We start from the raw sequence: 72089 nt of genomic DNA, 5'->3' as shown, positions 1-72089 counted from the left end.
CGCAGTGTCTCGCGAAGGGGCAGAGGTCTCAATGGAGGAGTGGGAATTCTCGAGGGGATGTAGTCCAAAGGTGATGAGATGTTTAGGATTTGTCATATCTATATTTTATATGTGATATCTAATTTGAGTGTTTCAATGTACAGTACAAAATACATAGTGCAGCCTGGTCACGTGGATAACATTTTTGCGTGGAGCATATTGACAAAATGCGCTCCACAATGGACCATGGTATCATGGCAAGGTTCGAGCAAGAGAGCCCGTGACGAGCAACGGATCTAAACATGGTTATAGATGAGATGGAGTATTTTGGGAACTTGCAAAGTATTGTTATGGTAGATTACCGTAGCTTCTCCATGATACTATTCGATATGCAGTGGTTCAAAGTGGTACTTGAAGGAGTTGGAGCAACAGTTCGATGAGGTCCATCTGGATTTCTCGAAATAGATTCCAAAAAAAAAAGGACGGATTTGTCCAACACCTTTATGTTGTCGGCCCATTGTGAACAGGTGCATGGACTCATTTGTTTGTTAATTGTATTATGATATGGTACATGTCACAATAGTTTAAACTCTCTTGTACATGTTTGTGAACAGGTAACTTCCTATCCAAACCCCCGACAACCTCGATGGTGGTATGTTATACCTTTAGCTTCCCGAAGTGCGAGAGTATATGATCAAAGCGATGTTTCGAGCATAGATGAATACAATATGCAAATAGAGGGGTTGATATTGCAGGGGGTGGAGGCTATGGAAAGCTTGGAGCCAGTATCGGCTAACAATGATGGAAATACAGGAGTCCAAGAATTCTTTAAGAACGACGTGGACTCATCCTTTTGTGGTGACATGTCTATCGACCTTCCAATGTATGTAGATTTGTGTCAAGAGATTGACATGGGACCATAGGATACTTCATACTTGGAACATCCACTTGCTCAATTTGTTGATCAATCACTTATAAGGGTACATAAGATATACATTTTAAGTGAGATCATTTTTTAAGGATTTATATTACCGTACTTTGTATGATTTGAATTGATTATTCTAACATCATTTTTAATCTATCTAGGTGACATTTTCAAGATGAATCGAGGGATGAACGATAAGGAGTTGCAAGATATCTTCAAGCGCATGTCTCCTAACCAGATCGCGAGATTCAGAGATATTGTAGACCAAGAGCTGTCTCAGACATTGTCAGGCCACTTTGCTAGATATACTTCAGCGTGATCGGATGCTTCAGTTTCGAGCAAACGAGGTCGATGCTCTAGACTTGGGCCAGTGGGAGGGAGTACTTCAAGGTCAGGGGGATGTTGTAGAGATATGGAGGTAGTGAGCCCGCGGTCGGCATGCGATACATGTGCGACTCCTCGCTCTCGTTGGTGGTTCCAGGGAGCGTGGCTTAGGCTTAGGTGGATACTGTGGAGGTACAGACATGCTGTCTCTGTCTCATCATTCAACTGGAGTTGCATCACCTCTAAGATTTGTCACACCTGTGGGGACGTCTACTCCAGTTACTCCGGCTTTTGCTCAGCCATCAGCAGGTGATACCCCTATGGGTGCCACTCCGATAGATATTACCTCGGTTGGTACACCAGATGCATAGTGGTCTCTTGGATATGCCCATGACTGTGGATACACATGGGAGAGGATCCATCTTAGGCATACCCCGGGGAAATATGCATATCTAGTCGATGATAGGTCATGAACCATCATCATGCATGATGAGGTGTAATATTCCGATTTGCTAAAAGAGACACACGCATGAACCGTCTCAAATAAAAATGAAATTAGATTAATGAAAAAAAAATTTCCCCCTTATCCCCCCAACCGACTGACGAGCTGGAGGGGGAGGGAAATAGAATGGCCAGCAAAGCTCCTTGCTGGAGCTTCCTCATCTCTGATCGCTATGGAGTCGCCACGTAGGGGAGGGAGGATCCCCCTCCCCTCCCCTATTTAAATCGAGGGGGACGAAGCTGAGAAGAAAACAGTCGATACGCTGTGAAGGGGCCGCCGGGGATCAAGACACTGTTAGCCGTGAGGGAGATATACGTGAGGAGTGAGGGGGCCTTGCCATGGGAGAGAGCAGCTGCGCTTGTGCCGCCTGAAGAAAAAGAGGAGGATGCCACAGTGCTACTAAAGGAGGAGACGCCATCGAGCCATCGCCCTGCTGTCAGCTTGTGCCCGCCACTACTATCTGGTTGAGCTGTCAACTGACGGCCTTATTACCCCCCCCCCCCACGTGGAAGTCTGGAAGCTCAGAAGCTTCCAAGGGGGGGCTCTCTAAGCCCACTTCCCCCCCCCGGTTTTAATCCCTCTAAGCCCCCTTTTCCCCCCTGGTTTTAATCCCTCTAAGCCCCCTTTTCCCCCCCCAGTTTTAATCCTTCTAAGCCCCCTTTCACCCCCCCATGTCAAAAACCCCTTTTCCATGGGTATTAGAACCCCCCTGTCGGGTTTTAAAAACCCCTTAAGTCCCCTTTCACCCTCATGCTAAAACCCCTTTCCCTTCACTTTGGAGTCACTCCCCTCAAGAGCAGGAAGGACTTAAGGGTCTCATTACTTTTTTTTACCCATGTATAATCCCTAAAAGCCCTATCCTTTGGCTTCGGGATCACCCCCCCGGTGTTTTATTCCTTGAAACCCCTTTCACCCCCGTGTCATAAAACCCTCCAATGGCCCTACTTGTGCCTATTATTACCCCTCCCTTGGGATTTTAAAGTTCACTTAGACTCCCTTTCCTTGGGCTCCCCTCCGTGTTTTTATAAACCCCTTAGCCGTTCCTTGCCCTTTTCAAAATACCCTTGGGGACTTTGGATTTTTCACGTACTCAGAAAAAGAGAAGAAGAGTATCGAAGTGCAAGGGGGCGACGGTGGAATTCCGAAAAGGAGTGTAAAGCTTCTTCTACGTCTGAAGGACTACAATTGTGATGCCTCCTAAGAAAGTCCAAGGTGTAGCTGCGGGAGGGTCATCTCCCGATATCCATGTGGATATCTTATCCCAAAACCAGGTTTTTCTTCTTGGCTTTAATTCGGTTTTAAGTCGATCATGCAAAGAGAAATTGTTAGGGATATGATATATTTGTCCAAGTTATTTGTAATGAAGGAGTTTAGTTTATTTGAATGAATGATAATGTATAGAACTTAGTTTCCTTTGAATTGCATCAAGCATTATAAATTACGAGCAAGATTATCCATTTACTATAGTAATATATTTTAGTTAAATCCTAAAGGTATAGAAATTATGTCTTGCACCATTAGTGTTATTCCTTTCGCAACGAATCATTGTAAATGATTAAATTCATGAAAGGTTTCTTTCGTTGCTCAAATTACTAGGAAGTTATCATTGCTAATTGCACATCGTAGCAAGGGAAATATTTGTTACTTGGCATGAGTTCATCTGCAAGGGAAAAAGGAAGTTTAAATTGAACTGTATTGACTGAAAAGTAAATTGTCACAAGGATAGCAAAACTGTGACAAGACGATTAATATTACCTTCCAAAAATTATCCAAACCAATCTAAACATAGAAATATTAATATCCTAAGCACTTGACTATGTTCCTTATTGTAGGGTCAAACAAATTCGTATAGATAAAGAACTAGGGCTGTCCCCGAGATCCTTAAAAAGAGACCCTAGGCCCGACATACGTCAGCTTAAAGGATCTAAAATGGATTACTCCATCGCAGGACTTGCGCATCAAGTACATTTAGTCTTGTGATTGATTCACAAGGAGAAAGGGTTAAAAAAAAAACCCTCATCAAGGATGGCAGACCCCTATGCAAGTTATCTTGCAAAAAGGACGTATTTTTGGATATCCTTCTAATTAAGGAAAGTTGTAAACTGGAAACTAGCATATCTAAGGAAGTTTAGGGTTGACCAAGTTGGGTTAATAAGGTACGCCCTACACCGGAATGTAAAGGATCTTACCAATTTACAAGACTCCTTGGGAACGAGTGCTGATACACTCAAAAAGGAAAGAACACTTCCTTAGCAGTTTGCCAAACAACACGGTTGATTAATGGAAATGTTTGTGCTTGCTAGAGATTTTAGGGCTCTGTTTGAATTATGAATTACAAATTAAATGAGTATCTATACTTCAGGTTAAGGGCCTGAAGGAAGAGGCAGTTTCAGTTAGCCCCGACTACCTGCTAACCCTAACCAAGGGGGTTGTTCACGGTGCCGCGAACGTGGACCGAACCCGTCGCGAGAGGTCTCTCCGTTGAGCTCTACTTGGAGTACGAGGACGCTTGGGTGCCAGGGGGGGCTCTGGCGGTAAATCCCTCGCCTTCCGGGTCCTGCACAAGAGGCTAACCTTACTCGGGATTGGATCTCGAGGCCCGCATACTAGTTTACGGGCGAAAGCTTGGAATAGTGATCCCTAGGGATTACTGGATAGCCTTCAGGTGGATTATGGACAAGCCTATGGGCGGAACTCCTTGTATTTCAAAGATAAAATGATGAAATGTAAAAAAGAACTTGCTTGATATTGTTTTTCTACATCACGTGATAAGATTACGTGAAGGAACCAGTGCTTAACAGGATTAATTAAAGAAGTTGATTGTTATATGTCAAATTAATGTGTTAGATAATTACATAACTAAAACAAACCGAGGAAAGTGCGGAGGATGGGCCATGGGTCCGTCCTACGGTTGGGTGGTCCCGGTTAGCCGAGAACTTTTCTCAAAAATCTCGAAGAACAACGGGATGATGATCATCATCAAAATGAATAACGAGAACGATGACCTAGAGTTACGTCTTACCCGATTTACGCTGTTTTAGGGGAACGGAATGGGACTATGCCTTATGGCAGAGAGGTTGAGCCTTGCATCCCTCTCGTTTCCCATTCTCCTTGAACCAAGTGCAACGTGAATCCGCTTCGGACTTGGCGTTTCTATGTAAAATAGTTCGCTTGGGTCTGACGCTAGTCGTTGTTAGCTAATGACCAATCAGGAAAACCCTAATTCCAGTCGATCCTAAGTGGGAACGACCAGGGTACTTCCACTACGTGGCAGACGTGGGAAGACCTAGAACGCAAAACCCGTAACATTCCATGGGAGTGCCGGGTGGAGTTTTCTAGACATCCTTTCTGATGGACTGCTAAGACGTGTCCTGGATGATACTAGCGGACACGTTACAGTTGGTATCAGACCCGACCATCAACGGAATTGTTTTTATGAGATCTCAATAAAAATGAAGTAAAGAAATTGTTGCTGTCCAAACATTTTCTCATCTTCAATGCTGTCTTGCAGAATTATGAAGCGTGGAACAAGTTTTTGGTAGTTCGGGTCATGTTTATGTCTGCAATGCATTCTCCCCTTTATAGATAAAGAATTGGGATGATGAACATCCTAGAGCAGATTTATAATCCATCACCTTTATACATAGAACGAAGATGGATGGGGTCGTCAGGAATCTACTGTATAGCCACCCACCGGTTTGCTTATCTACAGACCAATCTAAAGAGGATCAAGTGGTTGGAAGACTTGAAAGTCGTGAAGCTGTTCATTTTTGTGGAAGCTCACGTAAATTTGATTTTACATATTCAAGGTCGGAGGGTTGAAATGAACTCATATGTATATGAGGAAGTAACCCGTGTAATCCCAGCCGACAGGATTAAAGTGTTGGGCCGCCATGAGAAGAATGGATTCCAACAGAAAGGGTATCCTGAACTTCCAATGAATTATCGCTTCCTAAAGATCAATGACCCAAAACCCTACTATTACACAGTTCTTGTAGACAAATGCAATACAACGTTATTCTTCCCAAACTGAATGTAATGATTGGCTTATCATCACACGAAACATTATATTCAAAAAGGCTATGCCCATGTAAATACAAATAAAGACTACTTTTTCTCAATATCTAGCTGTGCATAAGAGTTGTTAAAAAGTTAAGTAGCTACATTGTTTACGAGATAGCTGATCTAAAAATGAAAGATAAGCTAATGTCGATTATCATATATAACGTTAAGAAATTTTTTATCCAGGCACAACCCCAGGTACAGGTTCCTAATTCACCTCCTACATCAAGTACTGCTGTGACCCAGAAGAAGAAGTTCCTCCTCAAGCAGATAAAGCCACCCAAGTTTGATGGGAGAGGCAGATTCATTCAGGCTGATGCTGAAATTTGGATTGAATCCATGGAGAATTACTTTGAAGCAGCTGGTACTGCACCTACCAATCAGGCCATGCTCGCCAAGTTAAAGCTCATCGACAAAGCCAGACTTTGGTGGAAACAATGGTGCAGGGATCAAGGGATTTCAGAGGGGTCCGTTACCTGGGAGAAGTTGAAGAAAGCCGTGTAGGGAAGATATTTACCACCTACATATCGTACGCAGAAAATGAATGAGTTCTACGAGCTAAAACAGCTAGGACTCACTCTTAACGCATACTACTCTAAATTCGTCTCACTTTTAAAGTATGCGCCACAGATGGACATGATGCAGCAGGTGTCCAAATTTTGTGCGGGCTTAAATCCACTCGTAAATACCCGTCTCGAATCTATGCGTCCATCAGATCTTCAGGATGCACTTATTTGAGCGGTGCCTATAATTTAGGAGGTGCAAGCTAGACCAAGGGTTAACAAAACTTGGTCCTATAGTGACCCGAACGGAGAAGCATTCAGACCTCAAATGAAGAGAGTTCAATGTCATAATCAGGGACAAAGGAAGAAAGCAAGGACAAACAATGTCAACAACTTTGTTCCTACTCAAAGTAATGGCCGAAACCTCCATTGTTTCCACTGCAACGAACCCGGTCACTTCAAGAGGCAATGTCCCAAGCTTAGCGGGGGACATCGTTAAATGCCTTTTCAAGGTGCAGGCCACGGCCGAGGAGCCGTTACCTGTGGAAGAGGAAGAACCGCTTACATTGCCAATAGGCAAAGATGCAAAGAAGAAGAAGAGGAAGATCTTACTATGGAAGCTGAATTCGAAAAAGCAACATCCATGCCGCTCTACACAAGAAAGGGCTTAATCACGAGTTTTCGGTGATTCAGACACCATCGGACTATCAAGGTAAAGGTTTCAAAACCTTGATTGATTGTGGCAGTACACATTCCTTTATCTCACCAGCATGTGCAAAAAGTTTAGAAATAACCACAGTAGAAGCACCTACCCTGCTTGTGGAGTTGGCAAACAATCGTGAGGTAACTTGTACCAGGCAAACTACTAAGGTGGAATTCTTTCTGGGAGGAAAGAAGACTTCAGTCAAATTCAAAGTCATGAATCTAGGTATCCATGAGTGTCTACTCGGGATGGATTGGCTTAAGCCCAACGACGCCCACATCCATTGTGGAAAGGGTCAAGTTTCATTTCGAAACTCTGAAAGGGAATTCGTCACAACTCAAGGTGAGGCAGGAGTGCCAAGAATCCAATTAGTCAAATAATCTTGGATCATAAAAGGAGTCAAAAAAGGATTACCTGTTTACCTAATCAAACTCAATAAGTTAGATCAAAAGCAAGAGTCTCATGAAGGACCTTCTTGGCTAAAGGAATATGCTGACGTATTCCCTGAGGAATTGATTGAACTTCTGCCTCAAAGAGAAGTAGATCATGAGATTAGGCTAGTGCCTGGAGCTGCACCAATTGCAAAGAGACCTTATAGAATATCCATACCAGAAACAATTGAGTTGAAGGAACAACTTAAGCAACTATTAGATCAGGGTTACATCCGGCCTAGCAATTCACCATGGGGAGCTCCAGTACTATTCCAAAAAAAGAAAGATGGGACACTTCGACTATGTATTGATTACCGAGGGTTGAATCAATCAACAGTCAAGAACAAGTATCCTATTCCTAGAATAGATGAGCTTCTTGATCGTCTTCAAGGTGCAAAGATCTTCTCCAAGATTGATCTCAGGTCAGGTTACTATCATATAAGGATCAAGGAAGAAGATATTCCAAAGACGGCCTTCAATACAAGATATGGGCACTTCAAGTTCCTGGTTATGTCATTCGGGCTTACAAATGCACCTGCCACCTTCAATAGATTAATGCAAGATATCTTTAGACCATATCTTGATGATTTCGTGCTTGTCTTCTTCGATGACACTTTAGTCTATTCTAAATAGGAAGAAGATCATGAAACTCAACTTCGGATTGTCCTTGAGACAATGAGGTCTCATAAGCTGTATGAAAAAATGAAGAAGTGTGCATTCTTCAAGCGTCAGATTGAATATCTGGGATTCATAGTATCATCAGAAGGAATATCAGTAGACCCAGCCAAGGTCAGAGATGTGCTTGAATGGCCAATACCAGTATCCGTCAAAGAGATATGTAGCTTTCTTGGATTGACAGGATGGTATAGGGTCTTCATCAAAAACTATGCTTTGATTGCAGCACCTCTTACAGACTTACTAAATAAGTAGACTTCCATTACATGGTCAACTTCCGAACAAAATAGCTTTGACAAATTGAAGCAAAGTTTGGTATTAGCACCTATTCTAAAACTTCCTGACCTCAATAAGGAGTTCGAGGTAGTAACTGATGCTAGCATTCTTGCCTTGGGGTGTGTACTTATGCAGGAAGGTCATCCAGTAGCATATTCTTCAAGGAAATTGAAGAGACATGAAAAGAATTATGCCACGCATGATCTGGAATTACTAGCTGTCTTCCATTCTCTAAAGCTTTGGAGACACTACTTGTTGGGTAACAACTTTACTCTAGTAACAGATCATAAGAGTCTCAAATGGATTTTTACCCAGAACGAGCTCAACATGAGGCAACGTCGGTGGATTGAAGTATTGGAGGAAAATGATTTTGAAATCAAGTACCGACCAGGGAAGGAGAATGTAGTTGCCGATGCACTCAGTCGCAAGGCATTCTTAAATTCCCTAATCTTGCAAAATCCATCAACGGCCAGATCTTTGGCTACAAAAGTATCTATGCCAAACAACCCTATACTTGAACTAGCTAGAGAGGAAGCATGCCATGATTTGGCCTACCAAACAATGATAAAGGAAATATCTACCAAGGAGCAGAATCAGAAGTTGCAAGCTAAGTATCAGGAATTTTCCATTGATAATGGACTTGTCTGCTACAGAACAAGGCTATGTATACCAGCAAGCCAGTCACTTAAGCAGAAGATATTATAGGAAGCTCATGATTCTCCTTTTGCAGGACATGCTGGCTATGCTAAAACTCTTAATGCAGTTAGGAAGAGCTACCATTGGGAGAGGCTTAAAGGTGACGTTCTCAAGTATGTCACTGAGTGTTTGTCTTGCCAATGTATCAAATCTGAACATGTCATGATGCCAAGGAAACTGCAACCGCTTGACATTCCCCAAAAGAGATGGGAATTCATTGGTATAGATTTTGTTGTGGGCCTACCCCAAGTCCAAGGAGGATACAATTCCATTATGGTTGTGGTTGACATGCTTACTAGGGTTGCACACCTGATTCCAGTAAAGACAAACTATAAAGCCTCCGACATTGCAAGATTGTTTATCAAGGAGATATTCAAGCTACATGGGTTACCTAGAAGAATCATTAGTGATCGAGATTCTCTCTTCACATCACACTTCTGGAGAGCTATCTTTGAAGCTATTGGGACTCAACTCTATTTTAGCACTGCTTACCATCCCCAAATGGATGGCCAAACAAAGCGAGTAAATCAAATCATCGAAGATATACTTAGGGCATACTACTGTCGAGAGCCAAAGAGGTGGATTCAATACTTGCCATTAGTTGAATTTGCCTACAATGCTTCTTACCAGCAGAGCATTCTGATGACTCCTTTCCAGGCATTGTATGGTCATGATTGTCGAAGTTCCCTAAACTTTTCTGATCCAACCCTAAGAGTTGAAGCGTCAAGACAGATGTTGGAAGATATGGATGATCAAACAAAGTGAATAAGACAAGACATACAAGCGGCCAAGGATAGAGAAAAGGCATACGCAGATTTGAAACATCAAGATAGAGTTTTCGAAGAAGGAGACATGGTCTTCATTCGTGTATGCCCTAAAAAGAGTTCTCTATCCCTAGGAGAATGCAAGAAGCTAAGTCCAAGTATTGTGGGCCGTACAAAATCCTCAAATGCCTAGGACCCAATGCTTATAGATTGCAACTCCCTAAGAACCTAGAGGTTCACAATGTATTCCATATCAGCCTCTTTAAAAAATATGTACCCAACCCTAATCATGTACTTGATGACCAACAAATTGTAATGCCTAGTCAAGGAGTCCTTGAACTAAGGCCGGATAGAATCTTAGATGTTAGGGAGAGACAGTTAAGATCTAGAACCCTGAGAGAATGCCTCATCCAGTAGAAAGATTATCCCGAAGAGGATGCCACTTGGATAGATGAAAGCTCTCTCAACCATCAATATCCCCATTTATCTCGGATGAGGACATCTCGATTCCTCCAAGGGGGAGAGAATGTAATATTTCGATTTGCTAAAAGAGACACACGCATGAACTGTCTCAAATAAAAATGAAATTAGATTAATGAAAAATTTTTTCCCTCTTATCCCCCCAGCCGACTAACGAGCTGGAGGGGGAGGGAAATAGAATGGCTAGCAAAGCTCCTTGCTGGAGCTTCCTCATCTCTGATCGCTATGGAGTCGCCACGTAGGGGAGGGAGGATCCCCCTCCCCTCCCCTATTTAAATCGAGGGGGACGAAGCTGAGAAGAAAACGGTCGATACGCTGTGAAGGGGCCGCCGGGGATCAAGACGCTGTTAGCCGTGAGGGAGATATACGCGAGAAGTGAGGGGATCTTGCGATGGGAGAGAGCAGCTGTGCTTGTGCTGCCTGAAGAAAAAGTGGAGGATGCCACGCTGCTACTGAAGGAGGAGACGCTATCGAGCCATCGCCCTGCTGTCAGATTGCGCCCGCCACTACTGTCCAGTTGAGCCATCAACTGATGGCCTTATTACCCCCCCCCCCCCCCCCCCACGTGGAAGTCTGGAAGCTCAGAAGCTTCCAAGGGGGGGGGCTCTCTAAGCCCACTTTCCCCCCCCCCGGTTTTAATCCCTCTAAGCCCCCTTTTCCTCCTCGGTTTTAATCCCTCTAAGCCCCCTTTTCCCCCCAGTTTTAATCCTTCTAAGCCCCCTTTCACCCCCCCATGTCAAAAACCCCTTTTCCATGGGTATTAGAACCCCCCTGCCGGGTTTTAAAAACCCCTTAAGTCCCCTTTCACCCTCATGCTAAAACCCCTTTCCCTTCACGTTGGAGTCACTCCGCTCAAGAGCACGAAGGACTTAAGGGTCTCATTACATTTTTTTTTACCCATGTATAATCCCTAAAAGCCCTATCCCTTGGCTTCGGGATCACCCCCCTAGTGTTTTATTCCTTGAAACCCCTTTCACCCCCGTGTCATAAAACCCTCCAATCGCCCTACTTGTGCCTATTATTACCCCTCCCTTGGGATTTTAAAGTTCACTTAGGCTCCCTTTCCTTGGGCTCCCCTCCGTGTTTTTATAAACCCCTTAGCCGTTCCTTGCCCTTTTCAAAATACCCTTGGGGACTTTGGATTTTTCCCCTACTCGGAAAAAGAGAAGAAGAGTATTGAAGTGCAAGGGAACGACGGTGGAATTCCGAAAAGGAGTGTAAAGCTTCTTCTACGTCTGAAGGACTACAATTGTGATGCCTCCTAAGAAAGTCCAAGGCGTAGCCGCGGGAGGGTCATCTCCCGGTATCCATGTGAATATCTCACCCCAAAACTAGGTTTTTCTTCTTGGCTTTAATTCGGTTTTAAGTCGATCATGCAAAGAGAAATTGTTAGGGATAGGATATATTTGTCCGAGTTATTTGTAATGAAGGAGTTTAGTTTATTTGAATGAATGATAATGTATAGAACTTAGTTTCCTTTGAATTGCATCAAGCATTATAAATTACGAGCAAGATTATTCATTTACTATAGTAGTATATTTTAGTAAAATCCTAAAGGTATAGAAATTATATCTTGCACCATTAGTCTTATTCCTTTCGCAACGAATCATTGTAAATGATTAAATTCATGAAAGGTTTCTTTCGTTGCTCAAATTACTAGGAAGTTATCATTGCTAATTGCGCATCGTAGTAAGGGAAATATTTGTTACTTGGCATGAGTTCATCTGCAAGGGAAAAAGGAAGTTTAAATTGAACTGTATTGACTGAAAAGTAAATTGTCATAAGGATAGCAAAACTGTGACAAGACGATTAATATTACCTTCCAAAAATTATCCAAACCAATCTAAACATAAAAATATTCATACCCTAAGCACTTGACTATTTTCCTTATTGTAGGGTCAAGCAAATTCGTACAAATAAAGAACTAGGGCTATCCCCGAGATCCTTAAAAAGAAACCCTAGGCCCGACATACGTCAGCTTAAAGGATCTAAAATGGATTACTCCATCGCAGGACTTGCGCAGCAAGTACATTTAGTCTTGTGATTGATTCACAAGGAGAAAGTGTAAAAAAAAACCCTCATCAAGGATGGCAGATCCCTACACAAGTTATCTTGCAAAAAGGACGTATTTTTGGATATCCTTCTAATTAAGGAAAGTTGTAAACCGAAAACTAGCATATCTAAGGAAGTTTAGGGTTGACCAAGTTGGGTTAATAAGGTACGCCCTACACCGGAATGTAAAGGATCTTGCCAATTTACAAGACTCCTTGGGAACGAGTGCTGATACACTCAAAAAGGAAAGAACACTTCCTTAGCAGTTTGCCAAACAACACAGTTGATCAATGGAAATGTTTGTGCTTGCTAGAGATTTTAGGGCTCTATTTGAATTATGAATTACAAATTAAATGAGTATCTATACTTCAGGTTAAAGGCCTGAAGGAAATGCAGTTTTAGTTATCCTTGACTACCTGCCTAATGCTAACCAAGGGGGTTGTTCATCGCGCCGGGAATGTGGACCGAACCCACCGCGAGAGGTCTCTCCGTTGAGCTCTACTTGGAGTACGAGGACTCTTGGGTGCCAGGGGGGGCTCTGGCTGTAAATCCCTCTCCTTTTTGGGTCCTCCAGAAGAGGCTAACGTGACTCGGGATTGGATCTCGAGGCCCGCATACTAGTTTATGGGCAGAAGCTTGGAATAGTGATCCATGGGGATTACTGGATAGCCTTTGGGCAGATTATGGACAAGCCTACGAGCGAAACTCCTTGTATTTCAAAGATAAAATGATGAAATGTAAAAAAGAACTTACTTGATATTGTTTTTCTATGTCACGTGATAAGATTACGTGAAGGAACCAGTGCTTAACAGGATTAATTAAAGAAGCTAATTGTTATATGTCAAATTAATGTGTTAGATAATTACATAACTAAAACAAACTGAGGAAAGTGCGGAGGATGGACCATGGGTCCGTCTTACGGTTGGGTGGTCCCAGTTAGCTGGGAACTTTTCTCAAAAATCTCAAAGAACAGCGAGATGATCATCATCATCAAAATGGATAACAAGAATGATGACCCAAAGTTATGGCTTACCCTGTTTATGGTGTTTTAAGGGAATGGAATGGGACTATGCCTTATAGCAGAGAGATTGAGCCTTGCATCCCTCTCGTTTCCCATTCTCCTTGAACCAAGTGCAGCGTGAATCCGCTTCGGACCTGGCGTTTTTGCGTAAAGTAGTTCGCTCGGGTCTGACGCTAGTTGCTGTTAGCTAATGACCAATTAGGAAAACCCTAATTCCAATCGATCCTAAGTGGGAATGGCCAGGATACTTCCGCTACCTGGTAGACGCGGGAAGACCTAGAACGCAAAATCCGTAACATTCCATGGGAGTGCCGGGCGAAGTTTTCTAGACATCCTTTCCGATGGACTGCTAAGATGTGTCCTGGATGATACTAGCGGATACATTACATGAGGGGAGGACAAGTTTTTCGGCAACATCTTAGATCATTGGAAGAACATACTGGAGGGGAGCAAGGACTACATAGTAGCATGCTTGCATGTGGAGTTTCCGGTTCCAGCCTCAGTAGGTAGATTTTCTACGAGGTGGATGATGGATTGCATATGTGCATATATGTCACACTGACGATCGAACGCACGCAAGGCACTCAAGAGTGGGGCTGCTAAGCCCGAGTGGTTAGATATGGACGACTGGCACTGACTGAGGGAGGAGACTATAGATTCTCTAGGAGGTTGGAGTCAGTAGCGTGAGGCGGCAAGGGCACGACTCGAGGCCGGAGTGGTCCATTATCTTGGGAGTGGCAGCCACAAGACATATTTGGAGGACTTTGTAAGTTTTTCTTTTGTTTTTCTTGTTTATTTTTTTGCAATATCCTTTGTACTGACAATCATGTTTCTAACAGTTAGTATTTTGTTTTCTTTGCAGCACTCCATTATAAATCGCGATCTGACCAACCTTGAGACTCGATATGCAGAGAGGCACTGTCTCACTACATTGATCGACCGATTGTATAGACGTGACGGCCCTGTAAGTCACTCATCTTTCTTGTCCATAGTTACCGTTTAATTAGAATGCATTATTGTATGGTAGACTGATGTGTTGTTGTTTCTTTTTTTGCAGAGTCCGTTTGATGCTCCTTTGTGGCAGGACGAGCTTTCGGATGGCGAGGATATGTAGCTCGCCCTTGGTTCCCTAGAGCTCACACACCTTTCTTTTTTGGTCGCCTGATCTGTGTAGACATTTTCTATGTATTAGTGATATCTTGTCATGATTATACCAATCCCTTTCATTATGCGATCATGTATTTATTTCATGTATTAGTGTTATGACTTCAGTATACTTTGTTTTTGTTTGTAGGAGCATTGTACACAGTGCAGAAACTATTTTGTATGGCCCAAATAAAGCACATAGTGCTATATGTAGCGCACAAAATTTTCTTTTTTCTTGTTACCATCACTATTAGTGTCGCAAATTAACTGCTTACATCATTATTGGCATCGTTATTATCGTCGCAGACCATCGATATCAGCATCGTTATTGGCGTCGGTATCAAATGTGATACTGATACCGACTATTCTATGGTGTCGTCAATAACGATGCTTTTTGCGAGGACGGGGGAAAATTTTGTTATTTATATTTTCTTTGCTTTTAACGTTGGTATAAGGCCTATATCTTGTAATGTAAGAGATATTGTGGTGATGCTGTTTTAGTTTTGCGAATCATATAAATGATGCTGTTTTAGTTTTGCAAATCATATGAATGATGCTATTTTAGTTTTTTATATTTGTCTTTTTAAGAAGAGATTGATTTTTATGGAATATCCAATGTTATTTTTGGATTTACATTATAAAAAATGAATGTTTTTCATACTGATAGGCTGATTACCTTCGTTGTATACTTGTGTGGTGGAGGCTAGGACAAGCCCCATATATGAGAGGTCTCTTTGCAAGAAGAACATTATGCTAGGAGGCACAAGTATGCTAGGGCTCTCTAGCCATATATCCCTTAGGTTTGTTGAGGATCGGCCTAACCCTTATGAGGCTAGGATGAGCTTATTGTAAGGTCCTATTTACTTTTCTCTCTTTCTCTCTTTCTCTGCATCTCTCATTTCCTCTCCCTCCCTCATCCTCACCCTCTCTTTCTCTCTTTTTCTATTAGGTTTAATGATTTTTCTCTCTTTTTCTCTCTCCTCTCCCTCTCTCATTTCCTTTTCTCTCTTTCTCTCCCTCTCTCATTTCCCCTCCCTCCCTCACCCTCACCCTCTCTTTCTCTCTCATTTCCTCTACCTCTGTCAATATACACAAATTATACAAAAAAAATTAAAAGAGAGAGAGAATGCACTCTCCCTCCCTCTCCTTCTCTCATTTCATCCCCCTCCCCCTCCAACTCCCTCTCTCTCTCTGTCTCTCTCCCTCTTCCATTTCCTCCCTCTCCCTCTCTCTCTCTTTCTCTCTCTCTCTCTCTCTCTCTCCCTCTCCTTCTCTCATTTCATCCCCCTCCCCCTCCCCCTCCCCCTCCCCCTCCCTCTCCCTCTCTTTCTCTCTCTCTCCCTCTTCCATTTCCTCTCCCTCTCCCTCTCTTTCTCTCTCTCTCTCTCTCTCTCTCTCTCTCTCTCTCATTTCCTCTCTCCCTCTCCCTCTCTTTCGATCTCATTTCCTCTCCCTCTGTCAATATACACAAATTATACAAAAAAAAGTAAAAGAGAGAGAGAATGCACTCTCCCTCCCTCTCCTTCTCTCATTTCATCCCCCTCCCTCTTCCATTTCTTGCCTCTCCCTCTCCCTCTCCCTCTCCCTCTCCCTCTCCCTCTCCATGTCTTTCTCTCTCTCTCTCTCTCTTCCTCTCTCATTTCCTCCCTCTCCCTCTCTCATTTCCTCTCTCTCTCTCCCTCCCTCCCTCTCCCTCTCTCATTTCCTCCTCCTCCCTCTCCCATTTCCTCCCTCTCCCTCTCCCTCTCCCTCTGCCTCTCTTTCTCTCTCATTTCCTCTCCCTCTCTCAATATACACAAATTATATAAAAAAAAGTGAAAGAGATAGAGAATGCACTCTCCCTCCCTCTCCCTCTCTCATTTCCTCGCCCTCCCTCTCCCTCTCCCTCTCTTTCTCTCTCATTTCCTCTCCCTCTCTCAACATACACAAATTAAACTCTAAACAAGTAAAAGAGAGAGAGAATGGACTCACCATAAAGATTCAAAGGAGGGTTTGGCGACTCCTCTTCGCGACGGTGGCTCCTCCTCTTCTTCATGAACAATGGCGGCGGCGGCGGCAGTGGCACCAGCGCTGGCGGTGAGAAGCCTTTTTTCTCTCTTTCTCTCCCTCTAAGCAAAATGGTCACTCTCTCTTGCTCTCCCTCTCGAAAACTTTCACGAATGCACGAAATGAAACGTGCTCGAGTTTCAACTTGTGTTCTTTTCTTTGTGGAGTGTCTCTATTTGCGTCGCATTTGCAACGCTAATAACAATGCAAATAGCGATGCCACTATTTATCGTCGCTAATCTGCGTCGCTATGGCTTGATTCCTTGTAGTGAAGGATTTTGTGTCACTGTTCAATTTAGATCATTTGTGTTGCACGAAATTCATTGTCCTCCATATCAAGGACATAGAGGTATTATTTCCAATTTAAGAATATTGATTGAAGATTTTTATTGATCGCAAATGGAATCTAATGCTTCTAACTTTGTTTTCAAGCTTTTAATTTGCCAAAGAGTCAAGTGACACTATGGTAAGCAATATGGTTTGTTAATGTCTTTACCAATTCTTGACCATCCATGGGAACATATTTCAATGGATTATATAACTTGTTTGCCTAATACACAAGCTAATCATGATATGATTTAGACTATAGTAGATCGATTTAGTAAACAAGCATATTTTCTACCATGAAAGAAAACATTAACTACATCTCAAGTTGTAAAATTATTTTTAAAGACTATTTTTACTAATCATGGTTTGCCAAAAGTTATTATTTTTAATCGTGATTCTGGATTTTGTAATAATTTTTGGACTACTTTGTTTGCTAATTTGGATACTAAGATTGATTTCTCATCTACATTCCATCTTGCAACCAATGGGCAAACAAAAGCTACTAATAGTACGATTCTGGATCTTTTGTGTGTATACACAATTTGAAAACCACAAACATGGGATACTTATTTGCATCTACTTCAATTTGCATGTAATAATACACCGCACATAACAACTTATAAAGCACATTTTGAAATCATTTATGGTCATAGATTACCTACACTTCACTGCTAAACAAAGTTAAAGCTGCTGATGATATTACCAATATGCATGCTAATATTTTTGCCCAAGTTAAAGATATGATTGTGAAAGCCTAGTATTCATACACTAAACAAGCTAATAAGAAAAGACAAGCCATGAATTTTAATGTTGGTAATTATGTATGGTTAGGCATTGAAAAGAGAAGATTGCAAAGTATTGAGAAATACCCATTTGTTAAATTAGCACCTAGGTTTTATGGACCTTTCAAAATAATTCATAAGATCAATGGAAATGCATTTAAATTAGAACTACCCAAACACTGGAAGATCCATAATACTTTTCATATCATTTTGTTACAATCTTTCAGAGACCAATTACCTGTCCACCATGTCTATGAAAACTCTCCTTTGTTAGAAGAGGAAACTGAAATCCTTGAACTTGAAACTATTCTAGAAAGTGACTTTATGACCACTAGAATTGGCCGTAGATATTTTAGATATTTGGTTAAGTTTAAAAGTCATCCTATTGAAGAGGCCCAATGGATGCACACCGGTGACCTGAGTGCTTACCCTTCACTGCTCGCTCCACATTGAGCTAATAGTAATTGAGGACAATTGCTATCCCACTCCATGAGTATAATGCTAGGAGGCATATTTCATGGTGGATTTTGTGATTTTATTTATTTGTCGGGGTTCATACATAAGGTGGATTCTTTGTGTGAGAAGTTGATGGGGACCCCTATCCTTTTTAGGTGTCAGATTAATTTAATATGCACATGGGTGATTCCATAGTGGGTGATTTTGCAAAATACACATCAAATTAATGGACATTTATGAGTTTAGAGTGCGTACTCGAATTAAATTAAGATTATGACATATAGAGTTCCAACCCGTTTAATTATTTTATAGTTGAAGATTGCTAGGTATTCACTTTTGTTGGATTTTATCTAATTATTTTCTAATAATTGCAAATGCTTTAGTTGATGTGTAGAGCATGCAATGATGGTGTTGGGTAGCACCGAGTGATGACATGAATCCAAATACCTAGAATAATTACTAATCTTTATGGGCATGCCTTATCACTAAAGACGTGGCGTCAATATTTATTTAAGTGCGCTTATTTATTAAAGTGCTTGATAAAGTATTTATTATCTTGTATGCGCATAGGGACTCTGTTAAATATTTCATTATTTGATATTTGTATTTGGACATAGCCTGGACCGACTTTTGGATGCCCAAACACCTTACTCTATATTTGGGAAAAAGCAAACACAAAAGCCTAAAGCATGCTATTTGTAAAGTGGGATTTTTTTGAGCTAAAAGATAAATCAATCTATAAATACATGCCTTGTGAAGCACTCACACAAGGCATGGGGGGAGATTGCACCCAATTTGTCTTTTTGTCTCACGTCATGCAAATTCTATTTTGCTTTTATGAAGCTTTTGTAGAGTTCTTTGTTCTTGGGGACCTTTCGGCATTCGCTACCCACATATAACATCTGATTTGTGCATCAGGACTAGTCATTAACATAATCAACATCTACACCCTCTCTACAAATATCAACATCATTGAAGCATCTCTTTGTTTCTCTCTCTCTCTCTCTCTCTCTCTCTCTCTCTCTCTCTCTCTCTCTCTCTCTCTCTCTCGCTATCCTTGTGTTTCTGATTCGAGATGTATGTTGTTACATGATGGTCAAATGTACATTGATGGCATTATGCATGATATACTTTTCATGGATTACCATGACATGCACATTGATGGTTGTGTGTATGGCATTATAGGGTTATGTGGTTTGATGATTCTTTGCCTTATATGTGACAGTTTTCATGGGTTCTCCCATTACAAGATTATAATTTTTTTTGAAATTACACATTATGGTTTTCTATGACAAATGGTGGTGCTGGGGCAATGCATACTAAAGGTTTTTTGCTTAGAATATGACAAAGTTACATATGCATGGCAAGATTGCAAGAGTTACTTATGGAAATTATACATTATGGTTGTTTACATGACATGGGACCATGATCACAAGTTCTATGAGGTTGTCTAGATTACAATGGTAGATTTTTCAACATTGGGGTAATGTACATTCAGGTATTTTTAATTCAAATATGGCAAGATGCATGGGTTTTGCAAGCCTATGAAAGTTACTTTTGGAGATTAAACATTGTGGTTTAGAGCAAGACATAGGGCAGTTTTCATGGGTTCTCCAAGCATGTAGGGCTGCATTGGGAAATCAGATAATTAGATAAACAATTCATGTTGAAGGCTTTCTACTCAGGATATAGTGGGTTACATAGGTTCTTTGAGCCTATGGGTTGCCTTTGGAATTCAAAACTTACTGGGTACAGTGAAAATTGCATGATTGAGGGTGGATGTATATGGTTTCCTCATGCTATTTGCAAGGTTTTGTATAGGTTTCCAAGGTGACCTATTGAGATTAGACATTATTCGGTGCATTCTAGACTACATGGCTTAGGATGAGAGGTTTATGCATCAAACATATGTTTAGGGTATGTTGTAGGCTACTATTACATGAGTTTGTCAAGGCTAGCATAGCTACCTTGACTAGGTAGAGATTGTTGGATGAGGTGTGAGTTGCATGGGTTGATGGTAGATATGAGGGTTATTGTAAGAGTTAGGCAAACAAGTCCATTAGTGTTGCATTGAAACAACAATGGTCATTGGTGAGAGTGCCTTTGGGACACATCTTAGTAGTCCAGTTTCCATAGCAAGGTCACCTTTGATATGGTGTATATTTTATGGATAGACCAATTTGCCATAGTAGGGACCTGTTGCCAAGTGATCATGGTATTGCATGTCATATATATTAAGGGCAAACACTTTTTTTCTCTCCATTTCTCATTTTTGGCATTGGTTGTAGGTGATTTGTTTGTTTGCCTTGTTCAAAAGGAAGGATTGACATTGATGTTGTGGTTAAAAAGTAGTAGATGCGAAGAGTTGAGTAGGAGATTGCTATTAGTGTTATGTGTATCAAAATATATCTTGCTAAATTTATTTTCTGGTCTCTTGCTACTAGAAATAACCATCAAGATCTTAGCATCAATCGATTTATAGAAAAGTTGACTTGGTGCATCACTTGAAGATGGAGCATTGAATTGATATTTACATCCCCCATAGAGAGCTTGGGGTGAAGATAGACCCACTTGTGAAGGGCTCGGCATGAAGCCTAATGACAAGGAGAGAAAGCAGATCATTGCTTGCTTCCATGATGCATGGTGCAAACTTCAGAGTCAATTATTGGAAGTACAATGTGGGCAGCACAAGGTTGCATTTATACGATACCTCCTTTTAGACAAGGAGCGCATTATCACTATAGAGGAGTATATTGTCACATATGTGGTGACGGACATATTCAACAAATATATGACCATTGAGGATGCACACTTGGAGTGTATAAAAAAGAAGTTACGACAACTATGATCAACAAGTGGATGCTTCGTCTAGTATCTTGTGTTATATAACTTGCGTGATTTTGCTTATTGTTCCCTAATTGAATACTATGACCGGAACCAAAGGTGGAGAAAAGTCACAAAGAGACGTCTATGCCATGCTGGGGATAAAGTAGGAAAGTGCCTTAACAAACAATGGCATAAGTATCTAGGACATTCCCGATGTGAAAATGAGATTGCAAGCAAAGGAGATCCACACCCTTTTCTCCATCCTAAGGTACAATTCGCTCATGTATAGAATCAGATGCTGGAGATCATGGTGGCTCATTTGTTGCATAAAGTGCATTGGAACGGTTATGCTAGGAAAACCATAGACCAATTAGCCAAGACACTCGACCTTGCCGACATGTGGAGAATCCCCAACATCAAGGGGATTTGACAGGAGGAAGCCCTCAGCTAGGCCGCATTCATCCAATCCCTCTTTTTCGTCTTGTGACTCTTTTATAGCCTCTCAGATAAGGGTAGTCAGGACTCCTCCATACCCTATGAATGTGGCCTTGGCCGAGGGCTTCTTCCTATCAGTCCCCTTTGATGCTCGAGATTCTCTACCCACCGGTCTACTTCCAAGGTCTACTTCCAAGATCGGGTGTCTTGGCTGATTGGTCTACGGTTTTCCTAACATAGCCATTCCAATCCAATTCATGCAATGAATGAGCCGCCACACTCTCTAGCATGGGCACGTTGATCCTATGCATGAGCGAATTATACCTTAGGCAAGAGAAAAGGGTGTGGATCACCTTTGCTTGCAATCTAAATTCCGCGTCGAGAATGTCCTGGATACTTATGCCATCATTTGTTAAGACACTTTTCTTCTTCATCCCCAACATGGCATAGACATCTCTTTTGTGCCTTTTCTCCACCTTTGGTTCCAATCCTAGTGCCTTTTCCACCAAGGTCTTGTTGAGTGGGATTAGCACGCGCTTGGTTCCTTCTCTAATTGCCAAGGACACTATCCCACTCTCCTTATCAGCGTCATATGTCCTAAGGAATTCCACACACTTAGTGTGGTCAAATTTTGGATATACCTAGCGAGGTTGCACTGATCCACAATCTTTCTAACAGCTTCCTCGTTGGTCACCACTCCTTCAACGTTGTGGATGCTCCTAAACCTGAGCTGATTGTATGCTAAATTTTCAAGGGTTAGCCCATACTTCACTCTTTCTTCTTTTGTGAAGGGTAGGCGATGGGCTTGGTCTTGTTAAAGAATCTTCAGCTCCTGTCACAAGCCATGGTTTGCCACTAGTGCTTTTCCACCTAGCTATTCACTAAAAGAAAAGACTTCATGCTTGGCAGATAAACTCATTTTTAGTACATAGTTAGACTTTTTCCTCCAAACAGTCTAAGAATATTGCTTCCAAGTTTTATTGTCAATTCCTCAATCACAAGTTGCTTCATCCTACTATTGACATTCCTCATGTTCCGCATGCGTTATTTTCATTTTTGGTTCTTGTTATGTGTTTGGTTTGTTTCACCACACTTTCCCCTCTCTGAATTGAGAACAATCCTTCCTAGGATTAAAGGGTGAGAGGATGACGGCCGTTCAGCACATAATATGAGAGCTTTACCTTCACATGAGCCACACATAGAAATTTAGATTACAATCGAGATTGGCATAGCTATCCATGTCGAAATAGCGTATGCCTACATGTGTAATATAAGTGAGGACGTCAAGCAAGAAGTTAGCAAAGTCCGTTCGACTAGCGACATGCAACTCCTCCTTTGTGATGATGCGATCTAAAAACGGATGTCCCTCAATGTGTTCTTCCGGGGGTCGATCACGAACAAAAGTCAACTACCTATAGGAAGTTGAAGCGACATAGGTTGGGTCATATTCACATGCCTTGATTGCGTGTCGCTATTCAACATTGGTCATTATTTGGTATCTTACTTTCTCCCATTGCAATCATAGAGCATACCATTTTTGTAAGAAGGAGGAGTCATGGTCAATAAGCTGTTCCAACTCCACGATTTCTTAATTTGTGGCTAGGGTTGTAGTCTTGTTATATGACATAATGAAATGTTGTTTGATGGCTTATTCGTGGGATGTCTTAGTTGCAATTAACTCTTGAGCTACTTTAGAAGCCTTGACAAATACAAATTCTCACTCTTCCCAATAAAAAGGGAGTGTTCGTACTTCCCTTGCTATAGATTCGTCCAAGAGGCCTAAGTTTAGTCAGTTGTAGCTTTTAGCCAAGGTCATGAAAGTAGTGTCGAAGCATCAGAGACAAGCAACCAAGTCATCCCCCGTATTTTTAGCTAAGTTTGTGGCCAAGGTTAAGATTGATCATCGCTCATAAGAGGGGCGAAGGCCAATGGGGGGTTGAGGCTTAAGAGCACTAGAGAGTTTAGCAGCCAATAGTCGCAGTTTGGGTTATTCTTTATGTTGGAGTTTGGCCTCACGTTCGATGGGTTTAGTGGGAGTTGCGGTTGTCGTGCCACTAGATGCATTTGAGATATCAAAGGTATCATTAGCGATAGAGCTAGGCATTTTGCTAGTAGCGGGCCATGATTTTGGGTGATAGATTGGTTCTGATCCTACTGAGCTAGACTTTGGAGGTTCTACAAACTGAGTGGCCTGATTCTCTTATGTTGTGAGTGTCTTTGGCATGATGTTTCGTGTGGTCAAGTTTAAGGGTGGCGTTTGAGTAGGGCCTTTGGTTTTTTTGGCTTTAGGTAGCCAAATCTAGGTGTTACCCACATAGTGGCCTTGGGCTTGCAATAAGGTCTTAGGCACCCACATCGCAGCTTAATCATGCATCGATGTTTGTGGCAAAGACTTGGCTTCCTAGGTTTTGGGTGTGGATGATAAGCCTTGAGAGGCCACGGGTTTCTATTCCTAGGTGGCCCTCCTTGTTTAGGTACCCATTTGAATCGGGGTTCATAGGCTTCAGTGTGGATTCTAGTGGGTTACTGGCCTCAAGGCTGGTGGGTTGTGACGAGTCACCACCCCCCTCCTTAGCCTTGGCGGTGGGTTTCTCTACTATTGGCTTTGTGGACTTGGAAAGAGTCACACCGCCCTTGTTGAAAGCTGTAACTATGCGGACATTACCCATGGCGAGGAGGATGCGTTGTGACTCATAGTCGACATTGCAAGGAGCTTGCTTCTTGAAAGTTCATCCTAACAATGATTCTATGCCTGCATTATTAGTGTTGGGAAACACATAGAAAATTTTCGGCATGCCTTCAGACTCGATAGAAACTATAACCTTGCACTTTCCCGGAAGTTTGTAGGGTTGCTCTCCATAAGGGGTAAGACTAGCATTAGTGGGTTGCAACTGCTGTAACGTGTCCACTAGAATCCTCTAGAACACGTCTTAGCAGCCCATCGGAAAGGTTGTCTAGAAAACTCCACCCGGCACTCCCATGGAATGTTGCGGGTTTTGCAATCTAGGACTTTCCGCGTCTGCCACGTAACGGAAGTGTCCTGGCCGTTCCCACTTAGGATCGACCGGAATTGTTTGGTCATTTACTAACAGCGACTAGCGTCAGACCTGATCGAACTACTTTACGCAGAAACGCCTGGTCTGAAGCGGATTCATGCTGCACTTGGTTCAAGGAGAATGGGAAACGAGAGGGATGCAAGGCTCGACCTCTCTGCCAAAAGGCATAGTCCCATTCCGTTCCCCTAAAACAGCGTGAATCGGGTAATCGGTAATTCCAAGTCATCGTTCTCATTACTTGTTTCGGTGATGTTAATCATCCTTCTGTTCGTCGAAGATTTTGAGAAAAGTTCCCGGCTAACCGGGACCACCCATCCGTAGGACGGACCCATGGTCCATCCTCCGCACTTTCCTCGGTTTGTTTTAGTTATGTAATTACCTACCACATTAGTTTGACATACACAAACAGCTTCTTTGAATTAACCCTGTTATGCACCGGTTCCTTCACGTAATCTTATCACAGGACATAAAGAAAACAATGCCAAACAACTTCTTTATTATCATTTTATCCTTTTATCTTTGAAATACAAGGAGTTCCGCCCGTAGGCATATTCATAATCCGCCCGAAGGCTATCCAGTAATCCACCAGGGATCACTAATCCAAGTTTCCGCCCGTAGACTAGTATGCGGGCCTCGAGATCCAATCCCGAGTCACGTTAGTCTCTTGTGCAGGGCCTGGAAGGCGAGGGATTTATGGCCAGAGCCCCCTCTGGCACCCAAGCGTCCTCTTGCTCCAAGTAGAACTCAACGGAGAGACCTCTCGCAGCAGGTTCGGTCCACGTTCCCGGCGCGGCTAACAACCCCCTTGGTTAGTGTCAGGCAGGCAGTCGAGGGTAACTGAAGCTGCCTCTCCCTTCAGGCTTCAACCTGAAGTATTTAGATATATTTTCATCCTTTAGTTCATTGAGCAAACAATGCAAACAGTGCTTTCCAAACTGTTACAAGCACAATCAATTTCCAATGGTCGTTTAGCTGGCAAACTGTTAAGGAGTGACTCCTTTTCTCCGAATGCAACCCGCATTCGATCCAGAATCAATTGCAACTTGGCAAGATTCCTATCATTCTTGGGTTAGGGTCATACCCTACCAATACTTTAGGTTTTGTTGTGGTAGGTTCCAGCGACCATGTCGCTTTAGTTTATTGTCTGGTCATTTGCTTCAAGGCAAACACCTAACCTTTCCTTTTCCTTGGCAGTTATCCCCCAAGAAAAGTGAGTAACAGGATGATTACTCATCCTCTTGTAAGTTAAATTCTTTCAATAACTTGCCAACCTCGTTTCGAGAGATGACAAAACTCTCTTGTGGGAAAATCTCAAGTTTATACAAAGTTGCAGCTTTTTGCACATGTTTTGCATCTATTCCACGGGATTATTCTACCCATTGTTTAGCGTTTTCCGGTCACGGAATTTACCTCCAGCCGAGTAGCAGGGGTTTAGGGTATCCTCCAAACCATTGCTAATTATGTTGGCCCATGGTCCTAGAAATAGGCAACTCCGTCGGAGTTTCATCATTTTGAATGATCCTTAGGATAAAACCTTAGATCATTTCATGCATGAACATCCAATTGCTTCGACATTTCGTGAACGTGTGTAAGATCTTTAGATTCGCGGTTTTTGTCTTGGCAACCAGTGTAAACTAGGTCGAACTACCCTAGTTAACATTTGGGATTCCTATCATATCGACTCAATCATGCCCATACGAATCTTTGTGGTTTAGATTACTTTAGTCAACTCAATTATGCTTGTCTTGCGACAAGGATGATCCTTCTAAAGGTAATAACTAAATCTAACGGGGAATAATAATTACCAATACGCGTAAACATGCGATTTATTGCTTCTACGCATCACATGGTTCATGATAACTTTATCTTTCCTTGGTATAGCAAAACCCGCATGATAATCTGGAAGTTAACTTTTCCTAAGACATACTAGGATTTACATCAATTAATCATGCTTACAACCTTATAGTCTATACTTCCGAATCTTATGCCTTGACGAACCATGCAACCTTTCCTAAATGCGGCTTCTGATGAATGATGTTATCGCATGATGATTATGCGATACGCAACATTCCCTTAGCTATAATGTAGTTAACGAAGTTTATACCAACTAAAGCTAATGTTAACTTAGTCCATACGATCATTTTCGTACTCTATTATTTCTTTTCGGATAATACTTTATTGTGCTAACCTTTCCTCATGAAATCATTACGAAAAGGATGTTGCCTAACATGCGGCACACGCTTATTCCTACCATGTCTAGGACAAAAGAGAATGCACTTATAAATTCCATTTCTTTGCCTAAGTTTAGACTCATTACTTTGATAAGGTACGAAAACTACATGCAACTAGCCTTCTAAGGTGGATAACTCGTTCAAATTCATGACATATTTCAATCTTGCCTAATGTTCAAGAGATGCTTTATCAAATGTGTTTTTTCCAAAAAATGCAATTTCCTTTATGAGTTAAGCGCGCCTAATCATGCGAGAATAACTTGAAAGAACCTGGACTTGAGGACTCGGGGAGATGTCCACTTGTATATTCGGAGATGAGCCTCCCGCGGTCGCACCTTGTGATCTTTTTGGGGCCATCGTAGGCGTAAATTCGACTTCCGATTTGCCTTTGTGGTCTACGGAGTGTCTTGCCTTGGCATGCAACCTTCTGACCTTTGCCTTTCCTCGTAGGCGGAAGATTTCTTTACGGGATGTCGCTTGCGGCAAAAGGGCTTTAAAGACTTATTGCGAAAGCCTTTTTCGAAGGGTCTTGGGGTTCTTTACGGCCTTCACCTCCTCCTCTTCAAAGTCCCGGGGAGGGGTATGAAGGGGTCTTTTTGGAAATGTGGTGGGAAGGGACCTTAAGGAGGCCCCCCCCTTAGAAGCTTCTAAAGGAGCTTGTGAGAAGCTTCTTCTTCTACAGAACCACGGGGGGGGGGGGGGGGGGGGGGGGGGGGTCGTGATCCACGTGGCGGCGACCTGAGATGGCCGGGCGATCAGAGCGGCAGCGATGGCGGATCGTGGCGGTGGCTGGCGGACCGGCAGCTAGCGGCGGACTGGGCGACTGTGCGCGGCGGTGTCGGCGACCTCCTCCTGCTCGGTGACCAGCACGGCGACCTCCTCATGCTTTCCCTCCTTCAGCTCCTCTCTCACAGCTTCTCTAGCACACCCCCTTGCTAGGGGGTGTTTATATAGGCATGGGGGGTGGGGAAGAGGGCCTCCACACACATGGAGGACTCCCCTCATGCAGTCCCCACTTCACTCCTTCTTGGCCATCCCCCCTCCACACTCCCTCTCCTCCAGCCATGCATCGGCTGGGGGAAGGGATAATAATAAAAAAATTTGCCTTGAATTTATCCATTTGCCCTTCCCAAGCGGTCGTTTCCCCGCGGTTTTACGGTCTTCAACCCCGGCCTTTAATTCTTGACGTGGAGACCTCATTTTCGAGCGTGCATGGTGTGGATTAGGTTACCAATAATCACGAAGTAGGGAATACTCTTGCACAGGGGTTACACGACGTGCGGGAAGTTAATATTTGCGGTACGGGGTACGCGGAAATATTACAACTACAGTTTGCCAATTGGGTCCAATGTTCATGAGACAAGATATTAAAATTATCTCCCTCAACAATCAATGCATTGATGGTGCATGTGTGTTTGGTAGTGACCATCATGTGTAGATAAGCTAGTGGTACTGCTTCCTCATCCTCATTGTCCATCTTAGTGATAGTGGCTACTCGTACTTTGATAGGTAATGTTGGCATTGGGGGCTCATGCAATGGGTATGTGGGGGAAAAGTAATTCTTTATGCAGTTGCCATTGAAGAAGCCTATGCCCTCGTTGTGTAGGGTTTCAAGTTCTATGTTGCTAGTTCAGCTAATGGTTCGAACCTTGAAAGGTCCTAGCCCCTAGAATTTTAATTTTTGCTTATGTCGTTCGAGTGACTAGTACATCAGTACTAAGTCACCCTGTTTGAAGTTGCGATGCTTGTCATGCTTATTGAACTAGCTTTTTCAGCTTGCCTTCTAACAAATGAGTGCATGGGTAGTTAGAAACCGGGTTTCTGTTAAGCATTTGAGTTTAATCAAGCATTCTGTCCATGTCCCCTTCCCATCCCATCTTTCTTGAAGGGCAATCTTGAGGCTTGGTATGAAGAATTTCAAGGGAAGGATTGCCTTTGTACCATATGTGAATTTAAAGGAGGTCTATCCTACTGTCATCTTGTAATCTGTGTGGTAGGTCCACAAGGCCACCATCAATTTGTTATCCCAATCACTACGTGACACGGAGAAGACCTTGGTCAAGATGTTCACTAGGATTTTATTTGTTGATTCACCTTGATCGTTTGCAAGATTTGTGATGGATGATTAGGAAGGAGGACAGGAGGTGAGCTATCACTTCATTGATGAACTGGGTTCCTTGGTCACTAACTAGTTTGATGGGGTAGTCAAATCGTGAGATCACTTGCTCCCATAGAAACTTAGAGGTGGTCCGAGCGTCATTCTTTCTTGTAGCTCATGCTTCTATCCATTTGGTTAGATAGTTGGTGGCTACAACGATGTTTTTAGCCTATGAATATTGTGCAACGTGACTAATGGGGCCGATGAAGTAAATCCCCCATTTCTTGAAAGGTTGTCGTGCGATAATTGGTGTTAGCTCCATGCGATCTTTACAGATAAGTAATTTATCTCGTTGGCACTCATCACAATGCTTCACAAATTGCATCGCATCTCGAAAGAGGGTAAGCCACCACATTTGGGATTGCAACACTTTGTGAGCTGTCGTGTCTCCATTGAAATGTCCTCATGTGACTCCGCCGTGTGCCTCTGTCAACACCTCACACATTTCATGTTTACACATGCATGTGCCCAGTAACTCATCTTTCCTAGCCTGTAAAGTTAGGCTACTATTAGTTGGTATGGTTGGATCTTTAGGATGAGCCACCTAGGTTGGGCTTTATCTATTGGTCACTCCGGCAGTCCATGCTCAAGCACTTGAACTATGTCATGTGCCCAATATGGTGTCATATCAGCTCTAAACAAATATTTGTCATTGGATAAGCTGAATAGGTGTGCGTGTGGCAGTCCATCTATAAGGCCTTGTTCAACCGCTTCTCCTGTGGGGATACGAGACAGATGGTCAGCCATGTAGTGTTGCCTCTCTTTACACACCACCACGGAGAATTCAAATTCCAAGAGTAGAAGAAGCCATCTGGCAATGCATCCTATAGTGCATGGCTTATTAACTAGGTACAACAAGGCTTGATGGTCGATAAAGAAAGTAATTGGCGTGGCCAAAAGATAGTGCCAAAATTTCTTTATAGCAAACACCATGGCCAAGCCCTCTCTCTCCATTGTTGAGTAATTCATTTCAGTCTCAGTGAGTCGTCTACTAGCAAAGCTCATTGGATAATTGAGATTCTGCTCACGAGGTTGGCACAACACAGCTCCTACATTGAACTTTGAAGCATCCATGTGCACATGGAACGTCAGTGTCCAATCTAGGGCTCATAGTATCAGAGCGGTGGTTAGAGCTTTTTTTAGTACTTCATACATGCGTTGGCATTCTGTGGTCTATTTGAATATAGTCAACAGCTTGTATAGAGGCCTAACAATCAATGTGTAGTTTAACAAAAACTGTCAATAGTACCCGGTATGTCCTAAGAAGCATTGAACACCCTTGTAATGAGCTGAGGGTGGAAGATTGACAATGACCTTGACCTTTGAGAAATATGTGGCAATTCCATTCTTTGACACCACGTGTCCTAGGATACATTCATGATTCACCCAAAACTGGCATTTCAAGTGGTTCAATGAGAGGCGGTATAGCCGACATTGTTCAAAGACCGCATGGAGCCTATATAATTGTTCTTGCTCTTGGAGCCTATTTAATTGTTCTTGCTAAGCAAGGTGAACACACAAGTCATCCACAAAGACTTCTAACTCCTTCCTCAACATCTCTTTGAATATTGGCTGGTGTGTTAGTCAATCCAAAAGGCATGACGATGTAGGCAAAGACTCCCCATTCAGTGGCAAATGTTGTCTTATGCTTATCGTTAGGATGCACTTGCATTAGATTGTACCCAGAGAACCCATCCAGAAAACTATAGGCCTCCGTGCTGGCTATCCTCTCAAGCATGTGCTCTATGTATGGAAGTGTGTAATTATCTCTCTTTCTAGTTGTGTTCACCTTCTTGTAATTGACACACACTCTAATCTTTCCATTCTTCTTTAATAGGATAACTATGGGGGAAACCCAATCCGTGTATTCAATTTTGTATATGAATCCTACTCTCATTAGCTTGTCGATTTCTTCCTTGACGGCATGGGTGTGCTTTGGATTCATGAGATATGGTCATTGTTTGATTGGTGTTGCATTAGGTGTCATGGGTATGTTGTGAGTCACCACACTAGGGTCCACCCCTTTAAGTTATTCTAGGGACCAAGCAAACATGGCTATATACTCTCATAGGAGAGTAACGAGACTTGCTTCATCTTGCTCAGCAAATTCATCTGCTATAAAGATAGGTTGTGGGGTCTCCCTATCCTTAGCTAAATTGACCTCCTTGACCTTAGCCAGTCCCTCGATTGGTTTTCTTGCTTGCCCCTGCCATTTGGCTCCCAACAATATCACCACCCTATCTCCCTTTTTGAACTTTGTGAATCATTTTAGTAGGTCTTGTGGTTTTCACTGTTCTTTTTTCTGCGTCTCTTTAGGTAGCTTCCATTGTTCTTCCCTCAACTGTTGGTGCCTTAAGTGGACGAGTGGGTCTCCCTAAGTGTGTCTAGTCTTGGGAGGTTGAGGTATTTCAGGATCACTATCTGAGCTGACTTCTGATTCCGAATCAAACTCTCCATCCTTGCTAGAAGAGGGGATCTTCCTTAGCAGTCATAGCTCAGAAGGTGAGTTCGTTTGCAACAATGGTGGATCATTTGATGGAGTAAGGCCTGCCTACTTGTAGTCAATTGTACCCATGTTCTCCAACCAAATTTGATCACAACCCTTGTGTCTAACTCCTTTCTGTACTCTAACTGCACTTTGCTTGTGTAATGTACAATTTGCAATTTGCATAGCCTTTTTGTCTGACAAACATAGTGACAACCAATGCAAGACCTTGCTGGCCTTTTCCAACTAAGTCCTACGTGCCTTTAAGTGATCCTATGTTGGAGGTCTATCTTCCGGTAGCTTGGGCTCATCTTCAAGACCTGTAACTAGGTCCCAATAGCCTCTTCCAATTAAAAAATTAGACATCTTGAATTTCCATAGAACGAAATTGTTGTAATCTAGCTTCTCACCAACTATTTGAGTGATAGTATCTTTCTCTCCTATGTTTGCCATTTCAAAGTCTTAAGCTTTGCAAAACCAACCATTTCACAAAATGCCAGCAAGTAGTACACTTTAGTGATATGGAGCCAAGACCTCAACACAAGAACATTGGGAAGGATCCCGTATGCAGGTGTAGCATAATCAAAGGCCTCTAGTCATTGAGGATCTTGGTTCATAAAAGTTGATTGCTGTCTTTGCATAGCTCTTAGAAATCGGCTCTGCAATTGACCTTCTACATGATAAGAGTCTTTGTCTTGCCAGATGTCTCATACATGACTCCTAGCACTAAAAACAGCTCATATGGCATACTAGCTCTGCAAAAGTTTTATCAAGGATGCTGTCAATGACATCATCTAACAACAACATAACTGACTTAGCCATGAGGCCCACACAATCTGCTTAAGTTCTTCACATCCACTGTATCCAATCTACTTCAAATCATATAACTTGAATGCAACAGTAAATGACATCTCTGCTATACAAGGTTTAGAGGATTTTCATGTGGTAGGGGCTTCTTTGAAAAAACCACACTGTAGTAACCATGCAGATGTCTGCAAGTGTTAGGGAATTTCCAACCAAATATGTGTTTGAAAGCAATGCAATTGCACAACTTTGTCTTACTATCTCATCCCACCATGGATTGATCTACCTACCTTCTGGCCTTCCAATCCAGCAGAATTTTACACACAAACCCATTGATATAATCAAGAATGTCATTGATAGTCTCTGGATCTGCCAGAACATGCTCTGCAGCAAAAGTGGAAATATATATGCACATGTTGCACACAAAACGTTGCAACACACCTACTCCAGCAGCCTAATCAAAATGGAAGCCTATGGGACGTCTGGAACCACAGATTTTTCCCTAGAGCATAGAATGCGGTCTCTCATGCCTCAAGAATTGTTTATGTGCATGATGAAAAATCTAAAATCCTAACTGCGATCCAGTTTTTTTCCTGGGCCATCTCTATTGCCGAAGAACACCATCTTGCGGGCATGGCAGACAACGACGATGCTAGCGGAACCCCAGAGGTGGAGCCATTCAAGGAGACAGAGCCAATCGAGACCATCATCAAGTGTATCGAGCTCAAGTCTAGGCAAGTCGAATGGCTGCTCAAATCATCACAGTATGCTGAAGCTCTAAAAACTACTCCTGATGATTCTCCTACAAGTACAAGGAATGAAACACGCAAGTCTGCAAACTGGGTTGTGGTTCACCAAGTGTTGATGGCATCAAAAGACACAAATGCCCTTCTAGCGTCCCTGGAATCAGAGTTTTATGATATTCTAATGAAGTATTTATACATAGGTCTATCAACAGGTGACAGGCCAACTTGCAATCAATGTCTTTGGCTGCTCTTAGTATTTCTTCCACTACACTTGTGCTTGTCCTAACCCTTACCTGTATTCATCATGGTTGATTGTTGTGTTTTGTAGCCATGTGTGTCCAATCTCAGCTACCTCGTGCTCCCATGCTCCATTTTTCTGCAAAACTTTGTCTTTGCTCGGGCTCTGTACACTCGATTTCAATCGCCAAAACTCAAGCCCAGTTCCTCATTGCAGCATACAATCTGGCCATTCTGTCTTCCTCCTCACTTGAGCAGGTCTCACACGGGATGCAGGCTTTGATACCATATTAAGATTCTGAGAGAGAGAGAGGTGGACTAAGACATAGGCTCAGGATCAAATGGTAGCAGACATGCTCTCTGTAATCCATTCCTTTTAACACACAGTCACCCTATTGTCAACTGTATGCACAACACACATACAAAGATCAACTGACCTAGATCTAATCTTGGTTAACTCAGTGTGACCTAACCTTATTCACTAAGGTAAACAACTAACAGAAGACTAATGAGCTTGAGTCTCAATAGGTTTGAGCATTGTATTTGTTCACTAATTGTTGGACAACCTCAAGAAAGTCTCCTAGGTTGAGCTCTTCATTGCTTCTACGGTCTAAGCTGCCTCCTTTAATGTCCAAGACTTGCTGTTCTGCCAAGATGTCAATTAAGTTGATAAGGCCGGGTTGGTCCACTTCCATGGTATTGTTTGTCCTTGTTGCATTCGGATTTTTGACTATGTCAGTTGCTTGGTTATACTTTTGGGGATTCAATCTCCCTTCTATGTCATTGAGTCTTCTCTTTCTTACAACTAGTCCTCATTTTACCTTCACTCAGTGCGTGTGTGTATCCTTTTCTGTGCACTATGCAAAATCAGGCTTTTAGCTTTTCTCCATTGTACTTTGAGGGCTATAATTAAGAGTGAGTGAGAAGACAAGTGCCTAAATGACTCTATCACTCTTGTCATGGGTTTAGCATGATAGGCTTGTATGCTCGGGTTTGGGCTATCCCCGCTGGTTTATAGGGTTCTCTGCTACTCTCTTTAACCATCATGATTGGATAGTACTCTAAGACTCCACTAGATGTTGTTGTCAGGTTGAGTCGCTAGATGGTCGACTAACATTGCCTCCATGCTTGCTTATCACGCTGATCCATTTATTCCTTGTGTGGAAAAGGATTCTCTAGCGCCTGTGTGGTGTCTTCATGTTTGGAAAGCTAGTGTCTAGGTGGTTTGGTCCAATGTTCAAAAGATTCTAAAAGTTCAAACTTGGCCCAACAGGTCTGAATTGCAGGGGCCGAATGTCTGATTCAACCCATATGAATGACCGAGGGCCGAATGAGAAAGGGCCAAATGCAATTGGTCCAAATGAGAAAGGGCCAAATGCAATTGGTTCAAATGTCAAATTCAAACAATCCGAATGCGGTTATCCTAGGGCCAAATGGCCAAAGGGTGGAGGGACAAGTCAGATGGGCCAAGGTCCGAATGATGAGTTCAGGCGGGCTTTTTTCGAGTGGGATTGGGCTGAGTCGGTAGGCATGAGGGCCGAATTTTTGAGTGTCTAAGTCAAGTGGGCTGAATTGCCGAATGGCGAAGAGATAAGTCAAGTGGGCTGAGGGCCGATTCTGGGACTGAGCCCAAAATCACCATCTCTTGGATGGGTCGAACGTGACGTGTTTTTCGTCAAGCTTGCAGAAAATTCACCGCATCGAGCGATCGAAGCCTTCACGCTAGTTGAGCATCTCCAAATCCTCACTACATATGTAGGGGAAGGTGTGGGAATACTTGGAGTGGGCAATGAACTCGTCAACAATGAGATTGAAGCAAGTCCACGCAATGCATCTCTCTCTCTCTCTCTCTCTCTCTCTCTCTTTCTCTCGAAACCATGGTTTCAAATGAGCTTCCCCTTGGTCTCCTAGCTAGTAAACCTCTCCTCCACAATGTTCTTGCCACCACTACTACCCCCTTGCTTGTTGGTCTCAACCCCCTTTAGCTCTCCTTCCTCCCATTTTTCACAGATTTGTGCCTTGTTTGGCCTATTTTATAGCAGCAAACCCTACACTTTTCCAACCGATTTTCTAACCTTAACCTACTCTAAATGCAATAAGCATCAAAAGCAACGTACTGAACTAATTTCTCCTACTAAACTAACCATAAAAGATGAAAAATAATTACTTGTAGCATGGATTAAAGATCGAAAACCTCCTATCTACTTCAAGCTCCAGTTTGGGGATGGAACCCTTACTTCGATGCTTGATTTGAAGCATGGAAGTGCTCAAGCTTGAATCCATCGATCCTGGCAATGGAACAAAAATGTAGTGGTTTGCGCAAGCTCTACTGCCAAGACTCCACACACGGCTTATTCTTTAAGCATTTCAAGGGAGCACTAATGGCTACCTCTCACATAGCCAACATGATATCTCCCTCTGCGAGTGTAGTGAGCTTAATTTGATGCCCGATTGAGTTGCTTCCTCTCTCAAGCACTGTGATAGCTCCATGATTCTTGATGCGAGCTCAAGCATCCTCAAACCTCTACCCCCAAGCTCCATCCTCCATAGTCGCATGTGAGACAAGAGAAGAAAAGGGAAGAGGAGAGACGAAGAAGAGAAGAGATGGTGGAGAGCTTCATCTCTTTGATTCCCCACCCTCACACACTCACTCCCTCCCTCAAGCACACACACACAAGCAAAGAGAAGAGAAGGAGAAAAGAAGAAGAGTCCATGTTACCACACACCAAAGAATGAGCTCTCATTCACTTTTTGAACTTTATATACAAAACCCTAAATCCCTTTTGGGTGGTCATCCCCTTATCCCCTTTTTTACATGGCCAGCCGTGGCCTAGGCGGTTTTTCCTTCCTATCGCCCATTTAACTTTAAAATTTGCATGGTGAGAGCTTGGCACTCTTAAAATAAATCATGGTGTGCCTTGTGATCCTTTTACAATAGTATTGACTTCCGCATTTTCTTGTGTGTCTTTCTCCTTGATTTAGTATTTTTCCATACTTCTTGTGTTTCCATATTTTTCTTGGCGCGGATTCATCTTCCATTCCACTTTTATCTTACCGTTGCCTTTTACTTTAGTTTTTTTGGATTTTCCACCTTGTTTGTTTGAGGGTTAACAGTCTCAATATTCCATGATGGTGTGGTGTACATATCATTATAGTTTTGCTAATGGTCCTTGAGGAGGTAGAATGATTATGGATGTACTATCGATGTAGAGGATGACTAGCCACCAATATCATAGAATCTTCAATGTATTCTTCATCCACTATGGATATTCAACTGCCTAAAGTTAAGATGGCTTTCTTGGGGGTGTCTTTATGATGCTAGGAGGCATATTCCATGGTGGATTCTGTGAGACCATGGTAGATTCCATGAGTTTTTTATTCCACGATGGATTCCATCAGGTTTTGCGGTGGATTTGGTAAAACTGTATTTATTTGCCAGGGCTCATACATAATGTGGATTCCTTGTGCAAGAACTTGACGGGGACGCCTGTCCTTTTCTGGCATCATGTTAATTTAATATGCACGTGGGTGATTCCATGGCAAGTGATTCTGAAAAATACATATTTAAATTAATGGACGTTTATGAGTTTCGAGTGCACTCATATTAAATTAAGGTTAGGACAAAGTTTCAACCTACTCATTTATTTTGTAGTTGAAGACTCCTAGGTATTCACTTTTGTCGATTTAATTTTATTATTTTGTAACAATTTTGAATGCTTCAATTGATATGTAGAGCAGGTAGTGGTGGCATTGGGAAGCACTCGGTGATAGTGTGTATTCAAATTACCTTTAAAATTTTTTATTTTTGATATACGTGCATCTTATCATTAAAGACATGGCGCTAATATTTATTTAGGCGTACTTATTTATTGAAGCGCTTGACAAGCATTTATTATTTTGTATACGCATGGGTGCTTGGTTTAACTATTTTATTATTGGACATTGTATTTTGGCATATCCCAACTTTTGAGCTGCCCAACCACTTTATTCTTTATTTGGACAAAAGTAAACACAAAAGCTAAAGCATGCTAATTGTAAAATTGGGCTATTTTTTAGCTTTGAGATGAAAATTTTTATAAATATATGCCCTATGAAGTGCTCACACAAGGCATGGGAGGAGATTGTACCCAATTTGTCTTTTTTCTTCATGCCGTGCAAACTCTCTTCTTGATTTTATGAGTTTTAGTAGAGTTCTTTGTTCTTGGGGACCTTCTAGCGCTCGCTACGTATGCATCTAGCATCCGATTTGTGCATCAGTGATATCAGAGAGAGAAGTTAAGATCAAGGGCTTCCAATTGCTTACCATCTCGCACAGGCAAAGCTCCTGGAACAAATGGGCTCTACAATCAGTCTCACAACAAACTATCAATACCAACAGGTTCTTGGAAGTGAAGAACCCCTTTCTATGTTGTTGGATATTGAAGGATCACTCTCTGGCGATGGAGGACCAATCAGAAGCTCCTTTGCAAGATATTTTCTTCTGAGAGAAAAAGATAGGAGAATTTCAATAAGGTTGAACTTATAAGCTTAATAAAAGCTTAAGAAGGAGCTAAGGTTCTTAAATTCAATCGTCTGCCCCGGTGGAAGGATGAACTACATGACGTCGACGTCATCCAAGACATGCCACCATCTTGTCGCAAAAAATTAGAGTGGTTCAAAGTTTTTTCTTGAAATCTTAAGATTATTAAGCTTTCCAAAAGCTCCAAAATATCAATGTTTAAATATTCTCCATAATAGCTGTTCACATTGAACCAACCTTGAACTGATTTTGCAACTCCAACAAGCCCCTGTTCACACATGTGCTTTGACAGAGACAATTTCCAGCTAGCAGATTATTATATGCAGTCTACTCGAAAGAAGTATTCGTTGGAAGAAGACCAACATCCATTATCGTACTTGCAAAAGAACAAAGATCACAAAAAAAACCATTTTAAAAAAAAGCAAGCCTTGTAAACCTAACCTTGAGCTACCATCATCCCTCTAAAGAGATTCCGAGTGTGTGAGGTTGTTTGAAATTTTGTAGGATGTCCATTCAAACTATGGAAGGTTTTATGGTTGAAGGTGATTTATCGCAACCAACGGTGGAGTAAAAATTGGACCTAATTATGATGCAGCTTCAAGGGAACGAAGAGCTCGCCAAACTTTGCAAGGTCAATTGGCTACTCTTCAACGATCTACTATCGATCATGATGGACCCCAACCAGAAGATGTTATATTATGTACGATCGATGCAACACTCGAAGCACAGTCTACCAGGAAAGAAGCCAAGATAAGTAAAAGAAATTTCAAATTTCGTACTTTTAATGGGCTACGTGAAGGAAAAAGTATTCTCACTTTTATCAATCAGTTTGATGATTATTTTCATGAAGAACAGTATGCTAAAAAAGACAAACTCAAGTGTGTCACTAACCATTTAGTAGACAGAGCATCGTTATGGTGGACTGTTGTCTGCAAGAGTATTGATTGTCCTACTACTTGGGAGGCTTTTAAAAGAAAAATTTTGCTAGATTTTCTTCTACCTCAATTCCATGAAAAAGAAATCAAATTGTGGGATCTTCTACAATAAAGAGATTGTGAGCGCATTTCACAATACACTGAGCGTTTCTGGAATGCCTTATTGCAACTTTGAATGCTTGAAGATGTACTTGAGGCAATTCACAAGCGCAAGTATATGTTTGGTTTTCTTGGTCACTTTTATGCAGAGGTGAACATGTTCAAGCCAACAACTCTGGAGGATGCAATTTCTTTAGCCCATGATGTTGAAGACAAAATTCGTGGACAAGAGAAGCGACCACAATAATTTTCAACTAACAATAATTTCTGTACAAAGCGATTCAATTCTAACTTTCAAAGTTTGTTCCTTCTTCTTTCCATAAATCTTGAACACAACCCCTTGCTTTACCATCAGACAAAAATTCAAATCCTAAGCCATCTTTCCAACCAAATCCAAACATACCCAAACTTCCATCCATTATCAATAATCTTTCCAAAGCCAAACCTATAATTTGCTACAAGTACCATCAACCTGGATACCCAGCGGTGAATTGTCAATCCAAAAAGCCAACTTTTCACATCAACTACTTGGGAGTGAATGAAGATGAAGACTATTGAGAAATGCCAGATTTCATGGAAGATGATGACGATATTGGTACTACTTCAAATACTTTACTAAGTATGCCAAATTCTCATTCATTATTAATAATGAAATGTCTTGTGCATGGTCACAAAAAGATTGTTTTACATTATGATGGGAGCACAAATGATTTTATTTTTGCAAAGTTGGTGAAAGAATTAAATTTACATAATGTTCCAACTCATTATCACATAAAAGCTGCATTCTTAGGCACTAGATACAATGGTACACAAGAATGTTAATGATTTAGAAATTCAAATTGGTGATTATGTTGAGCACAAAAATTTCTTAGTTGTGCCTTTGTAATCTAGTGACATTATTTTAGGAATGCCTTGACATCATAAATACAATCCCGATATAGATTATTTCACGCGTTCAATGAAAATTCATTTTAATGAAAAATAAATCACATTATATGTTACGCACACAGATAATTTTCCATTCCTTAATCACATAGGCTAAATGTGCATTAAGAAAAGGTAGCAAATCATATTTAGTATGGGTGAATGAAATTGAAGCTAAGAAAAATCCGATGCATCCTAGGCATGCACAATTTCTTTCACAATTTAAAGATTGTTTTGCTACTGATTTACCACCTGGTTTACCACCTGCACGTCTTAAAGATCATAAAATAGATTTAAACCCTAGTTCTCAACCACCATGTAAAGCACCTTATAGATACAATCAAATTGAACAGAAAGAAATCCAAGCCCAAGTTGAAAATTTGTTAACCCGAGGGCTCACTAGGCCCATTAGTTCTCCTTTTGGTACACCTGTCATATTAGTTAAGAAGAAAAATAATACATATAGGATGTGCATTGACTATTGTGCCCTAAATAAGATTACTGCTAAGAATAGATATAGGATCCCTAGGGTAGACGACCTCATCGATAAACCACAAGGGGCCACAATATTTAGCAAGATAAATCTTAAATCTGGATATCATCAAGTACAATTGGATACACTTGATATTTTTAAAAGTGCATTTAGAACTCAATTTGGTCATTATGAATTCCTTGTTATGCCTTTTGGTTTAACTAATGCACCAGCCACATTTAGTCGTAGGATGAATCGCATATTTTTGAAGCATTAACATTGTGTAATTTTTTTCTTTGATGACATTTTGATTTTCAGTATGAATGAGAACAAACATTATGAGCATTTATATTTGGTTTTCAAATTATTGAAAGAGAATAAATTACATGCTAACCCTAAAAGAGTGAAATTTTTCAAACCCACATTGAATACTTAGGACATATTGTTTTATCTGATGGTATTAAAGTTGATCCTAAAAAGATAGAAGCAATTTTGAATTGGCCAATTCCTAAAAATGTGCATGAGTTATGTTCTTAGGTCTTGCGAGCTTCTACAGAAAATTGGTGAGAAATTATTCATTGCTTGCATTACCTTTAACAAAATTATTAAAGAAAGGTATTGTATATCATTGGTATGATAATCAACAAAAATCTTTTGATTTACTAAAACATGCTTTAACCCATGCCCCTTTTTTGCAATTACTTGACTTTAATAGACCATTCTTTCTAGTAGTAACTTTAACTGATGCTAGTATACCAAGAAAATGAGCTATCCTTATGCAATATTCACATCCCATAGCCTATTCTAGCTACAAACTTAAACCCTTTGAACTCAAGTATTCTACCTATAATAAGGAATTGTTAGTTGTAGTACATGCCTTACGTCAATGGAAACACTATTTAATGGGATCTAAGTTCATGATCAAAACTGACCAACAAAGTATCAAACATCTTCTTAGTCAGCCACAAACCTCTGACCATCATATCAAATGGGCTACTTTTATTCAAATTTTCCATCCCCTTATCCAATATCAACCCAAAAAAGAGAATGTTGTTGCTGATGCCTTATGTAGAAGACCAAGTATCTATAATATTTCCATTCCATCTTTTGATTCCCTTATCCCTATGACAGATACTTATGACCAAGACCCCAGTTTTCAAGTTGATTGGAATAAATTAGTTGCTAATAACTGGATTCCAATAGATTCATTTTCTTATTCTGAAGGATTTATGTTTTATGAGAACATGTTGTGTGTAATTGTCTTATTTTGTGTTGCACGAAATTTATTCTTTCTACTTTACATACATTGGTTGAAGATTTTTACTAGCCATAAATGGAATCTGATGTTTCTAACTTTATTTATGAATGTTTAATTTGTCAAAGAGTTAAGCAACACCATGGTAAGAAATATGGTTTATTAATGCCTTTACCAATTCCTGAACGACCATGGAAACATATTTCAATGGATTTTATAACAAGTTTGCCTAATACCCAAGCTAATCATGATATGCTTTGGACTATTATAGATCGATTTAGCAAACAAGCATATTTCATTTCATGTAAGAAAACACTAACTGCATCTCAAGTTGCATAATTGTTTTTGAAGACTATTTTTACTAACCACGGTTTGCCAAAAGTTATTATTTCTGATCGTGATTCTAGATTTTGTAATAATTTTTCGACTACTTTGTTTGCTAATTTAGGTGTTAAGATTGATTTCTCATCTACATTTCATCCTGAAACTAATGGGCAAACAGAAGCTACTAATAGTACAATATTAGATCTTTTGTATGCATACACAATTTCAAAACCAGAAACATGGGATACACACTTGCATTTATTTCAATTTGCATACAATAATACACCACATACAGCTACACAGAAAGGACATTTTGAAATCATTTATGGACATAGATTGCCTACACTTGTTACATAATTATCAAACAAAGTTAAAGCTGTCGATGATATTGCCAATATGCATTCTACTATTTTTGTTGAAGTCAAAGACATGATTGGGAAAGCCCAACAATCATACACTAAACAAGCTAACAAGAAAAGAAAAGCTATGAGTTTCAAAGTTGATGATTATGTTTGGTTACACATTGAAAATAGAAGATTACAAAATGTTGAGAAAGACCGTGTTGTTAAGTTAGTCCCTAGATTTTGTGGACCTTTCAAGATCATTCACAAAATTAATGGCAATGCATTTAAATTAGACCTATCCCAACACTGCAAAATCTAGAATACTTTTCATATCAGTTTATTACGACCTTTTAGAGGCCAATTACATGTCCATCCTATTTATGAAAACCCTCCTTTGTTAGAAGAAGAAACTTAAATCCTTCAACCTAAAACTATTCTAGACATTGACTTTATGACCACTAGAACTGATCGTAGATACTTTAGATATTTGGTTAAGTTTAAAAATCATCTTGTTGAAGAGGCCCAATGGATGCATGCCCATGAGCTAAGTATTTATCCCTCAGTGCTCGCTCCACATTGAGCTAATAGCGATTGAGGACAACTATTATCCCACTCGGGGATATGATGCTAAGAGGCATATTCCACAATGGATTCCATGAGACCATGATAGATTTCATGAGTTTTTTATTCCACGGTGGATTCCGTAAGGTTTTTCTGTGGATTCCATAAAACTATATTTATTTGTCCGGCTCGTACACAAGGTGGATTCCTTGTGTGAGAAGTTGACAGGGATGCCTCTCATTTTCGGATGTCATGTTAATTTAATGTGCACATGAGTGATTCCATAGCGGGTGTTTTTTCAAAATACATATTTAAATTAATGGACATTTATAAGCTTAGAGTGCATTTCTATTAAATTAAGGTTAGGACAGAGTTCCAACCTATTTTTTTATTTTGTAGTTGAAGACTCCTAGGTATTCACTTTTGTTGGTTTAATTTTATTATTATCTAACAATTGTGAATGCTTCAGTTGATGTATAGAGCAGGCAACAGCGGTGGCGTTGGGAAGCACTAGGTGATAGCATGTATTCAAAGTACCTAGAAGAAATTATCATTTTTTATGGGCACGCATCTTATCATTAAAGACGTGGCACTAATATTTATTAAGGTGAACTTATTTATTGAAGCACTTAATAAACATTTATTATTTTGTATGTGCATGGGCGCTCAGCTTAAATATTTCATTATTGGACATTGTATTTGGGCACATCTTGACTTTTGGGCTATCCAACCACTTTATTCTTTATTTGGACAAAAGAAAACACAAAAGCTAAAGCATGCTAATTGTAAAATTGGGATATTTTTTAGCTTTGAGATGAATAACTTTATAAATACATGCCTTGTGAAGTGCTCACACAAGGCATGGGGGGAGATTGTACCCAATTTGTCTTTTTGCTTCATGTCGTGCAAACTCTATTCTTACTTTTATGAGTTTAAGTAGAGTTCTTTGTTCTTGGGGACCTTTCGGCACTCGTTATGTATGCATCAAACATTTGATTTGTGTCCCATTCTACCTTATTGTGCATTATTTGTGCTCGTGCATATGTAAAAAGGAGATGGATGAAGCTCTTAGCATCCCTGTCACATTGTCTCATACTTGAGGACCTAGTTAGTGCATGGTTTTATCATGAGATGAAGTCTCGAGGTAATGGGTCATCCACGCAAGCCTATGGTACCATATCCTTAATGTGATTTGAGATTGTGTTCTAGAAAAAGGGATATGGGAGTAGAAAGAAAAGCTAGTTTACCAAGGCCACAAGATGCACCTAGTTTGAGAACCCTTAGATATACTATTGATACTATGTGCCCATCTAGATCAAAGCTTCTACTCTCTTTCATTTGCTTTCTAACTATCTTCTTTTTCCCTCTTCTTCTTCTTCTTCTTCTTCTTCTTCTTCTTCTTTTCTTGAATTTATTCCTCTAGGAATGGTTGCAAGGTGAGGCTAAGACATCCCTTTCTAAGCTATAATGCTTAACTACATCCCATAACTTGATGGAAGATTTTGTATAAATGGGTGGATCCATAGAGCAAAGTAGTTGTCCACCATGCCCTCTAGTAACTCAACATAATAGGATGGAAAAAGACAAGCGGGTAGGTGCAGTCATATGATGCCAAGCCTATCTAGGCTTGCATTGATGAAAAACAACAGAGGGACACTATTTTCTTATATGGAGTAATAGCTTTCTCCAACAACTTGACCAAAAGGCAAAGGTAATTATAGCTGGTGATGAAGATAGGATTAGGATGTCAGTAAAATGTCTGAGAAATGTCTACATTGAGGACTGCAAGTCTCTGGATTGAATCAAGTACAACTTTTCTCTTACCATGGCATTGATATTTGGGTTTTTTTAGAAGTGGTTCTAGCCATGGGCTTGTGGATTATAATGTGTATGCTACTGAGGGCTGAAATGATGAATGGGTTGCCTCTTACCCATCCAACCTCCAATCCTCACTAAGAGAACTAAAGAGGGGCACCACCTAGCCAAAGAGAGGATGGGCTAGGACATCCCTATTCTCAAAGAGAATCAAGAAATCCAAGACACAAATTTACAAGAGAGAATATATGTGCTAGACACCATATTGGAATATAAGAGAGAGAGATGAGAGGAGAGGGAGACAAGAGGAGAAGAGGTAGAAGAAGCTTGCCATTATGCTACATGGAATGAGAAGATGAGAAGAGAGGGAGATAATAGGAGAAGAGGTAGAGGAAGCTTGCCATTATGCTACATAATAAAAGAACTCACTCATAGCTTCCCTCAAAGAGATGAGGGTATTCTAGAATGCTCTCATGGACTTGTCATTCTTCTTCTTCTATTTTCTCAAAGAGAATCAAGAGAACCAAGACACAAATTTACAAGAGAGAATACATGTACTAGACACCATATTGGAATATAAGAGAGAGAGATGAGAGGAGAGGGAGACAAGAGGAGAAGAGATAGAAGAAGCTTGCCATTATGCTACATGGAATGAGAAGATGAGAAGAGAGGGAGATAATAGGAGAAGAGGTAGAGGAAGCTTGCCATTATACTACATAATAAAAGAACTCACTCATAGCTTACCTCAAACAGATGAGGGTATTGTAGAGTGCTCTCATGGACTTGTCATTCTCTCTCCTCCCTCTCTTCTTCATTCTCCATGGGCTCTTTATATAGCCTTCATGAGGGATTAGATTAAGCTAATCTTCTTGATTAACATAATCCTAGATGATGTATGGCATCTTTGAAAATATGGAGAGTAGTGGATGGAACAAGTCCCCACCTTAGTCATCATGCAAGAAGCCAAGGGTGGTGGTAGACAAAATAGAGAAATGGAGCTAGATTACAAGAGGTGGATGCCCAAAGCACATTATTATAATATATTTACATGAAGGATAGAGTGGAAAGTTGGTGTGGTGAAAGAGAGAAGAAAATTGCTTATAGCCAGCAGTCTGCGCCTTCGTAACTTCAAATCCGTGAGGAATTTGGAAAAAATTTCTTCTGCAACTTTGTAGACCAGATTGAAACCGATCGGCCCTTGCGAAAATTTTCTTGAAATTCCCTTTTTCTTGGGAGTTATTGAGATTATAAAAAAGGGCTTCCAAAAGCTGCTTTGACTTTAGTATCCCATATGTATATAAATACATATAAGCATGTGACAAAAGGGGTCCATGCTTGTAAGCTTTTGTGCAAGATCCAAATGACACCATGATGTGGATATTGACTTGTGTGCAAGGGTGAGGTGTCCTCTAATGATGGTGATAGATTCCAAATCTTAGTGATGCAGACGGAGCCCATATGTAGTTGAAGGCTAGTCCTTTGAAAAATCTATGCATTCACTCAACTCCTAGGTGTAATCCATTTTCATCTTCACTAAGATAACCATCCCTTTTACCCTTTACATTGACATGCCTTCTAAGAACTTGTTCCCCCCATTTGCTAGAGTTATCATAATCGAGAAGCAATGTAGCATACCTAGTGCTTGAAGAGTAAACCTAAAGTGATATGGTAAGCTCTTGATAGGGGCCTTGGCCAAATTTTGTGGTAATAATCCGGGTTGTAAAAAACCCGGATCATTAGCCCTCCCCTTAGGCTAGAGGTATTCATGCCTCTAGCTTGATAATGATGGTCCAATAGAGCAAGGAGGACTGCACCCCCTCATTGGTGGCTCTTCATTGAATGACTGCTCCAAAGTGTTCATATTTCTTTGAAAATAAGGCTTCAGTCGCCATCCATTTACCCTTGTCTTGTGAACCTTCCCATCCATGTCACCTAGCTTATAGCTGCCATTTGGATATCTCCTTATGACCATGAATGGCCCTTCCCACTTGAACACAAGTTTAGCATCCTTTCTGTTATCGAAGCGGTTATCATAGCGTAGCACAAGTGATCCTTCCCTTATGTGTTTGCTAGCCAGCTTCTTATTAAAGGTCTTCCTCCTCTCTTCAACCTGCATGGAATAGTGTTGGACTGCTGCTTCTCTATCTAACTCCAGCCTCTCTAGATCCAAGATCCTTTCCTCTAACTTCTTATCTTGATTCTTCTCTTGACTGGCTACTAAAACACGCAAACTGGCCAGTTCCACCTCTATAGGAAGCAAAGCTTCTTGGCCATAGACGAGGTGAAATGGAGTATAGCCAAGTGAGGTTCTGAATGAAGTCCTGTAGGCCCAAAGAGCTGCACTCAATTTTTTATCCCAGTGCTTGGGGTGCATGTGTACCTGCTTGGTAATTATCTTACAAATTAGCCCATTTACTTTTTCGACCAAACCATTACACTGTGGATAGTAGGGAGTAGAATGCCTGTGCTTGATTTTTAGCCTTTCCATTAGCTCCCCTACTAGGTTCGCCCTAAAACCAGGACCCCGATCAGAGATAATTTCCAAAGGTGTGCCAAACCTGCAACAAATATTTTCAAACACAAATTTTCCCACTTCTTGGGCTGTGATCCTACTAGTTGCTGAAGCCTCTGCCCACCTCGTCATGTAGTCCACTCCCATTATGATGTATTCCTTGCCAGATTGAGTTCGTGGGAGTGGTCCTATTGCATCAATCCCCCATTTCTCAAATGGGCCATATGTAGTTATGGGATTTTGTTCCTCATGCACTAGCTTCCTTGGTCCGGCCTTTTGGCAATCGTCACAAGTGCGGCACCAATGTTGCACATCTCGATGTAGACTAGGCCACACAAAACCGGCTTGGAGAATCTTTCTGCTAGTTATTTCTTGAGCAAAATGTCCGCCACAAACCCCTTCATGGCAGCTCTTAATCACATCTATAATCTCCTTTGCTGTTGGCACCCTTCTAAGCACTGCATCCTTTCCTTTGCAGTACAACACATCATTTATCAACCGGTATTTAGTGGCCTTAGTAGCTAGCCACCTTTTCTCACTTTTACTCATATGTGTAGGTGCCTCACCTTGCTCGAGAAAATAAAGCACCTCTTGTAGTTGAAACTTGCCTTGAAACAAGGGAAGCTTTACGGCAATGATGCCCACCATTGCCTCTTTCAATTTTTCAGCTGCTAGAGCATCTACCTCGCCATTTGCGTGCCTTGGCACAAAATAGATTTGGGCTTTCTGTAGCTTTATCATGAGAGTTTTAGCTTCTCTCATTTTCACTGCTAAGGTATCATTTTTACAAGCCCAGATTCCTTTCATTTGCTTAACAATGAGCATAAAATCTCCAAAAACATTAAGCCGAGTGATACCATGTGAGAGACACCACTTCAAACCTAAAAGCAAGGCTTGATATTGTGCCTCATTGTTAGAATGGACATCCTCCAAGCTGATACCTTCTCCATAAAGTTTGTCACCTTCGGGACTGAACACCACTATTCCTGCTGCCGCTTTGTCTTTAATACGCTTGTAGGCTCCATCAAAGTAGAGGGCATGGGCATTCTCCACCCGTGGCGGCTCCTCAAGAGGAGGTGTCTTCTCTTTTACCTTTCCCTTCTCCTTTTCCTTCTTTTGATGGCATCTATGGGTCAACAAATCAGCTAGGCAAGCTCGAGTAGAATCCTCCACCTTGAAGGTGTAGTCAAACTCTTGGAGTTGTATCACCCACTTAGCGATTCTAGCTGAAACATCCATGTGCTGTAAGGCATAGGGAAAATGCTCTTCTGTCGTGATCACTGTGAATGGCCTAGGGAGAAGATAAGGACGAAACTTCCTTACAGCAAACATTAGAGACAAAACCATTACCTCGACCTTCTTGTACCCTCGTTCTGATACTGTCATTACTCTCCTAGAAAAGTAAACCGGTCTCATTAGGCCAGTTTTAGCATCCTTTTGTATTAGTGCTGCCCCTAGAGCATCTTCCCCAAAACTCAGGTTGACAAAAAACTCTTGATCCCAACAAGGCTGTAAAATTATAGGAAGGGTGCTAAGAGCCTTCTTCACCTCGTGAAAGCACCTTTCGCTTTCGTCACTCCACAGGAGCTCCTCGGAGTGGGTTAACTGTTGCAGTGGAAATATTAATTGGGAGAGGAGATGAATGAACCGCCCCATATATCGCACCTTCTGAATGAAAGAGGTTAGTTACTTCACAAAAGATGGTGATGGCACCGCCAATAGGGCCTTAACTTTGTTTGGATCAGCTTCAATGCCCCTCTCACTTACGACATGCCCTAACAAAGTTACACTGCTTTCGCCAATGCGACACTTCTCATGGTTTAATTGCCCCCCCATTTGTGCGAGTCGGTTGAAAGCTTCATCCACCTTCCCTAAATGTAGAGCCTTAGAACTATAAATACAAAAATCATCAATAAAGACCCTGATGGATTTCCCAAAATATGGCTCAAAGACATAATTCATGAATCGCTGGAAGGTAGCTGGGGCATTTGTTAATCCAAATGGCATTACTTTGTAAGCAAAACAACCCCAAGGTGTAATGAAGGTGGTCTTCTGTTGATCCTCCTCAGCTATTCGGATCTGGAAATAACCTGAATACCCATCACAAACAGTGTATCTCTCATGCCCGGCCACCTCATTGAGTATTTCATCCTGAAAGGGAAGAGGAAAGTGATCTCTCTTAGTTGCGGCATTTAGCGGCTTGTAATCCACACAAATCCTCCATTTTCCATTCTTCTTGGGTATCACCACCACAGGTGAAACCCACTCTGAATCCCCTATTGGATAGATAAAGCCTGCCTTTAAAAGTCCTTGCACCTCAGTGAGTAGAGCGTTTTGTTGAACTACTCCCAATCGTCGTAGTCGCTGCACCACTAGCCGTGCTCCCTCTTTTAGATTAATGTGATGTTGTACTACTGTCACACCTGTGATGTGTTCATAATCAGAAATAAAAAGTGCAGAGTGTTTTATCACCACTTCCATGTAGGCTGCCTTCTCCTCAATTGATAGATCCTTAGCCAACATTTTTTCTAACCCCTCCTTCTCGACCTTTGGAAGCTGCTGCGGAATTTCACTACCAGAAGGCCCTTTTAATGTAATCCCCATTACTTCTAGAGAGCTTTCTTCCTCCTCATTAGAAGACTCTCCCTCTGTCATAGATGACCAACCCTCGCTGGAACTCCATTCATCAGCGGTGGTTTCTAACATAAGATCCTCCTGTCGGTCCTCCTTCATGTTGTAGATAGTGCTCTTCCATTTTTTATGCAGCCCCTTTTGTGGCCTGAGCTCTAAAGCCCCTGTCTCCCAATCTTATCTGGCTTTCATTCCCATTAGCCATGGTCGCCCAAGAATGAGCGGATAGCCATCCCCCTTCACTGGCATCACATACATGTGAAGCTCCAGTTGCACTCCACACACCTTTACCTTGACTTTCTTTATAACTCCCAAACAATTTACTACCACATTGTTAGCCATTTTGGCCCCAAATTTAGTAGTTTCATTTACCTCTAATCCCAAACGATGTATCAACTTTTCCGTCATGACATAAATCTCTGCACCTCCATCCACATATGTCTTTGACACTCTCTGCCCATTGATTTCGGCTTCCACTAGAGGTACAATATCTTTCATCTTTCTAGCCTGGATTGCATTCACATGTCTATTCTTCATGGGTCTAATGCTTACCATCTTTGACCATTGTCGCCGCACTGTTGGAGATAGATGTAGTAATTGTGGCCATGAAATTTTTGGCCCTTGATTCCTCACATCAGCAAGCAAATCATAAGCTCTAGTACCTTTACCCAAGGGAAAATCATCTGGCTCAATGTGTCGGCGTGAGCGAGCCCTCCTCTTTTTACTGTTGCGTGTCTTTGCAGCCACTAATGACTCTGCCTCCTCTTCCATATTTTCAACCTCCTTTTGTGGTGTAGGCTCCATCTTCTCAATTCTCCAGGCTTTCTTCACCGGCATTGCTTCAACCTCTACTACTTTGTCATTTCCTTTGACATCACTCTCATCTAAACTAATTATCCTAACATCATGATTCTCTGGCGGTTGAACAGGCAAGGGCGGCACCTCTGCAAGTGGTCGAGGATGCTGGAGAACTTGAACCGGTGGTGGAGGCCTTGGATTCGATGGAACAAACCTTTCCCTAGGTGGTGTCACTTGTTGTCGCCTCCTTCTTGGTTGGAACCCATTTCCTGGAAAACGCCTGGGATGAGGGCAAAAGTACATACCATGGCCAGTCTCCCCACAATTATAGCAAACATACTCTCTTTCTTGTCTTCTTGGACCTCGATTGCCTTCATTTATGAGGGGAGGGGGCCGCACTCCTTGCACCAAATTTAATGAAAGGCTTTCGAGTTGATTAGTAATGCGTTGTAGGAGCTCTTGCTGTGGTATCTCTGGTTCAGGTGGGGCCTCTGCTATTTCTCTAGGCCTTTGCATGGTTGGTAAAACCTGTATGGGCTCAACTCCCCCCTTTAACTGGGCTTGATACTTCAATTTTCTATCTTTCTCTCTCGCATAAGTGACTGATTCTTCATAGGATGTGGGAAACTTTCCTTTGACCTTCTCCCTTAGTAGAGGATGGAGTCCGGCTAGAAAACAATCTTTCTTAAGGCAATCAGGTACTCTTTCTCCCTCGGCTAAAGATGTTGTCCATTTATCCCACAATTTTATAAACATGCCTTCATAGGTTTGGTACTCCCCTGCTATGGTTTGGCGAAGATCTAAGAGTTGTCTCCAAATATCTTCAGGTGGCTCTGTATCTTGGTACTTGTGCATGAATGCGGTCTTGAGATTCTCCCAATTACCCCTTGTAGCCTCTGGGAGAGCTTGATACCACACTCGAGCATCACCCTTTAGAACTAAAGGGAAGGCCCGTACTTTGGTTGCTTCATCATCCCGGCCTGTGACTAGAAAGGCCATTTCTAAGTCATCCAAAAAGTCCAGAGATTTCTTCCCTTTGTGCCCAAAAAAACTTGGAAAAGCCATGATAGGAAGATGTTGATCTAGCTCAATACAAAATAAAGATGAACACGTCTAGGCCCAAGTCATATCTTATTAAGGGTAGAATAAATGGATTTACAGATGCATTAATCTCAGCAAGACGACGAGGGCCCAATAAGACCCTTATAACATTTTGAAACCTGAGCTTTGTGCTAACAATTATATGCACGGTTTGTCTAGCAAGTGGACGGATAGGTCCATACAAGTCCCTATGGTTCATGGGATACACTTAGAGTAGAATGAATATGTGTACATTAAAGGATATGTTATAATCCAAAATAGGGAGTATTATGGGATCAGGTGACAACAAGATCTCTCTCAACCTCTCAGCTCCAAAATAGAAGACCAACCTTTGCTGAAAATGTATCTTTCTACTAATGCACACATCCACCCGAATGTTTTGAACCGATTGAAAGTTGTAGAAAGTAGGAGTAGTCATTTATGCATTAACTACAAATGTACACTACAAACTTTCATGAAGCGTGTCGTTGAAGCTATGGCCTCTTAGATCCCACCATTCGAGAGATGCGAAGGACTTGCTTACCGCTGATTAGCGTAGCTTTTGTGTGACCATCATCAGCCTTGTAAAGTTCATAGGCTTCGATCGCTATCTTTTCAATTACTTTGAGTCTTCTTGCTAGTAGTAGTTGAAGCGCATCACCATATGTAGCCTCTCGCCAATACCGCACACCATTGATGTGTAACTCACCCTCCAAAAACTTGTTAATCCCCGAATTTGAAAGCGCCTTCACCACTTGAAGACGAAGCTCCGTAGGGAGTGTCTTTACACTAGACACCAAGCACTCAACACAATGCCTTGACGTAGAGACTTGATGAGAGCAAGATTTCTCATGAAGCAAAGAAGGACGTGTGTAATTAACTTGCTTTACCCGCATACGTGCCGTTTGTCGATAAAGGTCCTTCTTCTCTTGAGCTTCTTTTGGAGACCATTGCGGTACTCTTGAGCGGCGAATCCCTTGAATAGGGTTTGATGAAGATTCCTCCTTAGTGATTTCTTGACAAACACTCGTTGAAGAAGAGGACAACTCATTAGATCTTTCTTTCTTCATGGAAGTTGTAGAGCATAGCTTGAGAACTCCTCAGCGGGGGCACCAAAAATGAGGGCTGAAATGATGAACGGGTTGCCTCTTACCCATCCAACCTCCAATCCTCACTAAGAGAACTAAAGAGGGGCACCACCTAGCCAAAGAGAGGATGGGCTAGGACATCCCTATTCTCAAAGAGAATCAAGAAAGCCAAGACACAAATTTACAAGAGAGAATATATGTGCTAGACACCATATTGGAATATAAGAGAGAGAGATGAGAGGAGAGAGAGACAAGAGGAGAAGAGGTAGAAGAAGCTTGCCATTATGCTACATGGAATGAGAAGATGAGAAGAGAGGGAGATAATAGGAGAAGAGGTAGAGGAAGCTTGCCATTATGCTACATAATAAAAGAACTCACTCATAGCTTCCCTCAAAGAGATGAGGGTATTCTAGAATGCTCTCATGGACTTGTCATTCTTCTTCTTCTATTTTCTCAAAGAGAATCAAGAGAACCAAGACACAAATTTACAAGAGAGAATACATGTACTAGACACCATATTGGAATATAAGAGAGAGAGATGAGAGGAGAGGGAGACAAGAGGAGAAGAGATAGAAGAAACTTGCCATTATGCTACATGGAATGAGAAGATGAGAAGAGAGGGAGATAATAGGAGAAGAGGTAGAGGAAGCTTGCCATTATACTACATAATAAAAGAACTCACTCATAGCTTACCTCAAACAGATGAGGGTATTGTAGAGTGCTCTCATGGACTTGTCATTCTCCCTCCTCCCTCTCTTCTTCATTCTCCATGGGCTCTTTATATAGCCTTCATGAGGGATTAGATTAAGCTAATCTTCTTGATTAACATAATCCTAGATGATGTATGGCATCTTTGAAAATATGGAGAGTAGTGGATGGGACAAGTCCCCACCTTGGTCATCATGCAAGAAGCCAAGGGTGGTGGTAGACAAAATAGAGAAATGGAGCTAGATTACAAGAGGTGGATGCCCAAAGCACATTATTATAATATATTTACAAGAAGGATAGAGTGGAAAGTTGGTGTGGTGAAAGAGAGAAGAAAATTGCATATAGCCAGCAGTCTGCGCCTTCGTAACTTCAAATCCGTGAGGAATTTGGAAAAAATTTCTTCTGCAACTTTGTAGACCAGATTGAAACCGATCGGCCCTTGCGAAAATTTTCTTGAAATTCCCTTTTTCTTGGGAGTTATTGAGATTATAAAAAAGGGCTTCCAAAAGCTGCTTTGACTTTAGTATCCCATATGTCTATAAATACATATAAGCATGTGACAAAAGGGGTCCATGCTTGTAAGCTTTTGTGCAAGATCCAAATGACACCATGATGTGGATATTGACTTGTGTGTAAGGGTGAGGTGTCCTCTAATGATGGTGATAGATTCCAAATCTTAGTGATGCAGACGGAGCCCATATGTAGTTGGAGGCTAGTCCTTTGAAAAATCTATGCATTCACTCAACTCCTAGGTGTAATCCATTTTCATCTTCACTAAGATAACCATCCCTTTTACCCTTTACATTGACATGCCTTCTAAGAACTTGTTCCCCCCATTTGCTAGAGTTATCATAATCGAGAAGTAATGTAGCATACCTAGTGCTTGAAGAATAAACCTAAAGTGATATGGTAAGCTCTTGATAGGGGCCTTGGCCAAATTTTGTGGTAATAATCTGGGTTGTAAAAAACTCGGATCACTACCTATGGTAAGGATAATATTGTTCATTTTTCCTCATGTAGCTTTCAATATAGCAAAATTTCCTTGCAATCTCATCTTTCTTTAGGATAGCATATTCTTATTTTGGCTCAAGCTGCCACATTTTCCACACATTGATGATTTAAGTTCTCACCTCAGTTTTTTTTTCTTCATGAACTTGGCAAGCTCGCCAAAGGGCATCTTCATCATGTTGCTCCCTCCAATTCTTTGTAATTCTCTTAGCTTCCCAAATCAATGTCTACATAGTTCTTAGGGATAGAGCCTTACGTATATTTATTTCATAAAAAATCCTAAAGTCAAATACTATAATATGAACTCCTTTTGGCTCCTAGTACTTTTTCATTACTTTATCTAGATCTTCTTGCTACTTTTCATATAACACCATATTAGGGAATATGGGAATTTCCCATAAGTTTGGGATACGTGATCAAATCTTTGGATTTTCCATAACTTGAACACTATAACTCCAAATTGAGCGCTCTATAGCTCAATAGATTCCATTTTTAAAGCTCTTTCCAATGATAGGTCACATCATATGTTTTTGAGAAACTTATGGGCATGTTATCTGGGTGCCACCTTTTTAGTATTCAGAAAATGGGAATTGGGAGATTCCCAAACTCACTAATAGTGTATTATATATCCTCTCCTTAAAAGGATGATCATGTAGAAATTACATGGCACAACAAATAGAATCTAAGCAAGGAGTAGAGAGCACACATCATGCTTTGATTTCAAACAAATTGATCCAAAGATGGATCCGTCCACTCATGTACTTCCACTATGAAGCTTAGATGGTGATCCAAATAGACGATAGGCAAAGAGCTTAGGGTAGTTGGAAGAACTTTGACTAAGTGAAAGATAAATTGACAATGGCTTTAGAGGGGTCTTTCTTTTATAGCAGGCAAAGGTAGTCTGGTTGGAAAGTTTAATCATATAATGAACCTTCCCTAGTCAGATGGGAATACTCGCAATGAAAATTTTTCTTTACCATATTAAGCTGAGGACACTGCCCTCGGACCCCCATCAGGGGAGCCATTGGCTCTCCTGAGACCCCCCAGGCATGGGCTGGTCTTGCGGGTCCCAAACCCCAAAATAGAGGTTCTTGGTAACTCCCACACCTTGCAACTTGATGCATTATGCCTTGAGTTACTACCAGCATAACTACTCTATCTAACCCAAAGGCTAGATCCACAAAGGTTACCTTTTTGCCATTTGATCACATAGACCTCATTTGACATACAAGTTAGGATCCACCCAATTTATGTTCTCATACATAGCTTCTTCTCATAATGGAGGCCTTACAACTTAGAGCACCATGGATCATTGGTGGCACCTTACAAGGGTGCGACATTGAGCATAACTAACACCCCCCCTCAACGTCTACATTCTCAGCCCAATGTTGACTCTCTAAAGATGAATTCTAAGGAGATCCTTCATAAGAACTTTGGTGGCAATATTTGCTCCATTCTCCTTTGTCCCAATCTACTATTCCTTCCTTGAGCAAGTCACGCACATAGTGATACTAGATCTCAATATATTTAGTGCATGCATAAAAAACTAAATTTTTGGCAATGGCGATGCAACTCTGATTGTCCCATCTTAGCATTGTTCGATCTTCATCTTGTACTCCCATATGCCATAGGATCCTCCTTAACCAGTGCTTCACATACAGCAAAGCAAGCTACCTTATACTTTTCTTCAATAGCAGACAATGTCACAATTGGTTGCTTCTTATTGATTTAAGAGAAATTTCTTGAACCTAAAGAAAAACAATATTTAGAAATTGATTTTCTGGAATCATTATCACCTACCCAATTTGAATCATAGTTCCCCATAAGAGCACTTCCTAAACTATATGTAATACCATAGTCAAGAGTTTCCTTCACGTATCTAAGCACTCGCATCCAAGCTTTCCAATGACTTTCTTATGGTTTGTTTGAGAACCTGCTCACAAAACACCAACAACAAAATTGATATCTAGCCTAGTGTTACACAAGTAGATAAGGCTGCCAACCAATCTCTTGTACATGCCAATATTTTCTAGTGCTATAATGTATCCTCAATGGATGACTTCAAATTGATCTTCATAGGTGTAGCTATCTTCTTATACTTGGTCATGCCAAATGCTTTTAAGATCTCTCATGCATACTCACTACAAGATATAGACCTTATACCGACATTTAAAGCGACGAAATACAAACAACAAAATTTGCCCCCGTCATCTCAAAAAGCGTCGTTATTGGCGATGCCATAGAAACGTCACTATTGGAGTCACTATATAGCGACGCATATAGCGACGCAACCAATGAGTCTGCGATGCGCATAGCGAGGCCAATAGTGACACGAGCAGTAAATTTGTGATGCAAATAGCGACGGTAACAGGGAAAAAAAAATTGTGGCAGGGTAGTAAGTTGCCCTGCCACATACAGCACTGTGTGCTGTATGAGAGCCATACAAAATAGTTTCTGTACTACTGCATACAAAGCGCTTGCAAACAAAAAGAATGTATACTCAAATCATAAAATTGATACATGAAATAAATACATGATCGCATAAAGTGCAATTGGTACAATCATGAAAGGATATCACTAATACATAGAAAATGTCTACATAGATCAGGCGACTAAAAACTAAAGGTGTGTGATCTCCAAGGATCCAAGGGCGAGCTAGAAATCCTCGTCCCCCGAAAGCTCGTCCCGCTGCAAAGGAGCATCGAACGGATTCTGCAGAAAAAGAAACAACATATCAATCCACCATACAATAATGCATTCAAATATCTCATGGTAACTACGGACAAGAAAGATGAGTGACTTACGGGGCCGCCGCGTCTATACAATCGGTCGATCAATGCATTGAGACCGTGCCTCTTTGCATATTGAGTCTCAAGGCCTTGCGGATCGCGATTTGTAATGGAGTGCTGCAAAGAAAACAAAATGCTAACTGTTAGAAATATGATTGTCAGTACAAAGAATATTTCAAAAAAATAAATAAGCAAAACAAAAGAGAAACTTACAAAGTCCTCCAAATATGTCCTGTGGCCGCCACTCCCAAGATGATGGACAACTTCGGCCTCGAATCGTGCCCTTGCCGCCTCCCACTACTGACTCCAACGTCCTGGCAAATCTCTAGCCTCCTCCCTCAGTCGGCGCCAGTCGTCTACATCTAACCACTCGGGCTTTGTAGCCCCACTCTTGATTGCCTTGCATGCGTCAGATCGTCTATGTCACATGTATGCACGCATGCAATCCATCATCCAGCCCGTAGAGAATCTATCTACTGCGGTTGGTATCGGAAACTCCTCGTGCAAGAATGCTACTATGTAGTCCTTGCTCCCCTCCAGTATGTTCTTCCAATGATCCAAGACATTGTGCTGAAAAACTTGTTGGCACAACTCTCTCATGTGAGCCATCACCCTCCTTCCCTCATCATTCATGACTATGGCTCCTGACCTACTATCAACCAGGTATCCATAACCCCTAGGAGTTTGCCTAAGATGGGTCCTCTCCTATCTCCATCCACGCTCCTGGGCATATCCAGGAGATCCTTGTGCATCCGGTGTACCGACAGGGTAACCTCTCTCGGAGTGGCACTCAAAGGGGTGCCACCCGCTGACGGCTGCGCAAAAGCCGGAGTAACTGGAGTAGACATCCCAACAAGTGTGACAAATCTTGGAGGTGACTCAGCTTCAGCTGAACGACGAGATGGAGACACACATCTGTGTCTCCACATCAGCACCCCCCGGATCCTGATGTAGTCCCTCCCTCTGGCCCAAGTCGTGAGCGCCGAGATCATCTACTCGAAGCTGAAGCATCTGATCGCACTGAAGCAGATCTAGCAGAGCGCCCTGACGAAGAACGAGACAGCTCTTGGTCTGCCATCTCTCTGAATCTCGCAAGCTGGTCTGGAGACATGCATGCCATCATGTCCTGAAACTCCTCATCGCTCATCCCTCAACTCATCCTGAAAATGTCACCTGCACAGATAAAAAATGGTGTTAGAATAATCAATTTAAACTATACAAAGCATAGTAATATAAATCATTTTTGAAAAATCCCTCTTAAAATGCATATCTTATGTACCTTTATGGAAGATCTAAACAATGAATTAAGTATTACAATTCTCCAAGAATGAAGTATTCTATGGTCCCATGTTAATCTCCTAACACAACTCTGCATACACTGGAAGGTCGATAGACATGTCACCACAAAAGAACGAGTCTGCCTCGTTCTCAAAAAATTCTTGGACTACTGTATTTCCATCATTGTTAGCCGATGTGGGCTTTAAGCTTGCGGTGGCCTCCACCTCTTGTAATATCAACCCCTCTATTTGCATATTTTCTTCATCTATGCCCGGAACATCGCTTTGATCATATACTCTCGCACTTCGAAAAGTTGAAGGTATAACGTACCACCATCGAGGTTGTCGGGGGTTTGGATAGAAGATTACCTGTTCACAAACACGTACAAAGCGAGTTCAAACCATTGTGACATAAACCATGTCGTATTAGAATTAGCAAGCAAAGGACTCTATGCACCTGTTCACAATGGGCCGACAACACAATGCACTAACGCCTCTGACACCAAGCAACCTTCCGCCATGCTACCTTCTGGATGAGCTCGTTGTCGCACAAAGCCTTTCAGGGTTTTCATTAAGCATTCCAGGAAGAACATCCATCGCGTATAGACAGGTCTAGCAATCTCCACTTCGTCCACAAGATGCACAAGAAGGTGAACTTGTATCGTGAGCATGCTAGTGGGCAGGTATTTCTCAAAGAGACAAACCGTCTCCACTGCTCTCCGCCTTGCGGATTCAATAGAGGACGTCTTAATCTCTTTCTGTGAGATCCATTGCACCAAAGTCGACAACTTGTAAATGGCCCTGCGAATTTCTGGAGTAAGGCATCCTGCGATCGCGATCGGTAGGACAAACTACCACAAATGAGAAAGCATTATGAATAATGGCCACTTTTCAAATTGCAAAATGCCCTTGCTAATTACAATCCATTCTATTCACAAACCTGGCATATCTTATGCCAATCATGGAATTTTAGCCCCGAAAATTGGTCATCTTTAGAAAATGCGGACCTGGGAGAACGCATCATACCCGTCGGAGTGTGGATATAGACTTGATTACTTGCTTCACAATGCACTCTTCTTTGGTGGACAAAACCCAAGGAGCGGAGGAAGCTGCACTTCCCCTTTAGCACTCGGATGCGGTCAAAGCGCCTCCATCTTACCTACCTCCTTCAAATCCATTTGTGACTCTATAGTGTCTCTCTTTCCTGTGATGTGGTCCCATAGCAAGCTGTCCACATTCTTGAAAATATGCATGGGATGCAACAAGTGGTTGACCTGTAAGTGGGTCCAATATAGCAACTCGTAGCAAACTAAGAACCATCGCATTCCATTTGGATGTGATTCCCGGTTTACCATTTTCAGCTCATACCAGCTTGCAGCGTTCATACATGTTGAAGGTCGTCCAAGAAAACCTTCTCTGAGTTCATGATCTTCCGGCAAGAAAGCAGTGTGTCCTTGATATACCATCTTCTTCATGGTTTGTGACCTTCGGGAGTCTAACTGTGGCCCACACAATGGACATGCATGATAACCTGAGGTAACCAAACCTGTAAGGCGAGCCACGACCTAGTGAATACTTGATTGAATGAAATAAAATATAGATATTACCAGCGAGAACGGAGGTCTGCTCACCTGAGCACTCTCCCAATCTTGGGAAGTCATGCATCGTCCACATGAGAATGGCTCGAATGTTGGCTGACCGCTGACCATCGCGCCTGCTCATATCTTGCACAGTGATCCCCTCCTCCCACAAAATCTTAAGCTCATCGACTAATGGATAAAGATACACGTCCATATTTTTTACTTTGTAGTGGCCCAGGACGAGCAAGCTAAGGATGAGATGTCCTTTCTTCGTAGAAAGCCATGGAGGGATGTTGTAGTTGACAAGCACTATAGGCCACATACTGTAAGAACTCGAGCGCAGACCGAATGGGTTCACACCATCCATGGCGAGAACGAGCCAAAGATTCCTTGGCTCTCGTGCAAAGCCTGGGAAGGTAGAGTCAATGTGGCTCCATGTGCGCGAATCCGCTGATATTCATTGAACTCCATCCATGGACCTATTCTGCACATGCCACGTTGTCAAGCTTGCCATGCCAGACGTGCGAAACATGTGGTTTATGCGGGGGATGAGTGGAAAGTGTCTGAGAAATTTTTGAGGGATGGTTTGCCCTTGCAAGTCCTGTCGATACCTATGAGCACCACACTTTGGACATGTCTCCATAGTCTCGTATTCATCTTGAAACAGTATACGCAGTCATTGATACATGCATGGATGTTATTGTAGTCCATGCCAAGCTTCCGTAAAACATGTCGTGCATCATCACGAGACTTAGGTATGGTATTTGCAGGTGGTTATATATGATATTTCAATAACCTGAAAAAAATCATAAAACACCTTGAAAAGCACAAATGTTTGCAATAATACTGTAAAAAAAAAAATCAATGAAGCCTACGTGCAAGGTACCTGAATAACTCAGTCACACTCGTATCGCTCCAATCGTATTTTGCTTGCACATTTAAGAGTGCAAGAAATGTCTTCAACCGAGATACTCGGCACCCATCATATAATGGTATGGATGCTTCCTCTCTAAGCGGTTCAGATGTCTCAACATCCATGGGAATCAATGCATCGATCATTGCCTCTATCTCAAGCTCCAAGATTGCAAGTACGTCGGGAAGGTTGTCTGTCTTCTCTGGCATTGACGGTATAGATGGGCCTTGCGAGTGGTGGATTGGCTCCTGCAATCCATCCATCACACGTCCACGAACTCTTCTAATTGGCCGCAAAGGGTGCACTCCCCCTTGGGTCGAGACATCACCCTCTTGGATAGAAAATTTGCCAACAAGACCCAATCTTATTGTGTATGCTTTTCAATTAGCTTGCGAGTACAATGCACGATTAATATTAACTTCAAATTACCGTTTGCTGAAAATCCGCAATCGCCTGATCAGTGATCTCAGATTGAAACTTGCCAAATCGTCGTATGTGTTCTATAGACAATCGGCGTTTTTGTCTAATTGCCAACTTGCATTGAGAGCAAGGACATGGGACACGCTGATTAAGATATGTCTCGCAGTCTTGAACAATAAGACCTTTTTCGTTTTCCATCTTATCTACATTACAGCAAACGAGGCTTAAATGGATAGCTTTATGGAGATGTACGTCAAGTTGCAAGTTGACCATAAAACTTGCATTGTACATAGTAGTTGAGAGATTTTTTTATGTTATATCTCGGCGTTGTATCATGCTTAAGGATTTGTTTGTCTCGGTAGATAATTATTCGTTATTGTAAAAAACTACACTTGAGGGCTTTGAGTATAAGTAATCCATTTATGAGCATCATTGAGGATCTCTTAGTCTAATAATAAATCAGTCTCAACAAAAAGCATCTTAGAAATGTGGTTTTTTTGTCCTAGGATAGCGTATTAAAATTAATGCCTTCTATGAAATTTATCAACTATAGTAATAAAATTTATTTCAATCAATTCTACTCATAGTCATAAGACCTAAGAGAAAATATCCTATACTCAATATAAGGGATTCTTCTTCTATAACAATACTTTTGGGTTCATTTTGATGAAGTACCGTAATGACCATTAGCTACGGTATCATTTTCTTTTAGTCCTTCCATTGACTAGTTGGCATGATTTCTAATTTGTTATGCCTATAAAGTTAATACAAAAACAATGAATTATTCATATCACAATTAGATCCCCTACTTGGACATTATGAAGGACATGACCAATTTTAAGCCATCTTAAAGAGTCACCAATGTACGTGGCCCATGGCAAAGCACATTGCATACCATTATCGATAAGTCTATTATCTTAAATTTCTTTCCCCTCCCTCTCCCTCTCCCTCTCTTTCTCTCTTTCTCTCTCATTTCCTCTCCTAAGCAAGCAAAAAAGAAAGTGATTCAAACATTAAACAAGCAAGAGGGAGAGTGAGAGAGAGAATGCACTCTCCCTCTCCCTCTCTTTCTCTTTCTCTCCCTCTCTCATTTCCTTCCCCTCCCTCTCCCTCTCCCTCTCTTTCTCTCCCTCTCTATCTCTCTTTCTCTCTCATTTCCTAAACAAGCAAAAAATAAAGTGATTTAAACATTAAACAAGCAAAAGGGAGAGGGAGAGAGACAATGCACTCTCCCTCTCTTCCTCTTTCTCTCCCTCTCTCATTTCCTTTCCCTCCCTCTCCCTCTCCCTCTCTTTCTCTCCCTCTCTTTCTCTCTCATTTCCTCTCCTAAACAAGCAAAAAATAAAGTGATTTAAACATTAAACAAGCAAAAGGGAGAGGGAGAGAGAATGCACTCTCCCTCCCTCTCCCTCTCTTTCTCTTTCTCTCCCTCTCTCATTTTCTCGCCCTCCCTCTCCCTCTCCCTCTCTTTCTCTTAATCTTTCTCTTTCTCTCCCTCTTTCTCCCTCTCCCTCTCCCTCTCTCTCTCTTACTCTCTCACTCTCTCGTTTCCTCTCCTAAACAAGCAAAAAAGAAAGTGATTTAAACATTAAACAAGCAAAAGGGAGAGGGAGAGAGAGAATGCACTCTTCCTCTCCCTCCCTCTCCCTCTCTTTCTCTTTCTCTCCCTCTCTCATTTCCTCCCCCTCCCTCTCCCTCTCCCTCTCCCTCTCCCTCTCTTTCTCTTTCTCTCCCTTTCCCTCTCTCTCATTTTGTCTCCTAAACAAGAAAAAGAAAGAGAGAGTGATTCAAACCTTAAACAAGAAAAAGAAAGAGAGAGGGAGACTCACCGATGAGATATGGCGAGCGTGGGGCGGCTCCTCTTTGCGATGAAGGCTCCTCCTCTCCTTCGCGAACAATGGTGGTGCCGGCGGCGGCGGCGGCGGCAAGTCTTCTTCCTCTCCTTCTCTCACGACGGTCGCTCTCTCCCTCGCTCTCCCTCTCAAAACTCACAATGAAGCAAACGCGAAATGAAAACCGCGCTCGGTTTCGGTCGCTTTTTTTCCCTGCCGTGCGTCGCTATTTGCGTCGCAAATACGATGCATATAGCGATGCAAATAGCGATGCTATTACCGATGCCAATAGCGACGCCAATAGCGATGCTGCTATCCGGCATCGCTACTAGCTCAAATCCTTGTAGTGACTTCCTTTGAGAGATGAAGATTTTTCCCAGACTTCAATCCCTAAACAATAGTGCAACAAGCCAAGCCTCTCATTTCAAACTCAAAGCTTAAAGTCTTTCAAGTTTGATGGATTCAAACCTAAAAAGAATTTATCTATCTGCTAGTACCATGCTCTAGGGGTTTCTTTTAGATACAATGCCTTAATCCACTTCCTCATTGAGATCACCATTCAAAAATGTTGATTTGACATCCATTTGGTAATCTGGCCAGTTCTTATGAGTAGCCATTGCAAGTATTGCGCAAATAGTGGTCATTATAGTAGTTGGAGCAAACGATTCTTGAAAATGAAATCCTTGAACATGTGAAAATTCCTATGTAACTAATTGGGCTTTGTACTTTTCTAAGCTACTATAAGTCTTGTACTTTACCTTCTAGACCCACTTAGTGTCAATAATCTTCCTCTTTTCTGGCTAATCCACTAGCTTCCAATTGTCATTCCTCATAATGATGTCATACTCAACTTGTATAGCTGCTCTCTATGTTAGATCGACAAGTGCTTCTTCCAAGTCAGCTGGCTCCTTTACTTCTCTCATAATCTTAGCCATCAAGGACATATTGACTATGTGATCTGAAGACTTTCTTTGCTCATTTATTATTAGTGACCTTCTTGGTCCATATGCCTTTTTCTTAGTTGTGGTAGGTATAGGATTGCTACAACCATAAAGCTTCTTTACACATAATATCAATGGCTTTTTCGACAGTGTGATTGTAGGTTTGGTGATCTTTGTTCTCATCATCCAAAGATGATGCTTCCTCCTCCTTGAGAGTAGGGATAGATCTTGGGATAGGCTCATAATGGACTAATTTTTTACTAGATGATAAAGTCAAATAACTTATATTCTCCTCCTCCACTATATATGGCTACTCCTTAAACACCACATCGTGGCTCTATATGATCTTATTTTCCTCTTGGTCATACAATTTGTATGCCTTTTTCTCATCACTATAACCCAAGAAGATATATTTTGTGCTTTTTGGATTTACCTTGTTTCTCGTATCATTTGGAACATGTGCATAACATTCATATCCAAAATTTCTAAAATGTGAGACATAGTTTCTTATCACAAAAGGCCTCGTGAGGATTTTTGTCCTTAAGAGCCTTTGTATAACTTTGATTGAGAATGTAGACTCTAGTACTAATAGCTTCTATCCAAAACCGATTAGGCAATCCCTTTCCCTTAAGCATGCACCTTACCATTTCCACAATGGTGTGATTTCGGTGTTCAACAACACCATTCTATTGAGGTGTATGAGGCATTGCCAATTGATGCTTAATCCCTTTTCTCTTGCAAAAGCCTTCAGACTCATTTGAGTTGAACTCACCACCACCATGTGCTCTAAATTTCTTCATACTTAACCATATCTCCTTCTCAACAAGTTTTAGCCATTCTTTAAACTTACCAAATCCTAAATCTTATCCTGAAGAAAGTACACCCACATCTTCCTAATGTAGTCATCAACGATCAACATAAAATAAGAAGATTCTCCCAAAGCTTTTGTAGGCATTTTACCACATGAGTTAGCATGCACCAACTCTAAAGGAGCCTTTGCTCTCTTTTTAGTTTATTGTGGAAATGCCTTTCTCTTTTGCTTGCTCATCATACAAGCTACACATGGTTCCATCATTTCAATTATTGCAGGTAGATGGGTAACCATACCTTGCTTATGTATCTCCTTCAACACTGCAAAACCAATATGACAAAATCTTTGATGCTAAATTTTACTTGTGCCCACACCAACAGTGGTTGTAAGAGCACTTAGCTCATATATATTGTTTCTTCTTTCTCCTTTGCTGACTTTTACTAGCATTGCCAATAATTTCTGCACCTATCTTAGTGAACCTTATCTCATGACCTAGATCAATTATAGATTTAATTGATAGTATATTTCTCTTAATCTCTAGAACATACAACACGTTTGAAAGATTATTGAGTCCACAATTTGCAGTAACAAAGGAAATTGTATGTATGCCCTCAACATGGCATTTATATGATTTTGAACTGTCATAGTGATGGATTGTTGTAGAGGCTTCATAGAACTATATAGATATTATGTGATGGAGATACACCACTATCCAATACCTATGATTCAGTGTTAGATATTTATTGCATTAAAGAATACACTTCCTCAATAGTTGCCATGAAAAACTCCAACTCTGCTTTAGCTATATTGATGGTCTCCGTTTTTTTAGTCTTCATGGTGCCATTCTTTTCATCTATCTTCTTGACACGACAATTTGCAATTGTAAGTTCTTTCTTCTTACAGTAGAAGCACTCTCCTTGAAACGTTTTCGTACCACCCTTCTTCTTTTTGTTGGCATTGGTACAGGAACCACCTTTGTCTTTTGCATTGGCACAGAATGCAACATCTTTATTACTGCTACCTTCTCGGGCTTTAAGCCTCAACTCCTCCATCAGTAGCACACAAAATTCCTCAAATATTAAACCTTAGGATCTCTCTTGAGTATTTAGGGCAGCTATCAGTCCATCAAACTTTGCTGGAACAATTCAAAGATCCCTTGAGAACCCCTAGCCACAAGGGGCCACTTTTGTAGTCCCTAGATCCCAAATAGGGGTTCCTAATAACTCCCAAGCCTCACAACTTGATGCGTTGTACCTCAAGTTTCTATGAGCATAACTACTCTATCTAACCCAAATCCTAGATCCACAAAGGTCACCTTTTTTCCATCCAACCACATAGACCTCATTTGAAATATAAGTCAGGATTCACACCCAATGTCCGTGCTCACACATGGCATCTCCTCATAATGGGGGCCTTACAACTTAGAGCACCAAGGATTATTCATAGCACCTTACAAGGATGGGGCATTGAGCATAACTAATAGAAATATAAGTCAAGATTCACACCTAATGTCCGTGCTCGTACATGGCATCTCCTCATAATGAGGGCCTTACAACTTAGAGCACCAAGGATTATTCATAGCACCTTACAAGGGTGGGGCATTGAGCATAACTAATAGATCAATCACTTTCTGAGAATGAGCTTTTAGTGCACTCAGTAGTCTTAAGTAGCACCCTTGCACATCCAATGCCAATTCCACCATTGATGTGGCACTCCTTCAAGGACCTCATTTCCACTCTTCCTGTCTCATCAAACTCCCAAGGCTATACAAAATCTATTGGGTGTGTCATGATTTCTAGTGGCTCTATGGGAAAGGACAACTTTGATTCAAAAGATTCTAGTCCTCTTAGCCCCTATAGCTTTCAACTTGTACTCTTCATACCCAATGTTCTTTACCAAAATTTTAAGTGCTTATCTAGGTGGGGTTGGTGTTGAAAAATCATACACTTGGCCCAAATCTAAATTTCTCAATGTTGCATTAGGGAACCTTAATTGTGATCTTAGATTTACTAGGTCATCAGTGCTATAGGTAGGGACTTTATAGATGGCCTTTTTATAGAGCTCCTAGTATTGAGACATTACAAACTTATGCACATCCACTTGTATCTTGAGCTAACTCTCCCTGGCTAGTGAATTGGCTAATTCATAAGTTTTCTTCTAATAATGCTTATCCAAAAAAATGTATCACTTCATTCTTAGTTCTAGGGACTACTTCAATCAAATTTGTATCAATAGTATGTTTGTAGACAAGTGCAAGTCATCTTTAATTGCTCTTGGTCTTATAGATTCTCTTGTATCTTCTTTTCATGCAAAGCCATCTTAGCCTTTTCCTACTCTAACATAGTCTCAAGCTTGTCATTTGAGCTTGCACTTTATCTTGTTGCTTTTTTAGCTCAATTAACTCCTTATCCTTTTCTTCTATTATTGGATCTTTTTTTAATAGTTTATTTTGGAGGTCCATTAACCATTGATATGCATCCTACCTATCTCCTAATCTCTCATGGAGGTCTTGCTTGCCTTGAAATGATTTTATTGTATCCCTTCTAAGTTTCTCACATAGGAGTTCTAGGGCATCCAAGCTCCCTACTATGCTTAGTATCATGCTGCATTCTTGTGAGCCTAAGGTAGACACTATCTACTATTGCTTGTCAGGTTGTGAAGTGGATGTGGCATCTTCAATGGTTTTGATCTTCTCTAGATTGGTAATTTTATTCTGCAAGCCTCCTATTTGATATCAATGCTTTGTGATCTCTCAACAACCATTTGTTTCCTTTCTTGAGATACCTTCCCCTTTCTCTACCATAATTTCTTGAGTTTGTTTAACAAGTGTGTGGTTGATTTTCTATCTTTGTTGAGGAAATGGATGTAAAATAGTCCTTTAAATAATATGAGCGTGTCTATTAATCTTTGCCTCTACTAAAATTTCTTCCTTTTTACTCATTTTATTAGAGGCATGGATTGCCCCTTGTGCATTGGGAGTATCTCCATTATCATAGCTTGAGGTACATGATCTTTGCTTGCTTTCCTCTTTGCTCCTCTTTTTCCCAGATTGGTTACTTCTTTGCAAAAGTTTAAAATATTCTTTCTTGCTCTGTTTTCCATTTTTTTGTTATTTTGTTCTTGTTTTCCTCTATCTCTCTCTCTCTCTCTCTCTCTCTCTCTCCCCCTATTCCATAGATCCTCCTGTGTGCAACTGCACTTATGTATACATGGCTCTTTCCAAAAATATGACAATTCCTAGGGTTGGTAGTATATCGATTCAAATTCCTAGTCCCAAATTGATTACCCTAATGAGTTCACTTGGGAATCTTATGGCTATCCCTTTGTCACAAATCATGTGATGGGGAGATTTGTTTGATCTTCTACATTAGACACACACAATACATACAACAAGAAGCTCACTTAAGAACACAAGATGATAGGTAGAGGCTAGAATATTTTCTTATTGGATTGTCTCCCATCTTTCTCACACAATACAATGCACAAAAAGTATAAAAAAGGTACAACATAAAGGAAAGTGTCTTACTAGGTTAGATAATGTATTCCATGCTAAGACAAAAGCCATTGAAGGTGCATTACAATTTTATGAGAGATGAGATACTTGAAAAATGAGATAAACTTGATATATATCAACCCATAGGAGTGGATAATTAACATTTTCACAAAGGATTTGGATGTAGGGAAGCTTCAAGGATTTCAAAGCTTACTTTGAATTATAGAGATGTAGTTGTGAGAAAAGTTAGGATGGAAAGCTCAACATATGTGGACATTGATGTTAGATCTCCTACTTAGATGAATCCACATATCTACACTTAGCATGTGAGTGGTCATTACTTATTATATTTGGTTAGTTCCACTACCTTCAATTGGCATAGTTAAAGTGCGAGTTGATCTTAGATTTAGCTTCTTCACCTGTCATCAGATCCCAATAGCCTTTTCTGATTAGAAAATTCTCCATACAAAATTTCCATATATTAAAAGTTGTTACTGTCTAGTTTTTCACCCACTATGCAAGTGATGTTGTCAATCCTATCAGCATTTTCCATGGTCATAGCTCTATGTACTCATTGCAGTGTTCTAACGATCAATGCTTGACTCCATACAAATCGATGATAAACTTTTTAATGAGTCCATGCTTGCATAATACTCAAGAGATACTCATACATTCTAAACTTAGTTCAATTTAGCTCCTTTCACACATTAAGAGACCATTGGTACATCAAAAGATATCCAAGGATCTTAGTTGCATAACATAGATATGTTTTTCCTCAACTATGATAGTTTTAGTTGAGAGTGACTACACTAGTGTCTCTGTTGTACCAGTGAATTTTCAACTTAGTAGCTTACTCTACATCTCCTAGCAACAATCAATCCTTTTTCATAACTGAGGCATTTTCAATTTAAAAACAACTCAATGACATTTTAGAATTGTGCCACTCACTGGACTCAATACACATGCATATGAGTGTTAGTGCTTGTACACTTTTCAACCTTCAGTCAAGCTATAGCTAGCCAACAACCTAATAGACCAACCTCATACAAGCCAAGAATAAGAATTTAATGCTCACGAACATCCATGATCCTACCAGTGATCATTTAGCACAATATCAACAACAACTGAAGTCATCAACAATCAACATAAGGTACTTGGCCTTCACAAGGAAAGCCGTGTCCATAGGTTCGCAAAGGTTTGTGTGAACCAACTCAAGCAATGTAGATGCCCTCTGAGTAGCAACATGTGGATGAGTCTCCCTATGCTGCTTGCCTTGGATTGAAGAGTTGTCACCACTAGTGATAGATCCCTCTCTGGATCGCATCTCCTCAAGCCAATCCTAGTGGTAAGTCATGTGGAAAGAGGCCTCACTATCCATGAGCCAAGGCTTCTCCTCAAAAGAAGTAGCAAGAGTCATATCCTCCATCTCAAACAAGTGTACGAAAATGGACTCACTGGTAGCGAATATAGCCTTCGAATCTTTGGACCCCTAGCGAGTATAGCCTTTGAATCCTTGGACCCCTCCTTAGGCTTCAAATGGGGGTACTTTTGCTAGGACTTCTCCTCAAGTATATGTAGGGAGTAGGTGAGAAAAGCTTATCAAAATGTTGCCCTAATACATGAGTATTTTGCCACAAGACTGCTGGCCATTCCATGTTGGATGTGTTTGTCATACTAAGCACACACATGATAAACCATATGACATCTTCAAGCAAGAGGAAAATAGATGTAGATTCACACTGGCGATCTAGCCCTATTGACATTTTCTTAATTCTTGTTTTAGATATTACAATCATCTCACAATGCATTGGATGCCTTCCATCTATGCTCAATTTTGAGAAGTGGAACCATTTTTAGAAAATGAGTTGGAGCAGCATACCATTTTTACTAGTTCATGTTGATTTTGAGATTGTTAGGCAAGTGTAATCACTACAAATCTTCATATGAATGCTGCTGCTATCATGTCTCAATCCTCAACACTCAATAGTACTTCTATTATTCCTTTTATTGATCTTTAAAAATGCTAATTAGGAGAGTCATAACCAATTTCTCTTTCCTTCCACTAATCAAGGTCTAAAATGGATATGGTACCATTATAAAAAATGCAAGAGAAAGAATATGAAGAAAGAGATATAGTAGGAAGCATGAGAAGGATGCTCTCTTCTTCTTCCATTATTCTTTATTCATTCTCATACTCATTTGCTATCTACAATAGAGTAAGATGAATCTAGATCTACCTCTCTAACCATAGTTCATTAGCTATAGTTATCCTAGTTTGCTCAATGATGGGACCTAAAATGGGCCGGCACTGGCTATGGCACTAGCTAGACCTCATGCTCATGACACACAAACACCCTGACGGCCTCGCGGACCAGGAGCATGAATCTAATGCTGAAGGAAAAACTGCCCTAAAGCTTAATTCCTGCGTTTATAGTTTATAGTAAAACATTTTCCTAAACTCCTCAGAGGGAGATCTCAAAGTACATAGGCATAATGCCTCATCACACACACATATGGACGCACTTCACTGATTAATAGTCGGAGCCCCACTGCAGCTCTCCTACATCGCAGGGATTGGCCCTTTGATGCGTTGCTAGACATATAACACATACGAGTACAAACTCCTCTAAAGGTACCAACATTTTACGTTCCAAGATGTACCATTCCTCACTACAATTTTCCCTTAGGATCCAATGACTGACCTACAGCTTAGGACATCCTCTCACACTCATCGTTGGTCACCACCTAAGGAAGATAGGTGCTATGCATCCAAGAGGTTTTTCTGATACCTTTTAATTATTATGCTTAATGCAAATCGTGTATGGCTATGTGCTCAGACAAAAGAAAGATCAGCATTGTGCATAGTGCATAAAGCATTCCTTCCATGAATTTTACTAGCGTGTACTGCGTTGAAAGGAGGCACCGAGCCATATACTCATGCTACCATCCTCTTTATTCAAAATGGTTCCTATATGCCAAGTGCAACGCATAAATCAAATATTTTCTTTATCTTTCAGTGTTTCAACCCCTCTTCATCCAACTCTTAACATTTTGCATCGTTAATTGGTCAGATAGGGTTTCTATGCATTTCTCCCTTTAAAAAACCCGATAAATATACACAAAACATAGAAACGGGGACAAACCGAGGTCAACCTCCTTCTTTTCTATCGTTATACATTGCACAAACATAGATATAAATTTTTCTAATTTTTCTCAGTCCGTTTTCTAATTTTTCCTATTTTTAAACCTATTTTTTCTATTTTTGGGTATTTTTCCTATTTTCTTTAATAAATAATGACTAAAAAATGAGAGTTGATTGTGGCTGTGGCCCTTAGGTTCATTGACAGCAAAAAACTCAGATTTAGTTGGTGTGACATATCATATTTCTCATTTATATAGCAAAAAATCCAATTTTACCCTTAAAACACGTGTTTTTCATGCATTTTGATACTAACTCCGTCCATGTAGCCTTATATTTTCTGATTTTCAAGTTACAAACAGTTGAAACTCATGGCAAACAATATCATAATGCACTTTCATCCCATATGAACAAGGTTTCATAAAGCAAATAGCATAAAAAGATCACTTTCCTTTGTAAAAATAGCATTACCACTTATTTTCAGGTCTCGATTTCTTGGTCTTGATTACGAGACTGATTTCTAGCATGCATTTAATGCTCAGTATCTTCAAGAACAGCGCTCTTCATGTCTTCATCCATCCGGAAGCAATCGGGTCTCATCCGGACAAGCTTTCGTCCATCATTCTTCATTGCCTTCTTCCACACAAGAACAGCCCCTTAAGGGAGAGAGAGAGGGAGGAGAGAGAAAGACTA

Source organism: Lygodium microphyllum, chromosome 2 (genome assembly GCF_053477565.2).
Source record: "Lygodium microphyllum isolate KBCC chromosome 2, Lygodium_microphyllum_v1.1.10, whole genome shotgun sequence".
Classification (NCBI taxonomy): domain Eukaryota; kingdom Viridiplantae; phylum Streptophyta; class Polypodiopsida; order Schizaeales; family Lygodiaceae; genus Lygodium; species Lygodium microphyllum.
This window is presented reverse-complemented; position numbering follows the sequence as displayed.